The sequence below is a fragment of the Lissotriton vulgaris genome, unplaced genomic scaffold (genome assembly GCF_964263255.1).
Source record: "Lissotriton vulgaris unplaced genomic scaffold, aLisVul1.2 SCAFFOLD_5212, whole genome shotgun sequence".
In the NCBI taxonomy this organism is placed as follows: Eukaryota; Metazoa; Chordata; class Amphibia; order Caudata; family Salamandridae; genus Lissotriton; species Lissotriton vulgaris.
The window spans coordinates 6,708-78,796 of NW_028254640.1; the positions used below are offsets into that span (position 1 = coordinate 6,708).

Sequence of the window (72,089 nt, forward strand, 5' to 3'; positions counted from 1 at the left end):
TTGTGAACTGCGGCTGTGCTACCTCACTCCTCAAACTAAAATCTTCAGAGACAAATGGAATTAATTAAGGATAACCTTGGCTCTATTTTGGTAGGTCGACCCGACCATGTGAGACAGTCCTCAGGAACAAATAACCCAAGCAACAATACTGATAAATATATTTACAAATTACATTGCCACGCCAAGTTTAAGTAATACAAACAACCTTGTACTGTCTATTAAAATGAAAACACCACTCTCTGTCTACACAGGAACCTCTTTAGTGCAAAATGCATGACTTCCTACAAGGAGTGTAATTAACTGGCCTGGGATGGTCTCAGGCTAGAAGAGGTAATAGGAAAAATGTTACTTACCAATAGGTATAGTTCTCCAGCACTGGCATGGTTCAATGTTTCACATACTTGGCTTGTAGCCTGACTTTGGATCATAAAATCGAGTGGATAGGCTACTAGTGGTTCAGTGCTTTTTAGGTTTCGACCTGGCGAGGGCACGCCCAGATCGAAAACTTTTGTTTACACTATGGGGGACTTGAACACTCCCCTTCTTCCATTGGCTAGCTCCATAAATGGAGGCTAGCCATTGGAAGAGATTGGCCGTCAATCACGCTTTCCAGAGAAAACGCGATTCGGGGGCGTGTCTGGGTCTTTTTTCAAGCCCTGCCCCTTGTTGCCGTGTGTCCCGGGCCGCGCTGTGATTGGCTGCCGGCCCGGGACACCCCAGTGAGGTCATTTCCCGGGCCGCGCTGTGATTGGCTGCCGGCCCGGGACACCCCCGTGACGTCAGCCAATCACAGCACGGCCCGGGACCGGACTTGTTTTTTGCTGCTGGCGCCATTGAGTTGCGTCATCCCCACATCACTTCTGTGGGACACGAGTATTCAAAAGGATCTCACCAAACTGAATGCAGGTTAGATGTTAAGTTCGTTGTTCTAGAGGTTTTTTTATTTTATACAAATATATTTTTAAGATGGTTATAAGTGTGTCGAGGGTGACTTGGGTTGAATGGTCTAATTTTTCTGTTGCTTGGTTCGTAGAAACTGTTTGTGTGTTATAATTTTAGAACTTGCCTTTTTTCGCCCTTGAACTGTGCCATTTTTATACTTTCATCAGTGGACCCCTGAGTATATGCACTACGACGGTCGGTAGCCATTTTTTAGGCTGCCTTTCTTTTTAAAGTCCGCTCTATGTTTTCGATTTTAATGTGATGCGTTTTTCAGTATTTACCTGTATTTTGGTTTACGTTACGTTCTGTGGCATTACTAGAACGGTGATGAGCCTTTAAATTGTAACCTTTTCTTATGTGAGGGGTTAAGAGTGTGTAGTGTGTTTTTTATACCCCCCCCCCCCACTACAGACACGCACCCACCCACCCCATAGAGGGTTAGCGATCCAAGAAATAAACGGGGGTTGGGGGGAGCGAGGCTGTGCACGAGCCGAGTCCCGAAAATCTTTAGCAAGTAACTCGTGCAACAAACATCCTGTAACAAACCTGCCAGGCTCTCAGATTGCGTATATGACCTTTCCAGTGTTCTTGAATGCTTGAGCATGATGCTTAAATGTTTTTAGTGTGAAAGTTAGAATGACGCTTTCCCATAAACTTAATAAATTATCCCTTTTAGTGTAAATGTATTTTGAATTTGAACACTGGAGGCAGCTCTGCAAGGTTCCGAACCCAAGTATGCCACCATGTGTAAAAAGCTAAGAGGGAGATTAAAAAAGTCGGTTTAATTAATTTTCTATTTGCATGGAAGCGGTGAGTTTTGAGTTGAGAACCTACAATGAACATTTTTTTGTGCAAAATTACAAAATCTCTTCGGAATACATTGGGAATGTATGCTACCTTTCTTCCTTTTGTCACCAGCAGGTTGTATTATGGGACTTGTAGTTTCTCTTTTTGACTCTTCGGGAAATGGTCATTGGCTACTAGAATAAATAGATGAAAGAGAAACGGGACACTTACCTGGCTTAGTTTTTCCTTAACTTTGGTGCTAAGCATAAGTGAGTAGGAAGGACTATCACTGTCAAATGGTTGCTGCTGCAAGATGTTCAATTGCTGCGAAATTGTGACGGCTCGCAGATATCTTTCTTGCCTTTGCTGCTGAAGCACTCGCTCACCTGCCTCTTCTCTTGCTCTGCTGATCATCTGCTCCTAATCCCTGTCTGTCTAGGCTCATACCTGTCCCCCAGATTCCCAACCCCTTAGAGGCCTTTCATTTGGCCTTCCTGCTACCTGTATGGCCATCTATCCCTGTGGTTCCCTGAAGGCCTCTTGCCTACCCCTCTGGTCTCTGGCCTCTCTCCTGTCTCTTTGGATCACTTTGTGACTTATCACCGGCTCTCCCAACTCTCTGCCTGTCCTCTCATGTCACCTTCCCACAGTTTTGTGTGCAGTGGCAGCCGCTGCAATTTGAAAGTGGTAGGGTGAAAGACTTTGGCCTGCGAGCGAACGTAGGAAGCGAGCCAAAAATGTCTCCGGGCTATACTGTGTAGTTCTCCCTCGAGAAAACAATCTGGTGTTAAAATGGTGCATTTTCTAGGGCACTGCTTCTCTCAGTATATTCTGCTGTTTGGTGTCTTGGAGAGCATGAAGCAGTCTGGACACCTTGCTGGCTCGGCCCCCACTGTGTAAAAAGATGTAGCGTTTAAGATAGAACAAGTGCTTTCAAAAATACATTTTTGGTAAAATTCAATCAGATTGTCTCTAGTGCGCACATTTTTTCAAAGTTTGCTTTATTAGGACACATTTCAAAACTCAGCTGGTAGCATCCTTGCATTATCTCTACATCTTTGGCTCCTTGAAGCTTCAAATGAATAAATCAATTCAGCCATACATATTGGTTTCCAAGCAGGATTTACTTTTGCTAACTGGCCAACTGCACATATGGCTTGTTTTTTTCTTTCACTGTTTGCCGCTCCTATGACTTGATGGCACAGAAGGCCCCTGGTCCCTTTCTTTCACTTAGAGGCCACCCAAGGTCATCATTCAATTATACTTTTGATAATACAATTTTAAAATAATGACTTGCACATTCGCTTCACTTTTTTTTAACGGACTGGGACTTAATAGCACCATATATATGCATGTCACTATGTATTCCCCACACTAGGCAAAACCGGATTTAATTCTTAGATTGGCTGATTATACAGTCATATGAACTGTTCACATTAACTGACTGAGTTACCATGACGTAATACTGCAATTCCCAATGTTTTTGTTTAGTTGCATGTATTTTTCATTGTAGGTCTTGTTTTTACCTAAAAGTGAAAGGCTAACAAAACCGCTGCAGAAAATGGTGGCCTTTTCTTCACGTCACAGACCACATCCCCATTATCAAGCAATGCCTGCACTAAAGTCCTTCGCCATTTGCACCCTGGATAACAGTTCCCATACTTTATTTGAATGTACCTCAATGTGAGCCACTGGCAGAGCTTGTAGCTCCGTGCTTACCGGAGAAGAGAGTTAAGCAGACACCAGGTAATGGCAGTCTTCTGCTCCAAGTCCTGTTATCTTTCCCGTGGTGAGAGGTTGATGACTGTCAACACACTGGACCCTCTATAAACTATTTGCAGTCCAATTTGAAACTCACAGCTGCTCAAAACCAATTTCTCTAAACAGATACATACTTTTGCTCACAGAAGTATGCAGTGTATCTGAGTACAAAGTGCTGTCATATGTAAAAACAAGCATTTACAATGCTACGGTTTCGCCTTTGGAAAAGTTTGAGCTATTGGCATTGTAAATGACAACATTTGTATTTATGTGTTGGTTTTGAAAACGGATAAATAAATGGCATTGTCATTTACATTGCCAATAGCTCTAACTTTTCCAAAGGCGAAACCGTTGCATTGTAAATGCTTGTTTACTTCTGATGTTGTAGAAATTTTATACTGTTTGTTCTTTTATGGTCCAAGGAGATTGTGCTGAATAAAGTTTTGACTCAAATCGCCTGGAAGAGATTGCCCTATCTCATTAATTTATCTGTCTGCCAAGCCCCTGTTTCATTATGACTCTGCTCTACTTGTGTCCTCTATATGCTCTCTTCCTCTCAGCCGTACCCACTCTTCTCTGCTACTGACCATCTCCTTTCCCCTATCCTTATCATTCCTCAATTTACTCCTGCACATTTTTTTCCTGAAGTTGGGGTTTGTGTGAAAAGTCTTTCGCAAGGATACAAAGCTCCACTCCTTCTCTTCCCCTTCATCGTCTGCCACTTACAGTTCACGCCTTCATTCCATTGACAATTCTGTTTTGGGTACAATCTCCCGAATGCGGCCAAATTCAGGATTTCAACCTGGGAGAAGATTGTGCACTCCAGGGTTTTAGTACAAGCTGTGGAAATCACTTGTGCTCTTTGGTGACCTCAGTATGGTAAATACCTTCCCCTATTAGTACATCATCCTCAATTCCAATACGCTTCAATCAAAATGGGCCCCCAACTGTACATCAGGTAAATTCCACCCTATTTGCAGTCTGGGTGTTTATAGGGTACAGTCTGAATATGGAAACAAGCCCAAATTGCGGCCCAATGGTATGTGATCCTTGGACTTTCTTTCTATTTCTCTTCTTCCACCTGTGAAATTACATCTCTGATCTCGTTTTTGTTCAGCCATCTCCTATTTGGATGCAAATTGTTTAATACTAGCAATTCAAGATTCTGAGTTTCACACATTTATTTAATCTGATGTATTCCTTGGTTCCTTTCATACAACCTTTCTTGACAACATCAATTTTGACAAATGTAATGATACAGTAATGAGCCATGTGATAGCTGATTGGATGTTTGAGTTCAAGGACAAACGACTGAGCAGGTAACATGAGCTATAGCTTGCACAAACTCACCAAGGACTGAAGATGCCCTTTTACAAATAAGCTAAACCTACTGGCCTTGCCTATGCTTATTACCATTAGTTAACATGCTGCTGTTCTAGATTCAGTGGTTTGGTAAATAAAATAAGGTAAAACAGAAAACTATAATATACAGAAATATAAATTATGTACGTTTTGCTTGGAAGGCGACTTACGCTTCTGATTGCAAACTGCGACCATTCACCCACTTCCAGACACCTTCTTCATCCCTGTCCGTCAGGCCAATCCAGTGGAAAACCGTCTTAGTCTTGTTTGAGATGAAGAGCTGTAGGAGAGCAAAGGGAACAGGTTCTGTGAAAGATCACAAATCTCAGAGTTCTTGGGGTATTTGTGACCTGTCACTGGGTGCCACTTTTGATGCTAGACAACTCATAGATTCAATGGAGCTGGGCGCACGCAAGGATTCTGAAAATTTACTGACCAAAACCCTTTGGATGGAAAAATGCCTGCTGGGAGGAACAGGTCTTTTGACTTGTGGTGCAGCAACCACTCTCACTAAAATGTGCCTTCAAAAATTTAATTTAATTTAAATGAAATTGATTTATGATTTGAGATCTATCAAAACACTGTTGCACTCCTGCAGGCCTGCAACCACCGCCAGCTTTATTAGAATGTGCCACAGTGTCAAAGCAGAGTAGTGTGTGCTGCTTGTTTCAGTGCAAGCATATTTTGTGCTTCCTGTTTTCTTGTCTTTAATCCTGGATTTGCTAACATCGTCCCCTCTCTCCCTACACAATCTCCATATATTGCCATTCATGTTTGTATGGGAAGAGGTTTGCACAGCTGTCAGCTGTTATGTGCCTGTGTACTGGGTGAGGGTTGCCTGGACCTTTACAACTTGTGCTGTAGAAATGTTGTTGTGGTAAATGTTTGCAACTCCTTGTGCTACATCTGCTGTGTTTGTGAGTGGCTTGCACTTATGCTGCCTTTGATGTACTTTTCCTGTGTGTAAGAGAAATGTACATTGCTCCTTCCTGTGCTGTACATGTTTGGAACATGAGTGTACGTATACTGCTGCCGTCTGTGTGGGACCAGTTCAGTGTGTGTATCAGAAGCTTGCACAGTTGCAGCATCCGGTGCTGGGCCTATGAGCGGCTGAAGCCTGCACTGTTACTACTGCTGCAGTGTTAGCTCTCAGTGGGAGGGGATCTTTCACTGATGCTTCATGTACAGTGCATATCTCTGTACAGGGATGAGACATTTCTTCTGCAGTCTATGGAAGCCCCTCCTACTGCTGCATGAGCTGCACCTGCTCTGTTTGTGCGAGGGAGCTTGTTGAGGCTGTAAACTTGCATGGCTGCTGCCTGCTTCCAACGTACCTGTTGTGTGTGCTTCTGTGCATGTGCGTGTGTGTATGTGTGTGTGTGGGTGTGTGTGCTTGTGTGTGTGTGAAAGAGAAAGACAGCACTTCCAGCAACTTATTTTACTGTACATATTGTGCTGAGCAATGCATGTGTGAGTTTTATGCTCCTTTGCTCTGCCAATCCTGTCCCTGTTCTGTGTGGGAGGAGGTTGTCCTCTCTCTGTTGTTGGTTGTGTATGTGAAGTACATATACATGGAAGGCTGGGTGCTGCTTCTCTACCTTTTGTGTATGACCCGGGCTTTTGTAGCTGACACCTGTAAGGGACTATTCTGTTACTTTGAGAAAAGCTTCTTCTACAGCCGCTTGCACTGAAACTATTCTGTGTGCAAGAAGCAGTAACAGCTGCAGTGTGTGTCGGTGGCGGCTGCCATAAAATAAAAGTGGGGGCAGGGGATGGACAGGCGGGGGTGAGGGACGGGGAAGAGATGGGGAAGGGACGGGGAAAATAATAATTCAAACATTTTTTACCTTTCCTTTTGCTGCCGCTGCCTCTGACGCCCGCCTAAGTGCTCTCCCAGCAGTCTTTGGAAAAGCAGGCTCCCTGCCCAATCCAGATTCTGCTTTCACTATGAGAGCAGCAACAGGATTGGTCTGAGCGCTCAGACAGTGCCTGGGAGCCTGCGGCTTTTCTCCAACCTGGCAGTGAGCACACTTGGGTTGGAGAAATAGGAATGCACCTGTCTGTTTGGCAGGCCTAAGACGGACGGCCAAACTTACATGCGCACTTCTAAGTGCCCACCCCGCCCTACAGGCGTGTCTAAACCAGTCACAAAAAAATAAAGTGATGTTTACTCATCATTTTATTTTGTCTGACGAAATGGGGCGACGCTTCTCCACCAATATGGAGGAGCCGCCCCTGGTGTATGTGTGTGTGGGTGACTGTGGGTCAACATTACAATCCCGCTTTCATGTGTGTTGTTTGAGTGAAACATGCCCTGCAGCCATCTCTGATGCACCTGTACTGTGCGATGGAAGCTTGCACTGCAGTTACAGCTGGGATCTACTCTGCGTTTCTGTGAGAGCAGCTCCCACTGCTGCTGTTTTTTATGTGAGAGAAGACTGAGCTGTTGATGGGGTGCAGTACTTGATCTTTGTGTGGGAGGAAAGCTTTCACTGTGACTGTTCTGTGCTTTCATGTATTTGTGTCTCTTTAAAGAATCTTTCACTGCTACTGAAAAACATTTATACTGCGGTTTCCCTGATGGAGCTTGAAACACTGTTCATATTATGAGTTTGTTAGTGGAGATCCTGTCGTCACTATACAGCGTCAAAACACTTGGCGCGGGTTATGGTTCTTTTGCATATTTTCTCTCCCACAACCTTGCCTCAGCCAACTCTAACCCCTAACAGACTCAAGCAAGGCCTTCTATTTGCATGTATGTACCTACATAGAGAGACACACAGGCTGGTGGAGAAACAGATAGATTGACAATTGATATATAGATTGAAATTCAAAAAGAATCATTTTGAAATACAATTAAGGTTGGAGTGGTGCAGACTATAACACTTTGCAAGCAGAAATATATCACGGAAGATGCTTTTGAGTCATCACACCAAAGCATTACACGAATCTTAACTCACCTGCTCCATCCGGTCATTGATGATAACCAGGTCTGCCTGACTTGTCAGACAGTTTAACCTGCTTTTGTCCCATGAGAGTCTGATTTGAGAAAAGAAATAGCATTTTCCATTGTACGGCAGCCAATCTGTGGGGCAGGCCCAGTAGAAGAACTCTGAAATATAAAGGTACAGTGAGAACCACCAACAACAATACCTCTGTTGTGTCAGAAGTGAAGCCCCAGGGTGCTCTAATTGGGAACTCAAGCCACATTCTGTTATTGATGGGGGTATATCTAGGGCCCTGAGCCTCAGCATAGGAGATTCTAACTTCACCACCCACTGGCCTGAATGTATATTTGTGAAGTAACTCTTTACAGTGGCCCCACATGTTCAGCGGCCTGTCCCGGCTCAACGACATGAGCTTGGACTTATTCATACAGCAAGTGTCACTCAATGCCAAGCCACTCAGAGATACCCAGCACCTCACCCACAAGGAAGTCAAAGCTCCAGGAATCACAAAGTGTCTAGTATCATCTTTTTCTTCTAATCTAAACAAAGAGAAATGTTTCCTCCCAGAAGGTGACTTCAGAACTACTGGTCAAGCCCTCGCCCTCTGGTGTCTGGATGGTGGCAACAATCCGCTCCACAGACTCCCACGTTGCCACCAAGGGCCTTTTCCACAACAAAACACTCCTTATCAAGAGACTTAAGAAATAAGAGCATATCATCCCACCCTCATGAACAATCTTTCTGAGAAGTTCACCGTACCCAGTGCATCTCAGCACGCCCTACCCAGAACACCACCAGACTGGAGTCTAAAGTACAAAACTGAAAATCAGAGCAAGGGCCAATTTCATCCGGGGACAGAGGATCTGTAATGATCCCAGCATCCACCAGGACTATCGAAAGGAGTTCCTTGGTAGGTACACAGTTATCTGGCGGATGTATGCTTTGCTCCAAATACTTGTGTCGGGCTTCTGTTTCTTGTCTCAATCCGTGAGCCTTCCCCACTCCTTCTCAGACTATTTAGCCTCAATTGCAGTTCTGTAGAATGGGGCACAATTTTCTTGTAGACAATTACGTAATTTGCCATGCGGCAAAAAATGCACTTGGTTAGTGTGCTGTGTATTGAAGCCTTTTTTGGTATTTTTATTTGTAAAGGGATTTTCAGAGCACCACATTCACTTAAAGGTGTCTTGGATCTATTGGATGCAGAACACTCAGACTAGCACTGTTACTCCTGACGAATATTAATCTGGAGACATTATACAAGCTTTTCTGAAAAAGCATTGGGTATTTCATTAATTCCTTTTCAGACCTACCTAAAAAACTGTGTATTGTTGTTCAATATTTATGGAATATGAGCTATAAAAATAACAATTGGCCCATTTTATAAAGAAAGCTCTTTATTGGAGAGTCCCTATGATGCTCTCCGGCTCATTCAATATGGATCTGGCATTAGAAATGTCCAGGCCTGCTTGTGCCTCTCGTCTGCATGTAGCTCAGTACAAACACCGGCCCATGCTAAAGTACTTACGCCCACAATCGGTACCAGAAGTTCTCTCTTTGCACCCGATGTACTTCATTGCCAGGCTGAGATTGCTCTCCAGTTGTGCCAACTTTTCCTGGGTAAGCTGGGCTCTGGCAGTAACTGTTGAATCTAAGAAGATTGGACAAAGGAGTATGAGTGACTTGAACTACATTGTATTTAAAGGGATATTCCTTCATGTCAAATAATCTCTGGTACTTAAAAAGGAAGTACAGGCACACACTGTCATTTATTGAATTAGGAAAGGGGTGAAAATAGTACTATTCACTTAAAGTTTCGCATTGTTCTCTTACATATGGAATGGTATTGAAAACAGTCCAGTGAGTGCAGTGACAAAATGGGCAGAAAATGCCATTCGATGACGCTAATTTGATCACATTTGTCGAATAGTAGAATCAGAGGAGACTTTGGGAAAGTCTAATTTCCTAATAACTCATCACATCTCTTTGAAAGAGTTCAAAGATAGCAAATCTTACTTACAGAGTATTACGCGAGCAATCAATGTAGCGAGCAGCAGAAGGCTGATCACCAGTCCTACGTCTACCAGCTTCTTTGTTGACAGCATCTTCTCGTCCTCTGCTTGTGAGGTCTTTCTCATGGCTAGAAAACAAAACAGATTGTCTATTAGTTGGTTACTACAGGCCAAATTCCCCAAAAGGGATGCTTTGCATTTGTTTTCTTGCATCCATTTCAGAACCGTTCCTTACACATACATCGGGTGCCCTTTCACTGTTTGCCTGCTAAGGTTTTTTTGTAGAGTCTAATGTGATGTGAATGGCCATTGTTGGGGGTGGAGGAGGGGCCTTGACTCATGTAAAATAAATCCTTGATTGGATACAGGATCCCCTCTGTTTCGCCAGCAATGGCGATCAATAGCATATTACCCGCAGTGGATCTGCATGTAACGTTTTGACCACATTATTTATCACATGTATCAGTTATAAATACACGTATTTAATCAGAAGCAGAATTCACGGGTTTAAAAATAGAAACTGTAGTAAAATAAAAAAAAAAGACTTTGGGGCAGATGTACGACCATTGGATTTAGTGCCTCGCAATTTGCGACAAATTGCGAGTCGCAAATTGTGAGGCGCTAAATCCAATGTACAACAGTGTCAGAGACACTGTTAGCGATTCCCAATGGGGTCGCAAAATGCGAGGCTCATCAATATTCATGAGCCAGTTGCAATTTGCGACCCCATTGGGAAAGGCCAGCCTCATAGGGATGGTGGCCTGCTGGGGTCTGCAGACCACCATGTCTGAGACTGCTTTTCAATAAAGCAGTTTTTGTTTTTTAAATGCAGACCATTTTCCTTAAAGGAAAACAGGATGCATTCAAAAAAGAAAAATGTAAGGTTTTCGTTTCATTGTTTAAGGGGTGGTAGTGGTCCTTGGGGCCACTGCCTGCCCTTAATAAATATTTTCCCGTGCATTCACAAAGCGGAAGGGGTCCCAATGGTACCCCTTACCGGTTGCAAGTGCTTTACCACCCTTCCAAGAAGGGTGGTAAACTCCGACTGTTTTTCGACCGCAATTGCGGTTGCAAAAGAGTCATACGTGTCTGGAGGACTCGCTATTAGTAAGGGACGCCCTCGGTAGTTTTCTCTGTAAAGTCATTCCTTCATGCAATCTGTAGTTCAGTAAGCATGTTTTCTCACATTATTTGCACTGTACCATGGTCTGATATCTTCACTGCAGTGATAAATGTGTGAACATACATTTATTAGTACACTGGCTGCAAAATGTCATTTTCAGATCACATTTATTTTCACTAGCAAAGCATACTTGTGAATAGATATGAGTTACGAACATGAGTTCTTTACCAACCATTAGGATTTCCATTGTTTTGTAAAATGCTGTTTTAAGTGGTCCAATTTATCAGGCTGCTGCTATTATTTTTAACTAGTGAAAAAATGCCTTTTTTATCTTAACTAAATAATGTCAAACCAATATTCTTTTAATTGACTTTAAATGATAATGACAGATGTATAAAAGAAGACTGTGCTGGCTGATAAGAAGAACTCCATGTGTTCCAGCATATGCCTTGTTCATATGTGAAGTGAACAGTCACGAAAGGCCATATCCATCATCACATTAAACATAGAAGAAATATCTTAATCAGTTAGTCATTCTGTAAGAAGGAACAGTTCCCATTTGGTCACTGTACCCAGAGTGTTACAAAAATGTCTCTAGTTTGAAAAGGCATGCACCCTGCCCAAGTAGGGAGCAGCACTCTAGTCAGGGTAAGGTACATATACACTAAACGTTTACCTTTGTTCGCACGCTGCTAGCTTGGCACAATTCGGGCTAAACTAAAGACTCTCCTTCATAGTGAAGTTGCACCGGACTGCTGCCTCCACGGAAGCCCTCCTGCCTCAGGGACTGAAACTTTTACCTCGCCGGACCCGCTACGCGGGTCCCGCAGCGCGGTTCTGCCAAGGGGGCTGCAGACTCTGGGCACCACCACCGGACCGGCAGGGCTGCGAGCGCGAAGCGCGGACTCCGTGGACCAGGAGCCCCTGCGTACCCCATTGACAACAGCTGGGCTGCTCTCCCTGCCGGCCACGCCCCCCGCCCACGGAGCTTAACAGGCGGGATCTCCCGCGTTCAAACGGGACTCTCCTTCATAGTGAAGTTGCACCGGACTGCTGATAGCTACCTCCACGGACGCCCTCCTGCCTCAGGGACTGAAACTCTTACCTCGCCGGACCCGTTACACGGGTCCCGCAGCGCGGTTCTGCCAAGGGGGCTGCAGACTCTAGGCACCACCACCGGACCGGCAGGGCTGCGAGCGCGAAGCGGGGACTCCGTGGACCAGGAGCCCCTGCGTGCCCCATTGACAACAGCTGGGCTGCTCTCCCTGCCGGCCACGCCCCCCGCCCACGGAGCTTAACAGGCGGGATCTCCCGCGTTCAAACGGGACTCTCCTTCATAGTGAAGTTGCACCGGACTGCTGATAGCTACCTCCACGGAAGCCCTCCTGCCTCAGGGACTGAAACTCTTACCTCGCCGGACCCGCTACGCGGGTCCCGCAGCGCGGTTCTGCCAAGGGGGCTGCAGACTCTGGGCACCACCACCGGACCGGCAGGGCTGCGAGCGCGAAGCGGGGACTCCGTGGACCAGGAGCCCCTGCGTGCCCCATTGACAACAGCTGGGCTGCTCTCCCTGCCGGCCACGCCCCCCGCCCACGGAGCTTAACAGGCGGGATCTCCCGCGTTCAAACGGGACTCTCCTTCATAGTGAAATTGCACCGGACTGCTGATAGCTACCTCCACGGAAGCCCTCCTGCCTCAGTGACTGAAACTCTTACCTCGCCGGACCCGCTACGTGGGTCCCGCAGCGCGGTTCTGCCAAGGGGGCTGCAGACTCTGGGCACCACCACCGGACCGGCAGGGCTGCGAGCGCGAAGCGGGGACTCCGTGGACCAGGAGCCCCTGTGTGCCCCATTGACAACAGCTGGGCTGCTCTCCCTGCCGGCCACGCCCCCCGCCCACGGAGCTTAACAGGCGGGATCTCCCGCGTTCAAACGGGACTCTCCTTCATAGTGAAGTTGCACCGGACTGCTGATAGCTACCTCCACGGAAGCCCTCCTGCCTCAGGGACTGAAACTCTTACCTCGCCGGACCCGCTACGCGGGTCCCGCAGCGCGGTTCTGCCAAGGGGGCTGCAGACTCTGGGCACCACCACCGGACCGGCAGGGCTGCGAGCGCGAAGCGGGGACTCCGTGGACCAGGAGCCCCTGCGTGCCCCATTGACAACAGCTGGGCTGCTCTCCCTGCCGGCCACGCCCCCCGCCCACGGAGCTTAACAGGCGGGATCTCCCGCGTTCAAACGGGACTCTCCTTCATAGTGAAGTTGCACCGGACTGCTGATAGCTACCTCCACGGAAGCCCTCCTGCCTCAGGGACTGAAACTCTTACCTCGCCGGACCCGCTACGCGGGTCCCGCAGCGTGGTTCTGCCAAGGGGGCTGCAGACTCTGGGCACCACCACCGGACCGGCAGGGCTGCGAGCGCGAAGCGGGGACTCCGTGGACCAGGAGCCCCTGCGTGCCCCATTGACAACAGCTGGGCTGCTCTCCCTGCCGGCCACGCCCCCCGCCCATAACGCTAATAGGTATTTAAAGGACTCATTATAACCGCTGCGCGGGAGCGTCCCGGGAGAAGCCCGGGACAAGGGCGGGACCGTCTGTGGCCGTCAGGGGCCGAAAGAGGCTGGGCTGGGCCCACTCTCTTTCATTTGATTCTTCTTAACTCCAGTTGAACCGAGGAACTGAATACGGACATGCCTTCACCGGCTCCTTGTGAAACCCCATCAAGGGCGGGGGGAAGCAATACAGGGACTCTGGACAACTATTTTAAATCCGCCAAAGGTGATGGGGGTAAAGAAAGCTCCTTGGAGAGGCGCAGGGCAGAGCGCCGTCGTTCAATCGAAACTATGAAAGGGAGACCCCTTACTGAGATAATTCCGTATCCCCTTTCCCAAGAGGAAGGTACCTCCATTGATAGCCAAAATCTGCCAACCCAAGAAGACTTCCCCCTACTATTACGGGAAACCCTAATTACCCCTGGCATACTACCCGAAAACAACATAGAGACCACTCCATCCTTAATATCCAATATGGCAGTTGACTTGGTAACCCAAACCCCCCCGCTGAATAAAAGTAAGAAAAGTAAGCCAAAGCAAAGTGTCGTAGTGGACCTGCATGGGCCTCCACCCAGCAAACGCAGAAGGAAGACAAGGGGTGGGCAGGGGAAAACTAAACTATCCCACTTAGATTTTGGAAAAAAACCTAAAACCGCACCCCCCCCCTGTCAGGGATAGAGATATTGTGCATATTGCTACCTCCCCTAAGGATTCAAGTGCTATTACTGCTGCTACCAATAGTGACCCAGTGGCTAATATGTCTAATATAGCACCCTCTCTTACATCTTCAGGGAGTATAGAATTCTTACTTCGTTCACTCTTGCAGCCTATTAGTGAAAGCTTGAAAAAAGTTGAGATCAGGCTTACCATTTTAGAGGCAACTCTTACTACCTTGAAAACCCTAGTTAGTAAGCAATCTAAACATGTGGGGCCCAATTCTACTACAGGTACCTTATCCAACATAGGAGTCTCACAGGGCGCCACCAAAGGACCCCCCCCCAGGGCGCTCTCAGTGCCCCCCCTTTGCAGCCACTTATGGCTATTTCAGTTCCGGCCCCACGAAACACCCTAACCAATATGCCTCCACTGCTAACAGACCCTGCCTCCCATAGTCTACAGTCAGGGACTAACTCTGGGCTCCCCCAAACTGTCAGCACTTCCTCTCCCTCCCCGTCCCGGCCCGCCCAAAGACCACGGAGGCCAGATCTGCCCCCAGAAGCCAACAGGTTAACGGTGGTTTTAGCAGGTGCTCCCCAACTACAAAGAGGAGAAAACAAAGATTTCCAATCCCTGAAGAAAAAAGTCATTAAATGGCTGAATTGGAATCGACCCCTACCACCTCAATTTAATAACGAGATCATTATGGTCAGAAGGGTACCTTGGCTAGGGAAGATGAGAAAAACAATAATAGGGGATTGTATTTTGGTAACCTTCAAAGACCCAGGTACTGTTATACATATTTGTGAAGGGGTGAACCGTTCGTTGGATCCTACTATACAGACCCTGCCAGTCTCCTTTTTCTTTCCTCCTACTCGCATGCATCACGACCTGCCGCATGGAGATTGGACAAGGGTGGTACGTAGACACAGACACAAAGATTATGTCCAACGCCCAAATTTTCAGGTACCTGACACACCCTATTTCCATTTTAACCGCTTTAACTCCCTGAACGGTCTGGACGGGGTTGACTGACTGTCTACTAACAACCCTGTGACTTTGAACAATGGTTTTTGCAGCTCCCCTGAGCCATCTGGCCATATTGTTGGCACCGTTCCTGATGCACCGACTGATCCTACATCTGAACCCGTCTCCGCCCACTCTTCTGGCACGGCAATTGACACCCCTGAACATTTGAGATTAATCTGGTGGAATGTTGCCGGATTAGCTAACAAACTGGCCGATCAAGACTGGGCAAATTACATAGAGACTGGAGACGTTTGTATGTTTCAGGAAACCTGGGCAAGAGAAGACTACGGGCACCAAGGCTACCAGTCATTTTTCATCCCAGCTAGGTGGGAGGGAAAAGGTCGCCCGTCAGGCGGGCTTACAACCTGGGTTGCATCTCACCTAGGCTGTGAGGCAATACGGTTACCGGCCACCTCTGATGATATTCTTGTGGTTTTACTATCCTGGCCAAACCAAGCTAAACTTGTCTTAATTAACATCTATTCCAGGCCAGTTGGAATTGCCAAGGAATCATCTACCATAGACGAACTCACGAACTATCTATCCGAGTTATCAAGTGACTTATCCTATGTGGTGGGTGGGGATTTTAATTCTCACTTTGAGCCATTGCCAGGTCTTTTGGAGGGGTTCCCAATGGAAGAGGAGGCTAGATGGTCAGTGCCCCCTGTAGAAGCTCCCCCCCTGAAGGCATGGACTCCCCTTGCATTACAAATCACAGCCCTCACCTTAAAGTTTGGAATTAGAGCCTGTAACGGGCGAATGAGATCTGACATACCCAGCAGAACCACCTATAATAGAGTGGGAAGAGAGTCTCGCTTGGATTATGTCTTGGTCCAAATAGTAAAGTGGCCAACCATCCGGGACTTTAGGGTAACGGAAAGGTTAGATAGTGACCATAATGCACTTGACCTTGATCTTATCCACCCTGGACTCCAGACTCCCACGATGTCTTTGGAGGGGAGCAAACCTGAACTTCTCCTGGAAAACAACAGGAGAAGAATCAGGTGGGAGCATCTGGTCGCAAGCAATGAGAAACTCCCTAGGCTCTATGATGGGATAATTCCCATCTTGGAAACTGTGGGGGACCTGGATACCGGGGTGAGTAACAAAGACTCCCAGGCTAAATTATATAAGGCTCATGAGGACCTCATAAAAGCTGTCGCCCCTAACCTCTTTAGTAACGCACGGACTTCAAGTAGGGGGGGGGGATGCAAATCCTCATGGTACAACACAGCCTGCAGAAGGGCAAAGAGGGAACTCCTTAGATCTATCAAGGAGGGTATAGGGGGGGATAAGATAAGAGAAAGTAGACAGGCCTATAAGAAACTCGTTGCCCACGCTAAAGCTGAATGGGAGGAAAATCAATGGGAAGAACTTACTAAGGCCCTAGCGATCAAAGACCATCGACAGTTCTGGAGGATAGTGAGTGGGGGGTCGGAAAATCTCCAGTCGGCAATTGAGCCAAACACCGCTCCAGGGGTGTGGCAGGCACATTTTCAGTCCCTCTACACATCTGAGCCGGGAGAATCTATCACTGAGATTGGGGTTGGTTGGCCAGATTATGAGGGGGATCCAATAACTCTGGGCGAGGTCACTGCAGCTATAGCAGGACTCTCCTCGGGAAAGGCGCCAGGATTGGATGGCCTACCCGGGGACCTGTTTAAACAGGAGCCCATTGTTTGGGCCCCCTACCTTGCCGCTCTGTTTAACGGAGTTCTTAGCGGCATGGAAATCCCTAGTACTTGGCTGGGGGCAGAGGTGGTCCCTATATTTAAAAAGGGCTCGCCCCTCCTCCCAGCCAACTACATACCCATCAGTTTAATTGATGTAGCACAGAAACTGTTTGGCAGGGTATTGCTGAATCGGCTCCAGGACTGGGCGGAAGAGGTGGGTGTCCTCAGCCCCTACCAGGCGCGATTTAGGAAGGGAGTTTCTACAGTGGACCAGGTTTTTAGATTGAACATCATCTATTGGAGGGCAGCAATATTCGAAGGCGGCAGTCTCTACACAATTTTTGTACAGCACAGCCTGCAGAAGGGCAAAGAGGGAACTCCTTAGATCTATCAAGGAGGGTCTACGGGGGGATAAGATAAGAGAAAGTAGACGGGCCTATAAGAAACTCGTTGCCCACGCTAAAGCTAAATGGGAGTAAAATCACTGGGAAGAACTTACTAAGGCCCTAGCGATCAAAGACCATCGACAGTTCTGGAGGATAGTGAGTGGGGGGTCGGAAAATCTCCAGTCGGCAATTGAGCCAAACACCGCTCCAGGCGTGTGGCAGGCACATTTTCAGTCCCTCTACACATCTGAGCCGGGAGAATCTATCACTGAGATTGGGGTTGGTTGGCCAGATTATGAGGGGGATCCAATAACTCTGGGCGAGGTCACTGCAGCTATAGCAGGACTCTCCTCGGGAAAGGCGCCAGGATTGCATGGCCTACCCGGGGACCTGTTTAAACAGGAGCCCATTGTTTGGGCCCCCTACCTTGCCGCTCTGTTTAACGGAGTTCTTAGCGGCATGGAAATCCCTAGTACTTGGCTGGGGGCAGAGGTGGTCCCTATATTTAAAAAGGGCTCGCCCCTCCTCCCAGCCAACTACAGACCCATCAGTTTAATTGATGTAGCACAGAAACTGTTTGGCAGGGTATTGCTGAAACGGCTCCAGGACTGGGCGGAAGAGGTGGGTGTCCTCAGCCCCTACCAGGCGCGATTTAGGAAGGGAGTTTCTACAGTGGACCAGGTTTTTAGATTGAACATCATCTATTGGAGGGCAGCAATATTCGAAGGCGGCAGTCTCTACACAATTTTTGTGGATTTACGGGCCGCCTTCGACCTGGTGCCCAGAGGGAAACTCTGGAGCGTCCTGGCAGAGATGTGAGGTAATATGAATTTTTATGGTCAATTGTGTCCCCTAACGTGAACCCCACCGTCTCCATGTGCGTGCTTCAAGTACATGTAATTTCCCTCCATGACCAGCTATGAAGACGCAAATACATTTGCGTCCAACGTTAACATGTCCTCTTTCAGATCCACCATGAATGGGTCGAATATTCCGTTCCTAAGTATGCCTTGCCACCGTCTTTACATGGGGCACTTTTCACGTTTTCCTGGCTCTATTGAGTTAGGCCCGGATTCATGCCATCGAGCCCTTTCTGTCTTCCTACTTTCTGCCTCTGGAAGCTGCAGCCTGGATTCTGTATCCATGACCTCTGCCTTACTCCCTGCGCGGCAAGCGGTGCCCGGCTCGGCCTGCTTGCCTGCCAAAACTGTATTTAGCCTTCAAGTTATCTGCTCCGCTCCTCGAAAATACATTCCTGTCTAGTAGTTCAGGTAAACATCCTCCCAGCTGCAGAGCAAAGGGCCCGGCCTCACTGTTTCCATGCAAGTAATTCACTGCTCCTGTTAATATGGTAGGCCCATGGCCCCCGCACTACATGCAGACACATAGACGCTTATACACGCATTAGCAGTCAGTATAGAATAGCCTCTGCTCGAGAGACCTTTCCTTCTAGATAATACAGTTCCTCAAACACAAGATAGTAGATATGATTTGGGATTAGGTTGTTCTGACACGCCAGACTTCTGTCTCCTCATGTAAGGCTAAATGTCAAGTCCCCTTCACCCTCCGGTTCCACGTCAATCACACGTCATGCTGCTGCGCGCGCATCTCTTCCATATATTTCTGCTGACACTGCAGGATTCTCCTATGGATCCACCCACTCATGACACTTTCATATGACGTTTCTAGTACACACCTCCGTGTACGCCCTTGTGCACGCCTTCTGTTACGCCTTTTTATTACGTACATGTGTTCTTATCTCTCTTTTCTCAGCTGTTACGCCTTTTTGTATCCATCACCATTATATGCATTTTCTATATAAATTGTATTCTGTCAATAAAGCATTGTCTATCCCTTCCTGAACCTTCGTGGTGACGGAACATGATACCTGGTTCGAACCAATTCCTTTTTAAGGAATAAAACCCTTATATAAACTCAGATGCCACGGACTTTGCCTCTTAATTTTTTGACTGAGTTATTCTTATTGAACTTTACCGCATAAATTAAATCTAGGTAATTTTATTTACCACATAATTGGCGCCCGAACAGGGACCCCTCCCCCACCTTACGCGCCGGCGGTGCGTTGCAGGCCTGGTCCCCTGCCACAGCCGTGACGGACAAAAACGCGTACCCGCAGGATTTCCTGTATCTCCCTCAGGCCAACGAAGGTGACTGAGGCTGCGATCGACACCCAGACGAGGCGGTGAGGAGTGCGGAGGATCCCGACCAGAGCCCAGCTGAGAGAGCAAGGTCCGAGGTATTCAGAGGCCCACCAGTTCCGAAGTTCCGAAGTATCTGCGTCACGAGTCGAGTCGAGTCCAGTCCAGTGTCGAGTTTCCGAGGCCTTCCGTTCCGTGCTTCCCGGTGAGTACCGTTGCTGGGGACGCATCTAGACGAGCGCATTAATATTGTGCCCGGTCAAGACGGGTTTGGGTACACAGACCCGGTCTGCACTGTTTAGCGGTGTATCTGTACTGTTTAGCAGTATATCCAGTATGCAGTTAGCTAGTTTTATTCTAGTTATTGTTGCTCGTTTTTAAAATGTTTAAGTGTGTTTTAATGTCGTGGTATGAGTGATTGTTCGATCTTCATTACTGTGTTTCTTGTAAATTACTGTGTTCAAGCCCGAGTAAGTATCAAGCAGCAAGGTTCAAGATGCCCTTATTCTCCAAACTAAGACAGATAGGAACTAGAAAAGGGATACTCGAGGAAGCTGTTCCCATCCCACCCAGGGACACTCCCGGATATTTTATGTACCATAAGCACGGCCTAGATGCCGTATTATTCCTTGACTTGTGGGTGGATTACACCAAAGATTTAGCAGAGAATCAGAGATGGCCCGTTACGGGGACATGGGATGCCGAGTGCATCATGAGAGTAGAAGAAGCGTTATGGAAAAAGAAAGCCAGGCAGTCACAGAAAGATGCCATTGACTTATGGCGTAAAGAATCACATAGACGAACAGAGAAAGCGCTCAGAAAAGCAGAGAAAAGTAAAGAGGATTCCGGAAAAGCCAAAGAAAAAGAACTACTAGAAGAAGGAGAACGAGTTAGAATAGAACAACACGAGAGAAAGAGTAATGCCATTATGACAGGACTATATCCGGTCCTGGCCGAGGGCCTGCCCAAGGCGACCCCGGAAATACCGAAAGATCTGCCACCTCCATTGCTCCCGACTAAATTACGTCACAAGACCGCAGAAGACATTTTCCTTTCTTCCTATTTAGACGATGTAGCTCCTGAATATATCAATGTTCCACCTGCACGTATACCACCCGCTGACCGTCATCCCCAACGGCAGAGTCCTCCACCACTTCCTACACTCCCTACTAATCTGCTTAACCCTTTCGGGCCTGACACGGCCCTACCGACAGATCCTGCTCAAGCCTCCGCTTCAGGAGGCGCGTCAGGAGGTTTCCAGACCCCGCCACCAACACTTCGATTAAACTTAAGAGACCTAGCAATGCAACATACTCCGAGACCGATTACAAGTGAAAAGGCGAGAGAACTTATCACAGACTGTAGATATGACCCCATACCAGGCAGAGATGGTTATATGTTATTAGCGTCAATACGCATAAGACGTGCTGCAGATTTTTTAGTTCTGCTTCCAGGAATGACAGATAATCTAGACAGGATATATCATTTTGTTCAGATGGGGCAGGGTCAGGAATGTGTTCAGGAGGCCATGGCACATCAGAAAGTAGACATTCAAGGTTTAATATTAAGATTCCTCATAAACTGTTTCATAAGAGAACGAGACCGGCCTGGTGTAAATAAAGAAGAGATGAAGGTACTAACTACATGGAGTCAGAATATTTCAGACGGAAAACATGATAAACAAAATTGTATAGAGAGCATGTACAGAAAGATACGTAAAGAAATAGTAGCATTCCATGCGAAAGAGAAAGCTGAAAGGGAAGCAGAATCAGATGCAAATAAATCCTCAGAGGAGGAGGAGCCCGAAGATAAAGGAACGATAGCATACGTAGGACAGGGTAGATCCCTTAACAGCACAATATGCCCAGAAAGCAAGAGACTTTTTCACACTGCCATGTCAAACCCGAAGACCCCTGAACATTTGTTTCAGGCTACCGATAAAATACTTCAAGAACGAATGGGGTACCATGTACTCGATTCCATGGATGAACAAGAATTAGCCAGGTCAGCAGTACAATGGGCTGACAATTCTGACAAATATAATGATGACGCAATAGCGCAAACCTTTTTGAGCCTTTCCCCAGACGAACAACGACTAGCTGGTATGTACATGATACAGCACCTCCTTATATTGTATAAAAGCCAACACTCTGATCCAGGCCCCTTACCTGATATACTAATAGAACTACTCATGAATAAATGGAGAGGCCTAGGTACCGACTTAATTAAAGTAATTTTAGAACATCGGCATAGATATAGTGCCTTCCTGTGTCCGCAGTTTGTTCCAGCTCCACCCATAGAAAGAAAAACGTGTTACATAGACAGACAGAATCCGTTGCGGGAAGTGCACCCAGTCAGGAATGATGATAATACTTTCAGACGTGTGTTTGTGTACACGCCCATAACTAAAATGGAATTATTGGAAATGAAGAAATTAGTGCCCAGCCATGACAAAGACCCAGCAGGTTTCCACCGTGAAATTAAAGACATGTTACTCATGGGAGATTACACCTATCCTGACATTATGAAAATATTAAAAGTATTACTGCCTGCCGGTATTTACGAGAAACTGAAAGAAAAAGAATGGGAAGTGGGAGAACACAAGATTGATTGGGCTGCATTAGAAAACGAAGAAAATACTCGAACCCCAGGCCTAGGGCTTGGGGACAAAACTAAAGCATTACCAGGATTGTTAGTACAGGTATTGCCACGTTTGTTAGCAACGAAAAAGGAGGACTGGGGTGCCATCTCAGCCTGTAAACAGAAACCCGATGAAGACACTAGTGATTTTTATTCCCGATTTGAGAAATGTTTTATTATTAATAGTGGCCTGAAAGCAAGTAGCGAGTCATATCCACACCTTTTTGTTACCAAGTTAGTCGAAAATTCTCTGCCCCAAGTTAAGAATCGGGTACTAAAAGTCGAGAGCACCTGGCAAGCAAATACGCCTTCACAAATGTTACAAATGTTACAGTACCACCAGAATAGAATTAGAGAAGAACAAGATCACGAACAAAGACGTATGAAAGACACGAAAATGAAAATGCTAGTTGCTCAGTCAGTCCCATCTGGTGGTAATAAAAATGGTACAACACAATCTAGTAATTCAGCAGCTCCTGTTAAAGGGACATGCAACTATTGTAAACAGCCAGGTCATTATATAAACGATTGTGCAGTTTTGAAACACAATATCGCTACAGGTAAAACTAAAGAGAGACCCCGTCCACCTAGACAAGATCAGGCCCAACAACAGGTACCCCAGAATGTACAGCCTATGCATGCTTCACAACAGACAGTACAGACCGTAGCAGTACCACAGCCACAGCCCATTGCCGCAACACAACATACGTCACAGCAGATGTACCAGTATGCACAAACTGATTATCCCGATTATCAACGATACACATGAAACAGCCTAGAGAGGGAGGTTGGCTTGCCTCTTATTGAGGTTCCTGTAGATCAAGAGGGTCCTTATGTACATAGTCAAGTATTAGGGAAAGACAGAAAGTTTTTAATTGATACAGGGGCAAGCAGGACAACTATCAGTCACGACGAGGTTCCAGGGGCACCCCTCTCAGGCTCACAGAATGTTTCCCTTGGATTTTCAGGAAAGCCTATTGTTAATGAAGTATCGCAACCACTTCCCCTTGCAGTTGGTCCATTGACACGTACTACGGATTTATTACTCACAAAATCATGTCCAGAAAACTTGTTAGGTATCAAGACTCTGAAAGCTCTAGGAGCTGTTATTTGCTGTTCTCCGGAAGGAGTAAGACTGTTTTTACGTGACTTTAAGGGTCACTATGTATTGAGAGATATGAACCCCAGGTTACAGAATGTCCCTGCACATTTATGGGCCCAAGGCCCCACTGATGTAGGTTGTATGCACATTACTCCATATCGAGTCACACTCAAGCCAGGAGTGGTATTACCACGAATGCGACAATACAAGTTACCCCCAGATGCTGTCGTGGCTTTACTGAAAATAATTGACGAGCTCATTGCACAAGGAGTGGTTGTGGAAACCGACTCAAATCTCTGTAATTCCCCCATCATACCAATTCTTAAACGTACTGACCCAAATTCACCCCCAGTTTATCGATTAGTTATCGATTTACGAGAACTGAATAAATGCATTGTACCACAATATCCTGTGGTCCCAGACATTTTGTCTCTATTGACTGCTATTGATTCCGAAGCAACGTTCTTTACTGTAATTGATCTCAAGAACGCCTTCTTTAGTGTCCCAATCGATCCGGAAAGCCAATATCTTTTCGGATTCTGTTTAAATGGTCGAAGCTTCAAATTTGCACGCGCAACTCAAGGATTCACAGAAAGCCCCAGCATCTATAGCCAAGCACTGAAAAGACAACTTGACAGTATTCACATGCCTGACGACACTGCTCTGCTTCAGTATGTCGATGATCTACTGATCACCGCCCGTAGCGAACCTGAATGTGAACGAGCATCACTGACGGTTTTGCATTTCCTGGCTGACAAGGGACACAAGGTGTCTCCTTCGAAGCTGCAATTCTGTGTTCAGCAAGTGGTGTACCTTGGGCACTTGCTGTCCAAAGGGGGGAGACAGCTCACACCTGACCGTATCCAGTTAATCGTAAACATGTCACAACCCAAGACACAAAAGGAGGTACGGGCCTTTATAGGCCTCACTTCGTACTGCAGACAATGGATTCCCCAGTATGCATTTCTAGCGAAACCACTCATACAGTTGACAACACAGGAGGCAGCGACATCGACTGCCCTCCCTTGGACTCAGGAACATACACTAGCTTTTGGAGACTTAAAGAAAGCCTTATGCCAAGCACCTGTTTTAGCGACGCCATGTTACAGTAAGCCTTTTACACTTTTTGTTACAGAACGTGAAGGTACTGCATTGTCAGTACTCACTCAGGATCAAGCAGGTTCACACAAACCGTGTGCTTATTTTTCTAGTACACTAGATTCAGTAGCCCAGGCTCTGCCTGCGTGCTTGAAATCTGTAGCAGCAACAGCTCTAGCAATTAGACAAAGTGATTCTATAGTGTTAGGACACCAACTGTCAGTACAAGTTCCCCATGCAGTGGAAGTCCTTTTGAACCGAACACAGACCCAGCACTTGACTATAGCACGATTGACAGGTTATGAATTGACATTGTTTCAGCCACACATAGAAATTAGACGCTGTAATACACTGAATCCTGCTACACTTTTGCCATTAAGTGAGACGGACCCTTTGGCACATGATTGTATTGAAGTCATTACCATTACGACAAAACCCAGACAAGACTTGACAGACACTGCATTACCAGATCCAGACCTGACACTTTATGTGGATGGTTCATGTATGAGAACAAGTACAGGAGAATTAGTAGCCGCCTACGCAGTCATGACCGAAACTGAAGTTATAGAAACGAATGGTATTGATACACTGTCTGCCCAGGCAGCAGAGCTTATTGCTCTGACCCAAGCCTGTATTCGAGCGAAGAACAAGAGAGTTAACATTTACACAGATTCACGTTATGCTTTCGGAGTCGTACACGACTTCGGTGTACTCTGGCGAGAGAGGGGTTTCTTGACCTCTCACGGGGCCAAAACCCAGCACGGTCCCCTCATTCAAACTCTGTTAGATGCAATTCATTTGCCTACAGCGATATCCATCATGAAGTGCAGGGCACATACGAAAGTCACAGATACCATTTCCCAGGGTAACGACCTGGCAGATCGAACAGCCAAGCATACAGCTCAGACTCAGACTCACGCAACTGACCTGACAAAGACAATAGTCCCGACACCGACACACTGCATGACAGTTAGGGATCCCGCCCTAGATGTAATTGACATACAGACACATGCTACACCAGACAAAATAAAGAAATGGACTGAACTAGGAGGGATCCAGACAGAACAGGGATGGATGACGAAGGGAAAAGCAACATGGTTTCTCCCCGACTCTATGGTTCAAGTTATCATTAATACAGCACATAGTCCTGCACATTTAGGAGAAAAAGCCATGTTAGACAGTATTCAAAACCTTTGGTTTAACAAGCATTTACGAGCAGCAGCCAAACAGAAAGTGTGTACTTGCATGATTTGTTGTCAGTTCAACCCCGGTAAAAGCATTCCCGTAGAACAAGGTGGATTTCATCCTCCCGATCACCCTTTTGAAGTCCTCCAGATGGATTATATCCAGATGGAACGCTGTCGAGGATTCAAATATGTCCTCGTAGTTGTATGTGCACTCTCCCGTTGGACAGAAGCATATCCAGTCCCAGATTACACTGCTCCGACCACTGCCAAGCAGCTGGTACGTGAATTCTTCCCCAGGTATGGTTTGCCCCGTATCGTGTACTCAGATAACGGTCAGCCATTCTCGTCCGAGCTTATGAAGCAGGTATCACTCCTGCTAGGCTATCAGTGGAAGTTTCACTGTGTCCGACATCCCGAGGCAGCAGGTCTCGTGGAACGTCATAATCAGACCCTGAAAATACGTTTTGCCAAAATCTGCAGAGAGAAGGGAGTTGACTGGATAGTAGCTTTACCAGTAGCACTCTTTTATATAAGAATGGTAGCGCACTCAAGAACAGGGCTATCCCCGTACGAGGTGGTCTTTGGTAGGCCACCGAATATGTGGGGGACGCCTCTGCCGAGAAAAATTACCGATGTTGATTGTAATATGCTGACCGATTACCTTGCTTCCTTGATGTCTGCACTACAATCATGTCGTTCACAGGTTGCTGCAGCCTTTCCCGACAACACCGAGGTGAAGCCACATGAGGTTGTTCCGGGGGATCTAGTCTTCGTGAGGAACTTCGACAGGAGGAGTCCGCTGGAGCCCCGTTGGCAGGCGCCGAAGCTAATACTATTGACTACAAGGACTGCAATCAAAGTGGAGGGCCGCAAGGGCTGGCTTCACTCGAGTCATGTTAAGAAATACCATGGACTGCCGCCAGATTTAGACTCCCAGCCCTGCCCTCCTCCACAGACTGACTCAAAACTCCCCCTGGTCGAGAACACTTCTTCTCAGGAGTATAAATCCAAATTGAGGTCTAGCAAGTCAGACAGTTTAATTGTTTAAGTCCTCCCCTAGGTGAATCGGTTAGACAAGTTTCTGACATGTATCCCCTAGACCCCAATAGAGAGAGAGATAGACAGAAGCAGCTCAAGAAACGTGAATATTGTAAATCACTTCGTAGTCACTGTATTGTGACACTATTGATTATGTTTTTTCTGAGTCTTTTGATTATTGCTGCAAGTATACTGTTACATATATATTATCCTATTTTCAAACGTGCACATTCTTCCTCAAATAACACTGTCGAGCATACTTTCAGTGAACTGCCCCCTCATGAGTTATCTTATCGACTTGCGCTGCGCAACAATACCTTCATCAGCATGTTACATCATTCCCATCAGACCAGCAACACTACAAATTGTTGGATATGTGGCCGACTCCCTCCCTATCAGAAATACAAGGGAGTTCTGCCCCTCTTCCCGTACCCGTTCTCACACAATGGTACCTGTGGTGCATGGTTTAGGTTGATAAATTCTTTAGATTCCAATTCCGTAGTTTACCAGGGCAACTGGGTATGGGGAAACCTGAACACAGTTCTGCATAAAGTATGTTTTCCTGACAAGGAGGGTCTTCCAAAAAGGACAGGGACTGATCTAGAAAACAAAGTATATGGATTAGGTAACTTTACACTTAACCTCATGATACTGAATGTTGAATCCGAAACCGAACCAGTTTTACCCGCTATGTCCGTATTACCAGTCAAAGGTGAATTATGTGTCAGAAAGAATGGTTCAGTACACCTAGGTCATAGTAGATGTACCACTGTGATCGAATTCAGTGACAAAGGCAAGTCTACATTTAAGGCTTCCAGTCATTCCTATTTCATTTGTGGTCATACAGCATATATACGCTTACCTCTAGATTGGGATGGTACCTGTTACATTGCATTCCTTCTGCCACCTGTTTTTCTAGCCCCTCCTGATTATCATAGGAACTCCCATCTAGTACACAATAGACCCCAGAGAGATCTCCCGATTGTCGACTATACTGAAACAGCATGGGAGCAGTATACAGACCTCAATAAAGGTTTTTTCCCCTATTTAGGTACTGTCTTTAATAGTAAACTGATACGTAAATTAACAAGAACCCTCGAAGCAGTAGTGAATGAAACTACTTCCGCCCTAGGCAACTTAACATAGGAGCAGTCTGCTATGCGGATTGTTGTTCTTCAAAATCGTCTTGTCCTTGACGTCATCCTGGCCGATAGGGGCGGAGCCTGTAGAGTCATCGGATCGAGTTGCTGTGTTTTCATTCCAGAAAACGCACCGTCAGTATATAGAGCCATAACCCGTCTTCACAAGATTGCAAGTCAGATACACCAGAATCCAGGCACCTGGACTTGGTCCGGTTGGTTCTGGAGTGTGTTGTCAGCCTGGGGATGGAAGGTCCTATCCTTCCTCGGTATTGCCCTTCTCATAGTATTCAGTTGTTGCCTATGTTTACAGTGTGGGCCAGCGATTTGCGGCTTGTGCGCCACATCCTGTATTCCTCATTCAAGCCCACGTTCAAAATCCCCTCTGAAAAAGGAAGAGCAACTGGTGTTGCGTGAACAAATAAATAGACTAATGCAGATTAATATATCATGAAGGGTCCGTAGGGGACAAGGAGGGAATGAGGTAATATGAATTTTTATGGTCAATTGTGTCCCCTAACGTGAACCCCACCGTCTCCATGTGCGTGCTTCAAGTACATGTAATTTCCCTCCATGACCAGCTATGAAGACGCAAATACATTTGCGTCCAACGTTAACATGTCCTCTTTCAGATCCACCATGAATGGGTCGAATATTCCGTTCCTAAGTATGCCTTGCCACCGTCTTTACATGGGGCACTTTTCACGTTTTCCTGGCTCTATTGAGTTAGGCCCGGATTCATGCCATCGAGCCCTTTCTGTCTTCCTGCTTTCTGCCTCTGGAAGCTGCAGCCTGGATTCTGTATCCATGACCTCTGCCTTACTCCCTGCGCGGCAAGCGGTGCCCGGCTCGGCCTGCTTGCCTGCCAAAACTGTATTCAGCCTTCAAGTTATCCGCTCCGCTCCTCGAAAATACATTCCTGTCTAGTAGTTCAGGTAAACATCCTCCCAGCTGCAGAGCAAAGGGCCCGGCCTCACTGTTTCCATGCAAGTAATTCACTGCTCCTGTTAATATGGTAGGCCCATGGCCCCCGCACTACATGCAGACACATAGACGCTTATACACGCATTAGCAGTCAGTATAGAATAGCCTCTGCTCGAGAGACCTTTCCTTCTAGATAATACAGTTCCTCAAACACAAGATAGTAGATATGATTTGGGATTAGGTTGTTCTGACACGCCAGACTTCTGTCTCCTCATGTAAGGCTAAATGTCAAGTCCCCTTCACCCTCCGGTTCCACGTCAATCACACGTCATGCTGCTGCGCGCACATCTCTTCCATATATTTCTGCTGACACTGCAGGATTCTCCTATGGATCCACCCACTCATGACACTTTCATATGACATTTCTAGTACACACCTCCGTGTACGCCCTTGTGCACGCCTTCTGTTACGCCTTTTTATTACGTACATGTGTTCTTATCTCTCTTTTCTCAGCTGTTACGCCTTTTTGTATCCATCACCATTATATGCATTTTCTATATAAATTGTATTCTGTCAATAAAGCATTGTCTATCCCTTCCTGAACCTTCGTGGTGACGGAACATGATACCTGGTTCGAACCAATTCCTTTTTAAGGAATAAAACCCTTATATAAACTCAGATGCCACGGACTTTGCCTCTTAATTTTTTGACTGAGTTATTCTTATTGAACTTTACCGCATAAATTAAGTCTAGGTAATTTTATTTACCACAGATGGGCGTTCCCACGGACATCCTTTTAATCTTACAGAGACTGCACCACAACAACTATGCTCGAGTGAGGTGTGGGAGGTCCGGGGCACTTACGGATAGATTCCCCGTTGACCGAGGGGTAAGACAGGGTTGTGTGCTGGCACCGACCCTGTTTTGCCTCTTCGTCAACGGGGTAATCGCCCACCTGAATGCTATCGACTACACTGACGCCCCCAAACTGAATGGCAGCAGGGTGCCTGCAATTATGTTTGCAGATGACACCCTGCTGCTGTCTAAAACCCCTATGGGGATACAGAGGATCCTCGACTCATTTGTGGCCTTCTGCACTGACAGGGGGTTAGAAATTAACGCGGCTAAAACGAAGTTTATGGTTTTGAACCCAAGCCAAAAACTGCGGCCGAACCCGTTGTTGGGAGCCGTACGGCTCAAGAGAGTTTCCACCTTCGAATATCTCGGAGTGACTCTCAACGAAACCATGTCTTGGGGATCCCACCAGAGCAGGGCAAACCTTAAATTGGTACAAACAACAGGGGGCATAGCCCGGATGATGAATGGCTCCTCATACCGTCCGCTGGGGTCGCTTATCCAGATCTACAAGGTGCAGGCCAGGGGCGCAACTATGTATGGGTCGGAACTGTGGGGACACACATCCTGTCGTAGTCTGTCCTTAACGGAGAATAATTTCATCAGACAGACTGTCGCACTTCTGCCCAGCACCCCGCTCCTCCCCTTGAGGTTGGATCTGGGGCTACGACCAATAGCCGATGAAATAGGTTTGAGACCCATAGCCTTCTGGCGCAGGCTGTGGAGTAGCAACGATCTTGCAACCTATAGGGCGGAATTGATGAAACTATTGACCCACCCGAGAGCGCTTCGGATCCCCTGGATTAAATACATCCAAAATACTTGTATGGAAATGGGGTTCTCAGACCTATGGACTGATCCTGCCAATGCCGCACTAAACATTTCTAAGAGATCCCTGGCCAATGCATATCACAAACAAAAATTAGCTAGGGCTCTAGGCAGCCAGGGTGAAGGGTCACTATCCTCTGTATTTGTACAAAGTAAGGTCTTATATAGGTATGAGGGGGCTTTAGATGCCATTTCCCCTGTGTTGGCCAGGAAGCTGTTTCTCCAATGGAGATATGGCACATTGCCTCTTCGATCTTTCACCAGCTCCTGGTCATCACCTTCCACTACTAAGCAGTGTCCGGCCTGTGATGCCAAGGAGGAAACCGATCTACACGTGGTCCTATTTTGCCCAGCTTATAGGGTTGCGAGGAAATACTGGCTCCTTCCACTGATTAGAAACATGGGTTGTAGGGAGTATGCCCCAATGTATAGGATTTTAAAATCTGATGTTACAGGCCCAACTGTGTTCGCATTGTCAAAATTTCTCATTAATGTCTGGTACACCCGCAACCGTATTTTAAAGACGCAAGCTCCCTCTTAATTCTAAGATTCATAGTTTTAAGGCATTTTTAGCACATGTAATTCCAAGGTTTTTATTGTTTAAGTGCGTATTGATGGATTATACATGTTGATTTACTGTGATTGTATATGTTTTACTGTTTATCTTTTATGACCAAATGGCCGAAATAAAGATTGATAATAAAAAAAAAATAAAGAGGCAATGTGTAAAATATTTATAACACAACACATAGTAACACAATGAAAACACCACAAAAAGACTCCAAACAGGGTTAGAAAAATAGACAATCATTTTATAAATGAATCAAGGCAAATGAGAAAAATCCAATAAGTAGAGTCGAGATGTGAATTTTCAAAGAATAAAAGTGTATTTAGCCCTTGGTAGCAATAAGCCCCAATGGACGTAATCTGGTCGAACTGGATCATGGCAAAGTCAAAAGTTCAGCCACACACAATGGAGCGCAGGCCATCTATAGGACTTACACAGGTCCAGTGAACAAAGTACTTTGATCCTGGTCGCAACAGTGAGATGCAGGGTGCAGACGAGCGATGCGTTGATGTCAAGGTGATAGGGCAATTTCCTTCACACAGTGGTGGTGATGCGTCAGTTCCGAAGGCAAGGCGCCAAAGCCGAGATGCATTGGTTCCAAGTGAGATGTGCTGATTTTCACCACGCAGTCGAGGGATGCGTCGATCTCTGTAGACTGCTGTGGTGGCAATGCACAGTTTTGTGCGTCAATTTCTGTAGGAGCTGCACTGGTTCTGATGCATTGCGCCCGGTTATGCTCCTTCCACAGGCATTATGTGTTGAACTCTGCTCACACAATCAGTGGATGCGTAGGTACCTCTGAAGCAAGTAGTTGGGTCCCCTTTGCAGTGAACCAGGCACAAGAGCAGGGACAGAGACTTTGATTTTTCTGAGTTTCAACAATAGGAGGCAAGCCATCAAGTGGTGAATACTTGGGGTGAAAGGCAGAGTTCAGCTCTCCTTCAGCAGGGTCAGTGAGAAGCAGGTCAGCACAGCAGAAAGCAATACTTCCAGGTCAGCAGTCCAGCAGAGTGTCAAAGCAATTCTTCTGACCAAGCCCAGTTGCAGATCCATAAGTGTCTGAATTGGGGAGATCAGCGAACCAGTATTTATTGCCAATTCTGCCTTTGAAGTAGGGAAGACTTCAAAGAAGGGCCTTTGAAGTGCACAGAAGTCCTTTCTTCCCAGCCCTGGGTCCAGACTGTAAGGGGTAATCAGCCCTTTGCGTGGGGACAGGACACTGCCTATACAGGAGTAAGTGGAGCCTTCTCGATCTTATCCTGCCCAGGATGAGCCATCAGAATGTAGAGGAGTGCTCAGACACTCCTAACAATCCTGTGTTTTGGCTGTCTAGAGGGAATGTACCAAGTGTAGCTGTCACCCACCCCAGATGTGTATTGGAGACAGGCTGCAGGCATTCAGATCTGTAAGAGGAGAAAAATGTTATCTTTCTAAAAGTGGCCTTTCTAAAAATAGTAAAGCTAAATCCAACTTTAACTGTAAATAGGATTTATCATTACCATTCAAAAGATAGAAAACATGACACAGCTACTCTTTTCTAATCAGAAATTACAATGTAAAAGTGTAATAATTCCAAATGCTAACCTATGGGAAGAGTAGGCCTCCCAGTAGTGAAAAAACACATTTAGCTATGTGTCACTACCTGGACAAGCAAAACTTAAAAGTACTTGCACTACCTTTTACTTACACAGCACCCTGCTCGAGCTACCCAGGGCCTACCCAAGGGGTGGCTTATGTGTAATGAAAAGGGAGTTTAAGGCTTGGCAAAGGGTTTTAAATGCATACTCTTCAGTGGCAGGCCTTGGACAGGTTTGAAATGCTACTTGTGTGAGAGGCACAACCAGTGCTGCAGGCCTACTTGTAGCATTTAATTTACAGGCCCGGGTATATGGTATACCACCGTGCAATGGACTAACAATTAAATAAAATATGCCAATTGTGTAGGAAGCAATGTTACCAAGTTAAGGGTAGAAGCACATTTACCTTAGAACTGGTTAGCAGTGGTAAAGTGCTCAGAGTCCTAAGGCCAACAAAAAGATCCAACAACAAGATTAGATAAGCAGAGAAAACATTTGGGGAAAGACCACCCTAAGGTTGAAAGGTCTAACGTAGAGGAGTAAAAGTCACAAATCATGTGAATTGTACATCAATATTCTTTTGCTGCTCCAGGAATTCATAATAAAATCACTCTAAATCATGGGTACTCACAAACTTTCTCTAAGGGGCCAAATTTACAATGTAGTTTGTGGCCGAGGGCCGCACCGGTGGGGGCGTGGTCAGTGAGAGAGGGGGCGGGGCTAGAGACAAAAAAACCTGTGACCATGAGGTTGAACACAGGCCCTGGCAGCGGATGTCTTTGTCCACTGAGCCACCAGACCGAGCATACACACATATCTCTCTCTCTCTGTCTCCCTCCCTCTCTCTATTTCTCTACCTCCCTCTCTCTCTCCGTCCCTCACTCTCTCTGTCTCCCTCACTCTCTCTGTCTCCCTCACTCACTCTCTCTGTCTCCCTCACTCACTCTCTCTGTCTCCCTCCCTCCCTGTCTCCCTCCCTCTTTGTCTCCCTCCCTCCCTCTGTCTCCCTCCCTCTCTCTATTTCTCTACCTCCCTCTCTCTCTCTCTCTCTCCGTCCCTCACTCTCTCTGTCTCCCTCACTCTCTCTGTCTCCCTCACTCACTCTCTGTCTCCCTCCCTCCCTCTCTGTCTCCCTCCCTCCTTCTCTCTGTCTCCCTCCTTCTCTCTGTCTCCTTCCCTCTCTCTGTCTTCCTCCCTCTCTCTGTCTCCCTCCCTCCCTGTCTCCCTCCCTCCCTATCTCTGTCTCCCTCCCTCCCTCTCTCTGTCTTCCTCCCTCTCTCTTTCTCTACCTCCCCTCTCTGTCTCCATCCCTCTCTTTTTCTCCCTCCCTCTCTTTTTCTCTCCCTCTCTCTCTGTCTCCCTCACTACCTCCCACTTCCTCCCTCCCTCCCTCCCTCTATCTCCCTCCCTCCCTCTCTCTGTATCCCTCCCTCTCTCTGTATCCCTCCCTCTCTTGGTCTCCCTCCCTTTCTTTGTCTCCCTCCCTCTCTCCGTCTCCCTTTCTCTCCCTTTCTCTAACTGTCTCCCTCCCTTTCTCTAACTGTCTCCCTCCCTCTCTCTCCCTGTCTTCCTCTCTCTCTCCCTCTCACTCTCTTTCTCCCTCCCTTTCTCTCCCTCCCTCCTTATGCCTCTGCCTCCCTCCCCTCCCCTGACTCTCCCTCTCTCTCCCTCCCCGACTCTCTTTCCCTCCCTCGCCTTCCCCTGACTCACCCTCTCTCCCTCTCTCTCTCCCTCGCCCTCACCTGACTCTCTCTCTCTCCCTCCCTCTCCCTCCCCTGACTCTCTTCCTCCCTCCCCTCACACTCCCTCCCTCTGTTTCTCCCTCCCTTGCCCTCCCCTCACACTCCCTCCCTCTGTCTCTCCCTCCCTCGCCCTCCCCTCACTCTCCCTCCCTCTGTCTCTCCCTCCCTCGCCCTCCCCTGACTCTCACTCTCACTCTCCCTCACCCTGCCCTGGCTCTCCCTCCCTCCCTCCCTCTCCCCTGACTCTCCCTCTCTCTCGCTCCCCTGACTCTCCCTCTCTCTACCTCCCTCCCCTCCCTCCCCTCACACTCCCTCCCTCTGTCTCTCCCTCCCTCGCCCTCCCCTCACTCTCCCTCCCCCTGTCTCTCCCTCCCTCGCCCTCCCCTGACTCTCACTCTCCCTCTCCCTCTCCCTCTCCCTCACCCTGCCCTGGCTCTCCCTCCCTCCCTCTCCCCTGACTCTCCCTCTCTCGCTCCCCTGACTCTCCCTCTCTCTACCTCCCTCCCCTCACTCTCCCTCCCTCCCCTCACACTCCCTCCCTCCCCTCACACTCCCTCCCTGTCTCCCTCCCTCGCCCTCCCCTCACTCTCCCTCCCCTCACTCTCCCTCCCTCTGTCTCTCCCTCCCTCGCCCTCCCCTCACTCTCCCTCCCTTTGTCTCTCCCTCCCTCGCCCTCCCCTGACTCTCACTCTCTCTCTCCCTCACCCTGCCCTGGCTCTCCCTCCCTCCCTCTCCCCTGACTCTCCCTCTCTCTCCCTCCCCTGACTCTCCCTCTCCCTCCCTCCCTCCCCTCACTCTCCCTCCCTCCCTCCCCTCATACTCCCTCCCTCTGTCTCTCCCTCCCTCGCCCTCCCCTGACTCTCACTCTCCCTCTCCCTCACCCTGCCCTGGCTCTCCCTCCCTCCCTCCCTCTCCCCTGACTCTCCCTCTCTCTCCCTCCCTCACCCCCCCTGGCTCTCCCTCTGTCTCCCTTCCCTGACTCTCCCTCTCTCGCCCTCACTCTCCCTTCCTCAACCTCCCCTGTCTCTCCCTCCCTCTGTCTCTCCCTCCCTCTGTCTCTCCCTCCCTTGACTCTCCCTCTCTCTACCTCCCTCACCCCCCCTGGCTCTCCCTCTGTCTCCCTTCCCTGACTCTCCCTCTCTCGCCCTCACTCTCCCTTCCTCAACCTCCCCTGTCTCTCCCTCCCTCTGTCTCTCCCTCCCTCTGTCTCACCCTCCCCTGACTCTCCCCCTCCCTCTCTCACTCCCTCCCTCGCCCTTCCCTGACTCTCTCACTCCCTCAACCTCCCCTGACTCTCCCTCCCTCTGTCTCTCCCTCCCTCGCCCTCTCTCTCCATCTCTGTCTCCCTATCACTGTCTAGGCAAGGTGTATTAATTCTATTATAAATATCACGAAAAGCAAGAGCTATTTGCTGCACACATCGAACCACCTTCCCCAGCCTTCCCAAAATCCGCAGCACATTATTAGTGACTCCCTAATGTAGAGGGTGCACAAGAGCTGGCTGGACCACTGCAGCAGAGATCAGGTGTAATCCGGAGGGCAGAGATTCCAAATAAGGCTGGGCTGATTCAGACTTTCATCCCTTCAGTGTCGATAAAACAAATGCTACTCGAGGCTGCGCAGAGGGATCTCCAAGTGCATGCTCGGCTCGGTTCAATCAGTCACGGGGTTTGTCCTGATCACTGTAATTGTCCAACAATCCCCCAACCCCCCCCCCCTCCTCTGTGGCAGCCCGGGATGAGTCAGCTTGCCTGGCGCGCACACAGCCGGAGTTCTTCACAGGTCTTTAAAAGACCATTAAATCGTTAATGAGGCTTTGTTCTGTTTCACCTCTTCTGAGGCCCCTGCAGCTCCACTCTATGGCTGGAATTTCCCGGCCCCCCTAGAGCAGAGCCTCTCCGAGTCAGGCTGCATCAACCGGCGGTGTTTACTAAAACTCTTGAATTTGTTTTTTTTTAAACTGGTACATGTCTGCAAGGTCCGGCGGGCCGCCAAGGAAGGCTTGCCGGGCCGCCACCGGCCCGCGGGCCGTACTATGAGTACCCCTGCTCTAAATGTTTTTCAAATCCAAATTTAAATTGGGTTCTTCAGTGGGGTGCAGATCGGTTCAAGTCAGGTAGTGAGCACAGGACACATGTCTGGACATACCTAATTTGGCATCTTCAGTGGAATGCAGCTTGGTCCCAGTGGGATAGTGAGCCCAGGACTCACATCTGGGCAGACTCATCCCACTTGAGTGGTCACAAGGAAAATACAAAACAGTGATGAATGGAATGCTTGAATTCATCTCATCCATTGGATATTACTCCGGGTCCCATTGCGGTCCATCATTTTTTTGCTCAACATGCCACATCAGATTAGACCCAGCCATATTCATATCAGCCTTGATCCTGCTCCAATAGGAACAGCCCAGCCCGAACGACAACGGCATGTCCATTCCGACCAGAACACGATCAGCCAAAGACCCAAAACCCAGGGTGAAACTGACCTTAGGTTGCTTGTATTCCGGTTCAGAAAGGACCTGGCTCACTCTATTTTTATGCAAACGCAAGGAGATGATGGACCAAGTGCTGAAGCTTTACCGACACTTACCCCCAGTCACAGTTGACTCCTTTGCCACCTAAGTTCAGACCAAGCTATATGCAATTCATTCTTGAGCCTTTTTCACTCTTTTTTATGTATTTTGGTTTACAATGGGAGCAAAGTTTAAAACGTACTAGCATTTTGTAGTTGTACATTTTGTATTTTACAGATTTAATGTCTTCTGAGTCAGCCAACACCCTATTTCTCAACTTCCCCATGACAACTACCTCTAAAATCTTTCACCATCTACTTCTCAAGTCTCACCTATGGAGAATGGAGACCCATACATTGAAGTTGCTAGGATGTAAAAAGAACAATTGATGGACTAAATGCTGAGCAATGCAAACATTCACCCCCAGTCACAAAGATATGGGTTTAATCCATTGTTCTTTTGCTCACCAGGCCACCCCAGTTTGGTCCCAGCCATATGCAAATCGGTCTTCTTGACCCTGTTCCTCATGAGAACAGACCAGCCTGAACTGCAAAGCCAGGTCCTCCCTTGACCAGAAACAAGCATCCTGGGACCGGTTTTAGGGCATCACTCATCATCAGGATGGAGACAGGTCTATCTTTAGAAATTCCATGAAAATATTGTTAACTACAGGCTGCTTATTAGCCAATTCTGAGCAACGCTATTTGGTGGACTGCAGGGATACCAATGTGACTGCAGTTTCATTAGTTCAAGGTGAGGAAGTGTCTGGGCCAGGCCTGCTCTTTCAAGATTTACAAATAGTGCATTTGTCCCATCACTGTAGCAAAAATCCTCTTACAATGCCACATGGGGCTGAAAGAAGCAGTTGGGTGCTTCTGCTACTCAGCATCAGTACCATATTGAAGATCCCATTACCAGCACTTCCACTTCCCACGTCAGTGCCCCACTCCCTCCATCCTGAGACCACACCCCAAACTCCAGTACACCTCCTTTCTCCTGAGTCCTTGCTCCTTCTTCAGAGCTCAATCAACTGCTCCTGTCCCTAGTTCCTTGTAATATCCACATTCCATGGTATACTTTGCATGATGTTTAAGTGGAAGACAGAATAACTTAGAAGTCCATACCAATCATTTGCAAACTGATATTGCAGTCTTCTGCAGACACATAAAACACCCTGCAAATGTACATGTTTAGAAAACTTTTCCTGCAAAAATAAATGGGAGCATTTCATCAAAAATGTAGTCAATATACTTTTAATACTGTACAGTTTATGAAGTTGCAAAATAATTGAATTTGCGAATTATAATTTTGCACACCTCCAGTTGTCTCCTCATTCATTTAATCATTGAAAGGCTTCTAGAAACAAATGTTTGATCAGTCAGTCAGTCAGATATCTTTATTCGGCTATATTGAAAGCCATAAAAGAATACTTCATAAAAAGACATTTCTGATTAAAAAACACAATACAATTAAGAAAAATGAAGTACGGATTTCAAAAAGAAGTTTCCAAAATAAGAAACAAGATAGCAGATGTCCAAAAAAAACAAATTCTTCAGATGAATATGAATATCACAAATCTGGGCACAACAATATTTGTGTTGAAAGTAGTGTGGAGACTAGGAGAGGATCTACATACATGATACTTATAAGCGACAAGTTCAGACATCATCATTTATAAATGCTTAAGTCATGAGAACCAATTAATTGTAAAACATAGAAAATCATTTCCCAACTATATTCGGGAGACGAACTGCAGAGGAAATATATTTGTAAACCATTAAACAAATAAATTCATCCTTTAAAAGCTGGAGATAGTGCAAGGCAGCCTGACATTTTCTAATATTTAGGAATTTTAAAAGAGGTATTAAGAAGAGACGCTGTGGGTTTGTATAAAGTTTGCAAAAAAACTTAAAGTGCAACGTGCTCTGTATGGATATTGAATCACATGAGCATGCATCCAAGCTAGCCTCGGAAAATGCATTCCGCGAGTATGCGACTAGTAAATGAGAGGTTCCAAACCTAAACCTTATAAGATAATACAATATAGCATGGCTAAAGTAAAAGGAAAGATTGAGCTCAATGCCTGTCGAATAAACTAGTAGGGAATGCTCAATAACCCTTTTTTCCGCCCTCTCCTGGATGTCTCTTTCCATATAGGAGTACGCCAAAAAATCTCTTTTCAACTTTGCCCTTGATGTTTTAACGATATTCTCAGGATTGTCGAAGCTATCCGACAAGCCCAAGTTCTTTAACTGGGTTTTGACATAAGAGATCCAAGAGATTTTGTTCACCCGGTCTAGTTTTAAGCAATCTGTGATAATGGCACGATTCAAGACTGTTTCTTCCTTGGCCCAAATATTATACCACAGTAATAAGGGTGCTAAGTATATACGGAAGGACAAGGGGGTCAGGACAAGTTCACTATGACATAATGTAGCAGGGATGCTTGTAGGCACAGTCAGCAAACTTTTCAAGAACAAATTCTCAGCTCTCTGTATGGCTAGGGTATTACAAACACCCCAGACTCCAGCCCCATACAGTCCAGCAGCACACGTGCGTGCCTTATAAATTTCAATGATTACTTTTAGTGGATGTGAGCCTAGTTTTTTAGCAAATCTAAAATAGCCTCCAGACTTAGATTAAAACCCTTAGTCTGGGCCTCCAGTAAATGAAGCCAAGTACTTTTTGAATTACAAAATAATTCCTAAATAGGAAATGGTAGGCACATGAAGCAATTTCTTACTGCCTATAAAACATGTCTTTACACTTGTAGGTTGCTTACCCACCACCATGTCATGGGATTTAGCTACATTTGTCTTAAGGCCAAGGTCATTCATAAAATTATTAAAACTAATTAAAAGCCGTTGCAGTCCCACCCCAGTTCTGGACATTAAAGCACAATCTTCAGCATATAATAAGGCTGGTAACAACCTTCTGCCTATCTAGGGGGCATCCACATACCCATTAGCAATAAAAGTTTCTAAATCATTTATATGCAGACAAAATAAAAATGGGGCAAGCACACAGCCCTGGCGAACTCCGCGATTCATTTTAATGGGGGCAGTGAGTGCCCCACCTGTTCCTTAGCAAACTCTCCCGGTGACATCCATGTACATAGCTGCTAAAAAAAGGCACCACTGCTGGTTCGATGCCCATTAGCAGCATCTTCTCCCAGAGCTTTCCTCTCTGCACCCAGTCAAAGGCAGACGTCAGATCCATAAACCCTAAATAAAGGGATCCCGCCTTAGCTAAAGCATATTTACAGATGACCAGGTGCAGAATGAGGCGCTGTTCTACTGTGCCCAGACCTCTCCAGAAGCCATATTGGATATCAGAAAATTTGCCGTTCTCTGTTACCAGGCCTCCAATCTTTCTAGGATTACTCTGCCCATGATCTTACAGGTGTAGTCAATTAAAGATATTGGCCGATAACATTTGGGATCCGCCCTATCACCTTTTGTAAAGATGGGGACTATTGTCATGGATCTCCAAGAAGTAGGCGGTCCTTGAGCTACATAGCAATTTAAAATATTTGTTAGGAGCGGGAGGCACAGGGGTGTGTTTACTAAGAACAGATCCACCGGTATTCCGTCAGGGCCAGAGGCCTTATTCCTCACTGTCTGGGTTAAAGCCCTATCTACTTCATTTATTGTCAGGGTTGCCCCAAATGTTTGATCATGGGACAGGCCATCTTAGACCCAAAACCCTAAGGCCTTTCCCAATAACAATAACATTGCCCTTTTTACTAAGCCCTTCTCCTTCCAAGCTTCATCTCTTCTGCATTTCCTCTCAAGCCCTCTCAAATGATCTTTTCTCTGCATGCCAAAGGTTCCATCAGCTGCTTTTTAAGCTATAGGACCACTGTACACTAAATCTGTTAATGAATGCCACCAACACTGTATGTGGTGTAAGGCAAGACTAGTGGGCTACACAGCAAATAAGATTAACCACTACCAGAACCACAGCAAGCGTAACATTACATGTGTTTGCAGAGTGCATGTTCCCCCCTGGGCCTCTTGTTGCTTTAATAACAAAAGTTTTTGTTACCTAATTCTACGGTACTCATATTATCGACCTCAAATAGATGAAAGGCTGAGTGAGCCTACCAGTTTCAAACTTGTGAGCAAGTGATCAAATACAGATCCCTAAAGTGGATCTATTAGTCCACATAACCATAGACTGCTTTCGTGCTTCCCGCCAGTCAGCCAGCCTCTGGTAGCAGAGTGAAGGGAGGACACCGCACCGATACTGCAGCATCGACGCCTGCCTGTCAATACTGTCCCGACGGTGAGCTGCGGCCCCCGGGCTCCATCCACGACACCCGCAGCATTCCGACCCCGGCCCTGACAGATTTGCCAGATGGTGCGTTTCACCCTGATGGCCACAGCGCGGAACACGGAGCCCACAACATGGGAGCAAGCAGGCTGTGATGGCTGTGTGGAGCTGCAGGACCAACGAGCGAGCGGAGGAGGAGCAGGGCGGAACGGAACAGAATGATATGGAACAGAACAGTGAGAGGTGAGAGCGGAGAGTGGCAGAGAGGTGGTGAGAGGCTGAAGTTTCCGGGTGAGCAGGCGCAAGTGAAGAAACCCCTTCCCCCAGCTCTTCACGGCTCAGCATGCTCCCTGCTTCCTTCCCCCTCCACGCAGCCTAGTTCTCACCAAACCACAAACCGCAAACTTCCCCTCCTGCCCTGCTTGGAGAGTCTTAGCTTGGAGAGTATAAAGACCCTGCTAGAAGCTGCTCGCAACAGAGGGCATAGTGTTCATTGAAGATAAGCGCGGCTGCCCTTTACAGGGCGGCCGGGGCGAGTGGGTGCCCTTGGTGTCTTGCGGAGGCAGCCCGATCAGCTCAGGTGCAGCCTACAAGACAGCACTGTGCCCCGCTTGTCCAAGTCCTCGGCCTTGGCCTTGCCCCAGCCTTTCATCGTCTCCCTCTCCACTACTCTCCACCACTACCCCAGCTGCGCAGCCCGAGCCTGTGAAGCTGCATGTTTGAGCACCGGAACGTGGGGGCCGCAGGGACTGCGGATCAACCAGTAAACTATCCTATCATCATTAAGAACTGTTAAGAACTGTTAATCAAAGTTAATCAAAAGTTAATCAGACAAAAACAACATCAAATAACCAACAACATCAAAACAACAAATATTAACAACTATAAAACAATAAAAACAATAAATAGCAACAACAACAGCAGTAACAACAACAATATCGACAAAAACAAACCGTCTCCAACACCAACACCGACAGCATATAGGTGACCATGAGGTCTGGGAAGGAGAGGCTGTCTGTAACAAATGTTATCAACAACAGGAAAAAGAAAAACAAGATCCAAAGAGAAAACCGATTCAACCGAAAGTCGCCTTTCCACACTAATAACGAAAGCGGCAATTGCAGATGCAACTGCCTACAAGGGCTCCGGAATCCTAGTGAATAGGCTGGCAGATATAGATGGAGGAGGGGCAGTAGACCGACCAGCGCACCTACCAGCAATCTTGGGAAAAAAAGCATTTTCAACCTAAAATATACTCTAAATTCTCATTTGTGAAAGACGCTGGTGCAGTGTTAAATCTTAGTATTAATAAACAACTGGACCTCCTTCCCCACTACACCAGAAGACGTAACAGGCAAAAGCCCATCGGCCAAATTGGTCAAACCAGGAGGATGTAGCATGGCTCAACCCAGTTGGACAATTGAAGGGCCAGCAAAAGAGGCAGAAGATCCACCGGTAGTATATGTAGCTCAGCAAAATGTAAAATACACCGATACAAACACCGAGGAGGAGAATGAATAAAGCATGCAAAGCACAGGAAATCTGCCATTCCTCATATTTTGGAGGTTTCAAGATCACCATTAAGAATACCATTGGAGCCAAATATTAAAATATGAACGTGCCGCAATGCAATGACCCACGGAGCTGCAGTACCTTCAGCACTCTTAGTACCAGAAGCTTCTACAATCGTGGGCACTCTGGCCACCCCTACTCTAGATGAAGTTTTAATTAAAGCACGGGTGACAGTCTCCCACAACTGTATCTGGATGTCACAGACCCTGACTTTGAAGATCCTGAAGATATGAACAACACTAACCGGAACACCACAGCGAAGACCACAGCGATGACAGCAAAGACTCGGTTCAGTGAGATCCTTGGAAGGACAGTAAATAACACCAATATTGGCATTAAAGCAAAAGCCAAGTCACCAAACCCGTCTCTCCTTGGACCGCAGTTAGATCTCGCCCGCTTACATCAGGGGGAAGAGGAGCAAAGACAGGGAGCAAACAAGAAGATCCCCGGAACTACGTGGCCAGCAACACGTCTTTCCTCACGACTGAAGAATGGGAAAATTTGGTCACTACATATTCTACCGAGAACAAACGAGAAACAGCTCCTCAAGGCACAGGAATGGCAACAAAGGGGACTCAGGAGGAAACAATCATAGGAGAAAATAAAATATGGCCCTCCCTCCTAAACACCATGCAGCTTTCAACAAAGGCTCTGGAATATCACTCGGATAAGATGGACATTCAACTTACTCCCCTTAACTGCCTAGCCCTGCATGTCACAAGCATTGACAGCAAGTTGTCGGAAATGAACAACTTTATAGAAAAGAGTCCAATCTGAAACTGCAATAATCCCTCCAAGCTGCACCTGCCATTTAATTGCCGAAAAACTGGCAACACTGCCCACAATGATGGGTGATCTTCTCACGGATCTATAAAGTACATACCCAAACATTGGCAAGCACAAAACTAGCAAGATTAAACTAGAACAAGATCGCTACAATGAAACGTCATCGCCCGATCAGGAGCTAAAAGAGCGATCTGAGCCTCAAAAGTACGGAAATACTCTGGTCACCGTTCCCATGGTGGCTGGGAAAGACACAGGGCCAGTAGGAGGTGTGATCTCAGAGTCAAAACAACACAAGGCGCTGGGAACCCATGGATCAGCCAAAGTAAACAAGATTTTGAGCACCGACTCCTCAGGGCCTTTATTTGCCCCTGAAAGCCAATTGCTGGAATAGCTGGAACAGACCACCAGCAATGGCAAAAAGCAGATAGGTCAATCAGACGAGGGGGATGCCCAGCCGAACAAATGGCAAACCTCCAAACAGCATCGGAAACAGAGGCGAAAAGGAAGGAACAAGACTCCATCAATAAAATACTTCTTTCAAGTTGCATCAAAATCCCCAAGTGATCAGAAGCAAGTACGAAGTGCAAGCGGTGGACCAACTAACTCACATTTTGAGCAAAATGCCATTGATGCCCCCTGTCTATCAGGGACGGAACAAGCAGGAGAGGTGAATATAAGCGAGCATAATTAACCTGGACTCACCAACTTTAATGAGCAGGTAGAAAATCGATTGGAAACCATAGCAGCAAGTGGAGCTGCCGTTGTGGTAACAGCAGTTGCAATGGCACATACAGATCTACTAAAAACAAGGAACGCCAAATTGAAAGGGGAAACAGCAAATAGAACAAGGACAGCGGAACAGCAAAGTGTTAGTGGACGGTGCTCGGAAAAAGAGCAAAACCCATGCCCCGCAGGAAGGGCAGAAAAACAAAACACAACATCCTTAATAGTTCATACCAAACAATTAAATCCAAGGGATGGCAAATCAGAACCGGAAAGAGCAAATAGAAGGAGGCCAGTGAATTAGCAAGGCATCAGTGAGTGGTGCACAGAAAAAGAGCAAAGTCCGGACACCGCAGAAAGGGTAGAACAACAGAACGTGACACCCTTAAGCGCAGGTAGAAGTGTCAAATTCGTATGCAGTGGACCACCCCTGAACGATCCTCGAAGAGACACCCCCAAGGTAATTCTGTTCATTCTGGAATACAATTCCAAAGGTCGAGGAGATACCCTAAACAGAGGTGATATTCTCCGAATACTAACTGCTATTAGCAGTCTGGCAGAAATCGGCTCATAAGATCTGGAATCAGTAGAATTTGAAACACCTCTCGGAACAAGAAGCAACCTAGACAGTCTGGCCAACTGGAGAAATAGTCGAGAAAATCCTCAAGGAAAAGCATCAACTAGAAACTTGGGGGATCTGACTGGATCTCCATCAAGCAGTCGTGCATCCAGACCCACTACTCCACCAACATCAAGAACCCAAGACCGATATACTACAGGATTGGTCTTGGATAGCAAAAACTATAAACATAAAAAGGAAGTTCCCTTGACAGAGATCAGAACAGGAAGCAAACATTTCAAATCTAAAATTCTGCTCCTGTAATATAAATGGCCTTGAAACTAAAACAATGGACAGTGCTCTGCTGACGTATTTTCAACAATTTGACCTAATTCTCCTTCAAGAAAAGAGGCTGGTGGATCCTTTCCACCTACTAGGTTTCAAATCATATCACCTCCCAGGAACCAGAAACTCAAACTTTGCCCATTTTAAAGGAGGCCTCATGACTTATGCCTCAATCAAATCCATCACGACTGTCAAGGAACTAACAAGCAAAAGTACTCCAACAAACAAGATAAAAACTATTCAGCTGGACATAGCTGGTCCTAAAGATAAACAGCAGCTAATACTTGTTAACACCTACTTACACCCCCAGAATAAAAGAAATGGGGCAAAAGAACTGGTAACATAACTAATGAAAATAATTACTGAGAAGTCAACCTTAAACTATATTGTCTCAAGTGACTTTAATATGTTCCTTATAGGGAGTGGAGATTTAGACAGGCCGGCAGAAGTCCAACAAACAGCATGGGGGATTCCACTTCAGGGTAAGTGTAACTGGGACACGCCAACTTAAATCTCCAAAGTACTGCTGAAGGATCTAGAAAGCTTATCCTTGGTAGCATTAAATGGTCGATTGACTGGGGATCGCCCCCAAGCTGCAACTTTCCATAATGCGTCTGCCGACACCGCAATAGATTATACTTTTTTATCCCTACAGCTTTACTTCTTGATAAACGATTTCTGGATCGGCATGCTAGATTACAGTGACCATGAACCACAAGAGTTTATACTTGCTATGCAAGGAAATGCGCTCAATTACTCAACTGCTGAGTCATGCTCCAACGTCACATTTAACCACAGGAGAATAAAATGTAATACACGCGACCCAGGAAAACTCTTGGCTGTATCAAAAAAACGGTGGGAGGATAACAAACTACTGTATGACATCATCTTAACAGCCTGGGAAAGCTTTACTGAAAGCTTTGGCCCACCCAGCCCTAAAGCAAACTTAAACGAAAGCTGAGCAAAATATCCAACAGGAACCATTTAGTAGGCCAGCAAAGAATCAAAAATCCATCTATCGGCAATCCATCAAATAAGGGGCGAAATAAACAGAGCAATGCGTAGCCTTCGTCAGAATTGCACCATTGACAACACACAGCTGGAACTAAGGAAGCTCAGGGCCCAGAAAAATAAAATCATTTGGCTAACAAAAAAGGAAGCCGCTGAAACACAATGGGCAAAATTGTTATGCGACGCAAAATCAAATAACAGCACCAGGTTTTGGCAAACAGTCAAGAGTATAGAGCACCCAACGGAACCAGGAATTAATTCACACATAACAGAGGGTGTCTTGGTAAAATATTCACAAAGCCATTTCAACCTGGAAGCTGGTGAAAACACACAAGACGTAGAAGTATGCCAGAGTGAATGGCAGTCCTTAAAACATCAAGGTCCAGAGCCCACATCCTTCTTCTCAATTAAAATGATTGAGAATAGAATTTCAAAAGGCCAAAATGAAGGCGCACCAGGGCCAAACGTCCTTCCCCCAATTATATACAAGCAAGACCCAGCCTCCCGGCAGGAGCATTACTACCACTTTTTAACAACATTTTGGAGGCCTGAAGAATCCCAGATTCTTGGAATGGATCATCTATCCATAAGAAAGGCAGCAAGAACGAGCCAAAGAACTATAGGCTCATAGCACTCATTAACATTGAGGCCAAATATTACGCCGGCCTACTACTGGCTGAACTGACCGAGTGGGCAGAGAAAAACAAACTAATCCCAATCAATCAAACAGATTTTCAAAAAAACCTGGGAAGAACCACAAACATTCTCACTCCTTCACTTTTAATAGATGCCACAAAAGCAATAAACAAACCACTATTTGTCTGTTTTATAGACTGTAAAGCTGCTTTTGATAGCGTTAATAGAGGGAAACTGTGGGATAAGGTAGCTGGGTGGAAAATATCCCCAACCCGTCTGAACCAGCTAATATTACTGCACTCTAAGACATGGGCCCATATCAAGCTGGTGAGCGGCGAAAGCCTGTCAAGAAGGATTCCAACCACTAAGGGGCTAAAACAGGGCTGTGGTCTTACCCCAACCTTATTTAACCTTTTTGTGTCATACCTCTCAACAGAGCTGGATAATTGTAATCACCACGCCCGAACTTGGGTGGTCTGATACTTTCAAACTTACTATATGCCAACGACCTGATACTGATCAGCCGAACCCCAGTCGGCCTACAACATCTTATAAACTACACAAGCAATTTCACCAAAAAGAACGCATTAAGCATAAACCATGAGAAGTCTAAAATTATGGTATTCAATCAGTGAAGCATCAAGATTCAATTCAAATGGCTGCTGGGCGGTAGGCAGCTGGAGACAGTTAAAAGTTACAAATACCTGGGAATCATTTTTGACAGTATGGGTACATATCACAAACAACAAGCACTGGCGTTGCCAATAGGTCTTGCAGTAGGAAAGTTGGAGCTATTGGTTTTGTAAATGACAAAGCCCTTTCTGTTTTTAAAATGAAAACAAAAATAAAAGGCATTGTTATTTGCAATTGTAATAGCTCCAACTTTCCTACTGCCAGACCTATTGGCAACGCCAGTGCTTCTTTCCTTTTGAGAGTAGACATGCATTCCAGCATCATGAAAAAGCATCTCTGAAGGTGCCCACACCTTGTGATTACTCTTGAGGGTTAAGAGCTGCATCTGTTCACAACTTTAAGATAACCAATTGGGTACAAATGTTTGGATGCTGTCAGGACGAGAGAAAGAATGGAGTAGACTCCAGCTACCCTTCCTAAGTCTAGTGTTCGTTTGTAAAAAGGAAAACAATTGCTCTGAATACAAAATCCCGCCACCCCATTCCACAAAGCAATTCGATGACAAACACATATTTCACGTTGGAGACGATAGGAAGGAATTTGTAAAATGTTTGAGATCAAAAGGAACCCAAAGGCTTCTTTCATACTAAAGATGCTTAGAAGTAATGCTTCCCAAACTTCAGACAATGTTTTACCATCTGTGTCGCAACACACGAATCTCCAGGTGCACGGTGCAAGCACTACGCAGTCAGAGATAAATAATAATAATAATAAGACATTTATTGAGCGCCTGGTTACACAAAACTGTGTGTCCCCGCGCTTACTGCAATACAAACTCATCCGGGGGATGATGCGGAAGGTAACAAAGTTAGTGTTTAGGGAATAGGTGGGTTTTCAATTTTGCTCTGAATCTCGTTTCGGAGGGCTCCATCCGTAGATGGGTTGGTAGAGCGTTCCAAGATTTAGTTAGGGTTCCACATTTACATGTCCACACTGCACCGTGCCATTATACAGCACTTGTAAATTGGAATTACTCCGTTCTATATATTTCAACAAATGTGCAATAAAAAAAAGATGTTCAAGTGAATACATTTGGCTGACATGGAATACATATGTTTATGATGATCTTTTTGCATCTTATATTGGAGAGAGCATCTTGGGATTGATATACGTATATTATCAACTTGTGTGATTATTTGCTAGCGCTTGTGAAGGATGAAGAGCGAACCAGGGTAGCCCACCGTAAAATAATAATTTGGACGAATTGAATAAAAGAGCGTGCGGTACATTAATACACAACTATTTTTTATCTAGAGATGGTTAAAACAAACGACACATTTGGTTTGCAAACTAAGGGACGGGCGGGGTATTTTATATTGTCACCAAGGAAGCTTTTTTTACAGCTAGCATACGAGTGGTAAAGTATTGGAACGGGAGGGCCTAATCGACAAACAAGGAGACTTATGAGAGTTGTATTGTTTAGCAGAAGCTCAGAGTAGGCGGGTTGGAACATCAGGTGAGAGTAATTGACGATGTTTAAAACACGTTGAATAACACACTGCAGCGTTCGTCTGTTTACTGCTGACTAAGGCTGCTGGAGAGGGTCTCTGTGTGATGAAAGTCCAGGTCAAATGTAAAAAAAAAAAGGAAAGACGAGTCGGACAGTAAATGTGTTGCGTATTCAATTCGGGCAAAGACAACCTACATGAAAATGCAGAGCGGGAAACTGAAAGTACGGCCGGCCTGCGGCCGGCCATGATTCAATTAGGGGGAGGAGAAGCCGGATGGGGGCGGGAGAGCCTGGAGCGGGATTCCGAGTGAGGGAGAGCCTGCAGAGGGTGCAGAGGCTGTCTTGGGAGAAGTGTGGGAGGGAAGCCAGATGGGGGCGGGAGAGCCTGGGAATGCGAGCGAGGGGAGGAGTGCAGAGGGTGCAGAGGCTGGGCTTGCATGCGACACATCGGGCCGAGTGGCGATGAGGGTGTGAAGCAGCAGGGGCCTGGGGGAAGCTGGCTGGGGAGGGGAGGAGAAATGAACAGATGTCCGTGAGGTGTGGGAGGAGTAGCCTGGGAATGCGAGCGAGGGGAGGAGTGCAGAGGGTGCAGAGGCTGGGCTTGCATGCGATGCGCGTGCTTGTTTGTTCACGTGATTCACGTGAACTTCAAGAAAACCGCAGGGCTGAAAGCCCTTGGTTTGAAGAGGATTTTGCCGACATGAATTCTCGCTCCGCTCAATGCGCTTGCGTGCATTGATAGGTCGCGAGACCTAAAAAGTGGCCATCCAAGGAAGAGGAACCCTACTGGCTGTTACGCTAAAAAACATCACACACCAAATAACTGGTCCTAATCTTATCCCTCTATTGTAAGTACTTAGAGCAAAGCTTCTACCAACAATTACGTATGGTAGCGAATCAATGAGAGGGAAAGATTAAATAATTATGGATAAGTTGGTTGCCAAAGCTGCTCGAATAATATTTAATCTTCCACAATACACCTCTCCAGCACAAATAAGGCTGGAGCTAGGCCTACAAAAGCAGCAAGTAGCATGGAAGGGCGTTTACGCCAAATGTTGGTATAAAATAAAGAGTGCTAAGTCTGATTCATTAAACTCATACTTGTGGAAAGAGATGACAAGGAAAAAGGATTGCCCCGCTATGGTTTATCTTCAGTCAGTTATAAGGTTGCTTACCTTATAGTACTTGTGGAAATCCGGCCTTCCTCACAACAGTTTTAAGTCCTTGGTAAACAAATCGGTAAAGATCGTTTCCTTAGAAGAAAATGAAAGAGATTTAAACAAGAGGGCTCACAGTTGGTTTGTGATTCAGAGCTATTCTAAATGCACAGCACAGTCATATTTAGGTACAAGCTTCCCGGGAAAGATGAAGGAAAGCCTTTTGGTGATGAGGCTGGGAATTTTACCGGCAAAACCGCACTTACTGCCGTGGAAACGCACGCACCCAACTACCCACTGCAGATTATGCGGCAACCCCAAAGAGGACGTTTTACATCTACTTTGCCTTTGTAAAAGTTTAGATCTAGAACAAAGACAGCTTCTAAAGCCGCGTCTGAATGAAAATCAGATAGGAACATGCAGACAGGAGGTAAAGGACTGCTTTGAGGGGAGCGACGTCTGGTTAGCCAACAGCTTTGTTCGATTCATGAACGTAGAAAAAGCAAAATTAATTTTAGCAACCTCCCAACAAACTGACTAGTAATCTAGACTGCTGGTAATTTACTGTCATTTACTCACTGGGAATTACCAATTTTAGACTCACCACTAAACTGGTATAGATTTTACATCTAATTTCATAGACATCTGATTTGTGGCGAACTTAAAGGAAGACGGTCTCCCAGCAGACATTGAGCGCCTAACATAAAACACATAATCATATTTTTACCTTTTGTATTATATGTAAGTTTCTATCCTTCTGTATTTTATAGAATTACTGTAACTTTTATCGGAACAAGTGCTGTTTTAGTAATATAAGTGTTTTTCATTATGCAGCTGTTTGCTAAGATTTTTATTAATCAAGCAATAAAGAATGACTTACATAAACATAGACGGGCTTCTGTGTAGTGTCAAATATTTTTTTTCTTTTTGGGAGTTTGATATAGTGCAAACTTGGCCCAAGGTCATTAGCGGGTTTAACATGAAAACAAGATTACATTACACGTGTTTTTGTAAGAAATGCAGAGATTAAGTAATTCGCCCAGAATCACAAGATCATTTGAACCTGTTCCAGCAGGTCTGGATGCAAAACTTGAAAAATAAAACGATTTTAAAACAGTATTATTTTTTTATTTTTCTTCTAAGGGCTGAGTCTTGGGGGCAGGGCCATCGCGATGACAGTGACGGAGGGGGAGTGGTAGGCATTGCTGTCAGTTCACACGTCAGTTTAGCTGGCCCTTTTAGGATGGCCAAACAGACATGTGCACTGAGATGTATCCAACCTGAGCTGCTTTGCTGGGTAGGAGATAGTATCCTAGCGTCATTCATTTAAAGAAGGGCGATACCATAAAAAACGTAGAAAAGCAGTAACATTGCCATATTTTGTTCTCATCTGCAGATACTAGCATGACCATTCTCAATGACTAGTAATAAGATTGGGAACATTTGCATTAATATTGCATATCTAAATGGGGTGGTGTGTGTGTGTGTGTGTGTGTGTGTGCGTGGGTGTGTGTGTGTGTGTGTGTGTGTGTGATGAGTCACAGTCTAAAAACACTGATTTTTCCAAAACAGAAATGATCCATTTTGATAGTTTCCCATTAAATATCTGTTAAACATGGCCCTATCATAAACCTTAGTGACTCCTAATATATTTATTCTAGCAGACCTGCCAATTTCATCTGAGTATTCATGCCCATTTATTAACAACAATATCATTCCGTTAGCAATTAGACAATGGAACACTCCACAATTGTAAGTATTAATCACAGGGTTCTACTAAATTACCACAGGAAGAGAGAGACCCTGGACACATCACAACTATCCCTAAAACCACTGGTAATATGGTGATACACGAGTTCATAATGCAGCTATGGCTAAGATTCTTCAACACAACAGGTGGCTAAAGTAATTCACCACTGGTGTCTTGGGGTCTGTTCTACTATGGCTGTGCACACCGGGCCAAGTATAACCCTTTTTGCACTTGACACACAGGGTGGGGGTGGGGGATGAGCAGTTACAGACTTCTCAGGCCTGTACAATGGGGGACAAGAGCTCAGAACTCCAAACCAACCAAACTATTATTTACTTATTTATTTTAGATTTGTAATGCGCGTAGCTGCCTCAGCGACAAGGCATCCCAGCGCAACCAGAAACCCCAAGGACCCAGGACCGACAGAGGATCAGCAAACAATTAGACTGCTTGCAGAGGAAAAAGCCAGGTCTTTAAGACTTTTCGAAAAGCCAGGTGATTCGGCATAGCTCTCATGGAGAGAGGAAGCGCATTCCAGAGTTTCGCTGCCAGGTAACCGAAGGAACGACCTCCGGCCCTCGCTCTCCAGACACGTGGGACACGAACCAGCGCAAGGCCAGCAGATCGAAGCAGGCACCCCGGCACATAGTACTCCAGCAAGTGGAGTAGCCCAGGTGGGGCCTGAAGTGTCAAGATCTTATGCGAGTAACAAAGTGCCTTAAACTGAATGCGCCGGTCAACTGGCAGCCAATGGAGCTTTGGGAGCACATGTGCTACTGAGTGAGATCTGGGCAGTGCAACCAAAAGCCGAGCCGCTGCACTCTGGACCCTCTGAAGGCGCTTAATGCTCGCCGTATTTCAGCCCAAATAAAGAGAGTTGGTGTAGTCCAATTTGGACAAGATGGACGCCTGGATAATAGTCTGGCGCACTCCAGGGGGAAAGAAACCGAGCAGTGGTCTGAGGCCACACAATAACCCAAAGCAAGTCCCAGCGACGACTTTCGTTTGTTTATCAAAAGTCAAGTCGCTGTCGAACCACACTGCCAGATTTTTCACAGCCTCTTTAGGGCGGGCTTGGGGCAATCGGCCAGCACTGTTCAGACCATAACTCCCGGTCCTTGCCAAACAAGAGAATCTCCAACTTACTGGTGTTCAACTGTAAACAGTTAGCCGCCATCCAGTCAGAGATAGCCAAGAGGTCGTCCTTGTACTTACCCACATTGGTATTGCATTTCTTCGAGAACGCAATTACCAATTGGGTATCCTCGGCATAAGACACCAGGGACAACCCCCTACTCTTGGCCATCTCTGCCAAGGGTCCTACATACAGGTTGAACAAGAGAGGGCTCAAAACAAAGCCCTGTGGGACCCCCGATGCAGAGCGAACTCCCGAGAGGGGCATGGAGGAACAGAGACCTGAAAGGACCTGTCCTCAAGAAAGGACCGAAACCAGGCCAATGCCACATCTCTCACGCCCACTTCCTTAAGGCGTTTCAGAAGTAATTCATGGGAAACATTATCGAAAGCCCAGAGCTCATCTTTTATGTTAAAAAAATACTTAAAATTACACAGCATTATGAAATATTACATATTTCAAAAGGGGGCTCAGTTACAGAGTAGTATATCCCAAACAATATCGAATGAAATGCGGTATACGAGCTCCAACATTTAATTGTATCAGATGCGGGCTTTTGAGCAGAGATTTGTGTACTGACACTCATTATTTTATACATTAAGCAATGGGGACAGCCCTTCTATATGTTCGACACTGGAAGTTGTGGTCCTGGAGGCTGATGTAGGTAGGTCCACTTCTTTGCAGTTGAGGCCCTTTAGGCCGATGCAGGTGAATGGCCGGTTTCAGCTGGTGTGGCCCGGGAGTATGTGAGTGGGGCACTGGAGTATTTGAGTGTGGCCTGGAGGCCACAGCAGGCAGATGCAAACCTCTGGTTGTTGATGTCCAAGAGGCCAATGGAGGCGGAGGTGGGTGAACTGCAGGTGCCAGGGATGCCAATGCAGTCGGTGCATATCTATGGTGACACAGTGGTGAATATTTCTCTGTGCAGCGCACGTCGTGAGCTACTACTGGAGACTTGAGGATCACACAGTCATTGGGTCAGGACCAGCTAAACGTCCTTCAGTAGCCTTCTGGTCACCCCATGCCCTGGACCCACACTGAGCTTCTCCTAATGGGCTGTGTCTCCTCCTAGGTAGGTTTGTAGGTTCAGGAAGAACTAATCATCAATTCCAGAATTTCCAAAGGTAGCCCTGCTGCCATCCTACTCACTCCAGTGACTGGATTTCCAACCCCCCCCCCAACCACTGGAATGGAGGCAAAACACTCCCACTCGCTGGATATACTATCCTCACCATCCATCTTTCACCATGATAAACCAAGGACAGCCAAAATGGATTTCCTGGCCAGTGATGTCAATGTTTTTTCTACTTTCAGCCAATCCAAATTTGTATTTTATTTTTAAACCGTTTTCACCTAAAGTGTAAATACATTAAAGCTCTATAGACTGACACTTCATTAAAAAAGAATTGCTTTATTTCATTTTTGAATTCCCAATTATTTCATAAGACCTATGCAGGTCATGACCGATTTACGTAGGGTCCCACGCATATAGAGAGATGATAGCAGTTTTCGTCACTCTGCCTCGCACTTTGCCATATGTGTTAAATGATAATTCTGCTCTCTTAGGACCTTAAAAGGCATTTTCTCCTTCATGGCCCTCCTCTCCAAGCTAATGGTTTCCTTGCCCTCTTCTTCCTCAGGTAGACCGAGCCATTGGTATCTATTTAGGTAATCCGGAATCTGATCTCAAACAAATGGAATGGATACAGAACACGGCAGCAAAACAACTCATCTTCGATTGAGATTAGGACTATATCTCCTCCTTCCACACATGAAGCTAAATCCCAGTGGCCAGGCAGATCTTGTTTATGACACTCAGCATTACACAAAGGACATTCAATGGTGAAGACCTCCTCGCCCTGTAAAAAGCTCTCTCTCTACTAACTAAAGATTCTCTCTATGGGTATGTAGCGCGCTTTATAAGTGTCAATGATTGATTGATTGATTGAGATCTAAAGAAGCCCGAATATTTGTTGTTAAAGTTTCAGGAAATGCCGTGACTCTGGCTGTTTCTAGGGGTTCAGACCGCTAGACATTGCAACAGCCGACTGAAGAGGAAACACACTAACTTAAATGTATTCAAGAAAGCAATACAAACGGGGTGTCCTTGACGTTGGTTTTAACCCCCCGTAATCACTATACTGCAATTGATATTGAATTATGATTTGCTGCACAATTTAATTAAACTTCTACATTATGATAGGGTATGTGGCTTGTGCATCGATGCCATACCATTGTGGGCAAGACAACGCAATCTGTTTGAACTATGTCCGTGCACGTGTGCGGGATTAGTTATATCATATCCAAAGGAAAATCCAAATTCTAGAGCCCAACTGCCACTAAATGAGTGGAGGAAACTATGCACAGTAGCTCAATTCTTCACATATTCCAACAAGGCAACCAAGCACCCAGGCTCTGTCTTGCAGAGAGTCAGACAAAACAACCATGTTTGCACCAGTGTGGAACAAGTGAAAAGAAACAGTGATAGTATGAATCAGAACAATACTAAGCCATCCTTAGCTATTCTTCATGGCACAATTGTGTATACATGCAATCTCAATGAAGAATTGGGAGCACCTCTAGGGACCTTACACCCAACAACAATACTTCCTTCGTATGCCTTAAACATCCTTGCACTCTACCGTCTTCTCATGCAAGATCTGACTTGAATCGAATCAGTCAAGGTGATCCTGGAAGTAAAGCCCTGACTTGCAGCAAATCAGACAAAGACTCTACAATACTAAAGCCACACCAGTGACAACAAACCTGTTTCCAAAGACCAGTATTAACCAACAGGTCTACCAATCACCTTTAATTACTACTGGCATTCATGTTGACTTTTTAAGTTGCATTTTCTGCATCAACATGTTTTCTTTTACTTGAAACTAGCTAATCTGCTTGGGCAAAACGACACACTCAGGGCCCTCTGAACATCACACATGCAACACCAAGTGTTCCTATTTAGACAACACTAGTTCTAAGTACATATGTAGATATGCGTGCACTTCCAGCTTACACTGAAAAGGTCTATGCAACCCTAGCTTGCTCCAAATCAAACACTTCATTCGGCGAACGAATAAAGGAGGTACATTAGTGCCAGGAACTAATACACAGATAACAATACAATTCAATACACAGTCTAACAAATTCCTAGTAGGGCACTTACTTTTAATGCTTTATTTTCTGCCGTTATTTCTTTTGTTCCTGTGCGCCACACAAAATCTGCTCTTCTGTTGGAGTCTTTTCTACAATGTGTATTTGTGCATTTTGTACAACTAGTCTTGTGAAATGACAGCTCCTTTATTCAATGATGCAATTTCCGTTCTCTTTTTTTTTTTCACTGGATAAAAATAGGCTTGTTCGAGGAACTACTTCTAATTTTAGTGATGGTTTGCTTCCCTTCCATTCAGTGGTTGTTCTAAAAATCTGGCATAGCTCGGCGATGTGGCGAGTGCAAGGTAAGTGGTTTTCTTTCTTTTTTTTAACTTTCCCTATCCCGTGATCTGTCCACTTCCACCCCTCCCGCCAGCAGTGCTGGCAGCGCTTGTCTTACATACAATAGAAAAGAACCTATAGCAGGATTTAGAGGACAAGATTTAGAAGAGACACAACAATCAGAAGTTTAAAGTCAAGGCCAATTTTTAATTGCAGAGTTTTAGGACTATAAAACGGACGAGGGCGTCCGCAGTATTAAAAGAAATTCAAGATGGCGCTGCCGGTATTACACCGACGCGGTACAAAAGGGTGTGGTGATGGACGGAGCATCTGAACCAATCAAACACTCACACCTAGTCAACAGATCTGGGTTTAATCCATCACCGTTCTTTAGCCCACTCTGCCACCCCAGTTCAGACATAGCCATATGCAAATCAGTCCGAACCTGTGCCTCATGGGAACAGTCCAGCCCGAAATGCCAAGCCATGCCTTCCCTATACCGGATTCAAGCTTCCTAGGACCGGTTTCTGGCATTACAGCCGTCTTTAGCCAGGCTTGCTTGAATCCAGTGGCAAAGTGAGCAAGGGACTCACGTCTGAGCATACCCTGCCAACTTATGGCGAACAAAGCGGTACAAAAGGGGGTGGTGATGGACAGAGCATCTGAACCAATCAAACACTCACACCCAGTCAACAGATCTGGGTTTAATCCATCACTGTTCTTTAGCCCACTCTGCTACCCCAGTTCAACCATGGCCATGGGTATTATACCGACAGCGCAATCTTGAATTTTTTTTAAAGGACACGTGAAATCTCCAGGATTTGGGGAGGATGACAAGCGCTCCCCCTTTTCGAAATTACATGCAATCTGATGATGCAATCAAGGAGAAAGACACAACATTATTTGAATCAAGTCCAGCCACTGCTAAATTACTGCTAGACCAGAGTTTCAGCAAGGACAGCTGATTAACTCAGTGGCTGGGAACATAAAGTAAAGGCTGGACTCATAAATAGGAAAAAAGGTCAGATTGAAGGCTCCAATGGAAGCTAAGCGGCCCATTAGGATGGTGGGAGGTCTTCCGTCCGCCCGCCACCCTAGTGGTGCTGGGACCAGCCGCCAATGGTCTGACAGTCCCGCACCGGCGATTAGGATGCCACCGTGGAGGTGGCACCCTCCATTCTGAGGTTCCGTGAATTCTGAACCCGTTTTATAAATGTCATGGTTTCGTTACGAATTTGATAGTAGCGAACCGTAACTAGTGAGTTCGGCAAGTACGACTGATTTCGTCATGTTAGACCGACGGATTCACTATGTATTTGGAGACTTCGTTCTGAACCATGGGTTCCATTTTTGTGCATGGCAGCCATTTTGTGGTTGCCCTCACATAGGCCGATGACCGCGGCCGAAAGAGTCCTTAGTACACGTACACGTTAGCTCGAGTTTGTGTTGACTTTTGGATGAACCGAGCGAACTGACCTCGTTGCCTGAAGCTGACCTTGCTAAGCCAGTTCCTTACTCGATAACTGATCAAGATTGAGGATAAGAGCACAGGACATTGTAAAAGTTTAGTATACACACACACACCCCTTATCCTGCTCCTTATCTGTTTTTGTTTCTTCCTTTATGGCCTCTTTATGACATGGGTTGTGGTCCTTTTATTATGGGTTTGTCCGGCTTGTGTAAGAAGGAATGTTGGGCTTTCTTGTATAATTAATGGTGGGTCGGACAACTGAAAAGTGGGTTTGTCGTTATGCGATACCTTTTGCAATAATACCTATGATTGGACAAATTGTAAATAGTGGGTGTTTGTCCGGAATATGATTTTTGGCATAAAAGAGGATGACTCGCCTTACAAATTTGAGCAGTCTCCTACGAATATACGCTGTGTTGTACTTCGTGGACTTCTGTTTCTGGTTGCAGCCAATAAACTCAATCTTTGACGCCACCGAGAAGTATCCCGTGTCTCTGTATTCTAAGACAGGTGAACCCGAAGACTTTGGGCGTGCCCCTGGCGCCGCTGGGTTCTAAAACCCGGTTCTTCAATTCCCAGCATTGTGGTGGGCGGTGCTCTCAGCACTGCCCGCCACAATGCTGGGAATGCTCTGCGTGCATTGTCATGCACAAGGCGACAGGCACCACAAGGTGCCTGCATCCATGTCCATGACAATGTGCACCCCTAATCCCCAATACCCTGGGGGCCCGCAACGGGCCCCCATAAGAGAATTCCGCATGCCTTTCCATGGCAGAAACGCCACCACGGGAAGGCATGTTTCCACCCCATACTAATATGGATGGCGGTGTCTAGCAGACACCGCCACCATATTAAACCCTTTTCCGCACAGTCGACTTATCGACCGAGCGGAAAGGCGGCGGACGGTCATCCCGTCCGCCGCGGTACCCCAGCCACACTAATATGGCGGGGGTAAATGGGTGGCGGGCGGGGAAGGATGCAGGGTGGATCGCCACCGCCATGTGGGCGGTGGCGATCCGCCCTATATCCTAATGGGCCCCTAAGTGTCCTGACCACATTCCGTAACTTACCGCATGAAGACTAATAATTGCCATATAGTGTGCTTCTCTTATTTCCCAGGTCCACAAGCTCCTCTCTATAGAAAGGAGAGGTTTAGGGAGATGAAGGCATGGTATGCACAGCGCAGCTGCTGCCTGTCAACACTGCTTCCATGTGCGACACACAAGCAAACTTCTAGTGCTGCTGTCACTTTTCCAGGGTCCTCGAGGTTTATTGCATCTGGCATGGGGAAGCTTCAAGAGAAAGAGAGGGAGGTGGGGGGCGGTAGAGAGAACGCAATCAGAGAAAGAGCAGAGGAAGAGAGAGAGACTGGAAAGATGAAAACAGAGATTGCACAAGGAGATAAATGGAGTGGCTTTTGGTTCCTCAGGTCGGCCTTGGCAGAGCCTCCTCGCATTGTGTTGCTTGGCGCTGCTTTATATTTGTAGTGGGTGCACTTCACTTTTAGGTCTGGACTTTTTAAATGCCAGATTGGTCTTTTCCTCCAAAAATCACACATAAAAAATACGCATAGGCATACATAGAGTGGCCTTTGGTCTTCATCCAATCCCCTATTAATCGGTCCTTCAGATTTTACTTCTGCCTACTACAGCACACTGCATGGGCCAGTGGGTCAGCTCAATTGAGTCACTCACTCTCTTTACTTTGTTTGACAGCTTTTTGCTTGTTCACATCCACCTAACAATGGATCCGCTTCCCCATTTTCTCTCTAGACAGATCCACTTTACTTTTTTCTTGGTTTTTAAAATTGTTTTATCTCGTTATTTTCACCTCTCACTTCTCTGCCCTGTCATCCCTCTCTGTTTCTCCAGCAGTCCCGGCTGCCTCTTCACTCTGCTCTAGTCCTCGCCCTTTTTGTGATGCTCGGAAAACAGCAAACAAAGCACCTGCATGCTATGTTAAGAACAGAAAATGTTTCTATTCTGGTACTCAAACATGGAGCCTATGGTTTTGGAATGCGCATAACTTCACCATTAGGCCACAAAAGCTGCAGCAGGTGCACCATTCTGTGGTCAATAACTTTCTCAAATATTTGTTTATTACAATTTATTGTTTTATATTTTTGGACTTTTCATAAGTGCAGATGTTTTGGTGGGAGTGAGTCTTTGACCAAACCATTTGTTTCAATATAAATGATATATAAAGCTATTGCTTCAGTGTGTTTTGTGAACCTAATCGAAAGCAAGCAGTATTTTTCCTCAAAGGTTGTATTGAAGAACCTTATAAATACAGGTTATTCTATGAAATGTCATATTCTAGCCTGCACAGGTTCCACAAGCTGCCTTATTACCTGAAAAATCCTGGTGTTGTCTTTTCCCCTTTCTCTCATTCTTCTCATTGGTTGAATTGGATGAACCTGGAACATCCTGAAGCTATTTGTGCTTCCCGGAGAGGCCTTGTCCTCCTGGACCCTTCTCTCCATCTGCTCCGACTGATATCCACTATCAGCAGCTGTTCCCTGTGGGGCTAATAACATCTTACATCCCAGACATACTCAAAAAGCAAAGTATAGACCTTTGAAAACTGGCAACTACAGATCTAAAGAAAAAGGATGATGAAAAAGAAACCTATCTCCTGCTATTAGAGTGATTTGCAGGAAATTATCTCTTTCAGATGCCAAAGTTGGTTTCCGACCCCTGTGTGAAGCTGGGTCCGCATTAGTACTCATTTGGGATGACCTTAAAAATGCTGGTGAAAATTGGGTGACTTATTTCTGTAATAATGGTTGTTTATTATTTGTTCATTTTTATTATCACCTTTACTTACCTCCTCTGGTTGATTGGTGCATCCCATACCCCCTGTTGCCACTTTCATTATTCCCAGATGATGTCATCAACAGCTGGCAGTTGGAATGCTGCTGAGAGAAGTCCAAGGAAACCTGCTGAGAGAAGATCTTAGAGGGTGGCTTTTGAAGTCTTAATAAATCCCCCTTTCTCTACCCACTGGAGTTGTTTCGACTGGTGAAGAGGATCAAGTTGTCTATGCGGGAGACAGCTGTTCCGCCTTTTCTCCTGGGCCCTCATCTCTTCCTCAACTGACCAGTTATTTCCTATTAAGTTAGTATATTCACACTGCTGGTATGTACTCAACTATCACTTGATTATTCTGCATAACCTTCTGTCCGCTATTTACTTATTACGATTGGAACTGGATTCCCACAAGATTTTTATGGCTTGTTGTGTCCACTGTTTAGATCCTGCCTGAATGATACTTCTTCTTCACTCTTCAAAACATTAGTTCCCTTTTCAGCATAAATTAAAGCGTTACACTCAGTCCTTTACTTTTTTGGATAAGGCCTGTTGAACACTCATGTGAAACTTCCGTTATCGACATGGTGCAGAAAGGATTAATTAAACTTGTTTGCTATATGCCTCTGCATTTAAAAGTTTATAATACCTCATATCTTGATCGACTCCATGGAGACCTTTGCCCTCAATCACTGTGCTCCAATATGGCATAATTTAGTTTCCCATGCCAGAACTATGAGTAGGCTTGGTAGATGGAAACTACTACTCCCAACTTGCCAACAGGTAAATCTCATGTTCTTTCATTGGATGGTAGACATACAGGTACCAATCGCACTCTCAATCGGCCCAATGGGAGTGATTCTGTGTGGGTTCACAGAAAAACCATAAAGGTAGGCATCAAAGTAAAGACAAAGAAAGTCATAACTCTAAACAAGTACTTAAGGACCACTTTGGATTGTAGATGAATTGGTGATTCTTAAAATTCCAATCCAACACAATGATCAATCAGCTCATCTCATCACATCTCATCCCATCTCATCGCATTTTGTCTTGCTTCATCTTGTCTCATCTCAACCTATGAAAATGTCAAAGAAAAAACATAATGTAGTTGTGATGGACAAGTCTACACCTGGAGTTTGTTTAGATCAGCACATTGTCCTGTCATTTATGAGGACAGACATTCCAACTTATCAAGAGAAAATGCTGAATCTCTAACCTTTCCTTCAAAAGTTTCTAGGCAAGGACAAACATTTGTTTGGTACAAGGACTCTGTGATGAGTTAAGATGTAGTTCCTGTCAGAATCCACCGACTATCGCGCCTGCCACGCTGGAAACTACATGTCCCATGAGCCTTGAGCTCCATTCAGGAAGTACATCTAGGGGAAAGGACGCGCTTCCGGTTGCGCGTTATTCAGTTTCCTGTTCGTCTTCAGCGTGAGAGCGGTTGCTCTGCACGCTAGTCCTTTGTTCTTGAAGCCGCCTGTTTCCCGTGTTGAAGCGGGACCTCCGGTGTTCTGCTGTGCGGAACGCCCTCCGTGCGGACTCAGACTTCTTCGCCTAGCTCTTGATCTTGGTCTGGGCAGAGCCGCAGGTATTGTTGAACCTAATCTTCCGCCGCCAGTAGCGGCCAGCATTCTGCCTACGCTTATCATTGCGAGCAAATGTAATATGTAAGCGTGGGTCTAACTTTCAAGAGGTATCTTGGTTTTGGGTGTTGCGGAACACGGTGGCGGTCGAAACCACGTGTTACCGTACACCCTTGTACTTTACTGTTTGTATTAATAGCGGGGCACTGTAGTGTGGAGAACTACGTGTCACCGTTACGCTTCTGGCAATTGAGGGGAAGTATTACAGAGCGGGGGCGTGGTAGTGAAGCTAACTACACGTTCCGAGGACCTTTGTTCTTTTTATTGTTTGGAGCACCTTAACAGAATTCAGCGGTGGTCGCAACTACGTTTGTCTGTTATAAGCCTTATACACTTTTGGGTCATTATTGTGGTTCCTCTGAAGAGAAGGGAGCGGAGTGTTGTAGTTCTTGCTTCCTACACACTGCCGTTTTCCTCGTACATTGTCTGGATCAAATATACATTATTTCTGGAATTCTTGGACCCCCATTTATACATTGAGTCCTTCTAACAGTCTGTGGTATGTGGGATATGAATGGTTACGAGTTCCCAGTAGAGTGTGCATGCGTCTGTTTGGTGAGGTTCTTCATTCACCCTCTGTTTCTATGTTCATAGGATATGCTTACAGGCTGTGACTGAAGGGCTGTGTTGGTTTACTATCAAAGGATTGGTTTTTCTTATCATTCAGGTATAAATACTTATGTATAATTAGCGAGAATTCATGAGAGTAGAACTGTGTGGCATTAAGCACTTATTTGATACATGCCTTGTTTTCTGTTACAGGCATCCCTTCCCTGCTGACCCTAGCCTTTTCCCTTCCCTTGTTTTTTATTTTAGTTTGTTATTTTTCTCCCTCGCCTAATGGCTCGAACACCCTGTGTATATACATTCAGGGTGTTGGTGACATTTGGAGGTGGAACCATTGTTGCAGCGACTGGATCCCGTGGAATCGACCTGACAGTTCCAGCAGACATGTTTATTCACCGTTTGTTAAACATTCTGCACAATATGAATGTCACTAGCCATGATGTATTGTATTGTACATAAGAAATAATTATCTTTTTATTACCTCAATTCATTGTTAAGTATTTTTTTCTCTTGTCAATTTTCCTTACTTCATTTGTGTCACTTTGAAATATTGCACTCTGTATTAATGGTTTCACACTCCATGAAGGGGAAGTTAAGTTATATTAGTTATTAATTATTAGATAATTTTTATTATTATCTCTACTTACCTCTTGGTACACTCACTTACACCCTATGGTGCCACATTTCCTTAATTCCTGATGTCATTGGCTATAGGTAGTTGGAAACCAAATGAGAGAACTTTGAGGAGACCTACCTGAGAAAACAGCATAGGAGGTGGCTTTTAAAGTATTAATAAATAGATCTACTCTACCCTTTGGAGTAGATTCTTCGCTATCCCACACCCATAATAGGAATGAATCTCTTTCGCTTTTTATTTCGGGGTGAATTTACATGCTCTCCCTCCTACATTTCCATTCCAATTGATGCTTATTCATTTAAGTGTACAATAGGATACATGGTAAGACCTGTTCTGATTACTACTTATTGACAATAGTGCAATTTTGAGGATGCAGCCTCAAGTTTGATTAACAAGTCATTGTAAAATGAGGTAAAACATCATGAAACAAGCATTCCCTGCTGTGTCACTGCTTCTTGACAGTATAAAAGTGATTGTGCTGGATCCATCCCAAAGTCAATGCTTCAAAAAAACTGAAATTCTCACCTGAAGGGACTCGACAATTCAGTCTGAGCCTACTCAGTTCAGCACCTTTACATGTCAGTGGAGTGGTCTGATGCCAGGGATATCATTTCAAAAAAAGCACTCTTCCCCAACAACATTCATAATTGGGATTTACCTTCAGTAGGAGGCCTGCACCGGAGAGTATGGGCTTGCGTTTTCAACAGTGTTGTTAAAGTTGTGTGTCTACTGCATTATTATGCAGAGGGACCCTGTGCCTGTTCAATCCTCCCCTAGTGGAGATGCAGTGGAACCAGGTGTGAAGAACCGGGCTTTTAGAACCCAACGGCGCCAGGGGCACGCCCAAAGTCTTCGGATTCACCTGTCTTGGTTACAGAGACAGGGAATACTTCTGGGTGGCGTCAGAGACCAAGTTTATTAGCTGCGGCCAGTAACAGCGATCCTAAAAATACAGCATGGGGTATTTCAGGAGACTGCTAAAATTTGGAGAGCAAGACATCTCCTTTTATACACAATATTCACATTTACAAACATACACTCCCACTGCGCAAAAATGTAACCAATGGAGTACATTCTCAAACAAAGTATCACATGACGAAAAGTTCAGATTGCAATGTCCCAACCCAAAGTTAATCATTGGGAATGTCCCAAATCCAATTTCCACAAGCCGGACAAACCCATAATTGAAAGGCACAATGCATGTAATAAAGAACATAGAAAAGGAAACAATGTCTGGTATCGAGCAAGATAAGGCATGTGTAAGGAGACTAAAGTTAACGATGTCCTGAACAGTGTTTGGCAATCTCAGACAACGATCAAACCAGGGAAATTGACTCGGCAGGGTCAGCTTCAGGTGAAGGAATCAGATCCTTGAAATTCACCTCGGAGTCAAGACCCTGTTAATGTATACCAATACATGAAGGCCAGGCCGCTTCGTTCGTTCGACCACATTCGTTGGCCTACGTGATGGCAAGACAAAATGGAGACTCAAACAAAATGGAACCCATGTTCGAAACGAAATCTCCAAATACATAATATACTCGCTAGCTAACATGACGAATTCACTCCATATTAGCCGCACTCACTAAATACGGTTCGACATCACCAAAATCATGACGGAACCATATCCTTACGTGACAAGGTCCGTTTTCACAGAACCACAGGTGGAAACTTTAGCCCTTCCTTCCAGGAACGAGGAGCGAGCTGAGTTCTATCTCTTCACTCCCTCAACACTTGCACAGTCACACATTATGCACCAAAGGCAGATGCTTGACAAAGAGAACAGTGTCAACAAACAAGTGCAAATACTTCTGCAGATTAGCACTTGAGCAATATGTATGTTTTCCTCATAGCCAAATCTGGAAAAAGCTTTTGGGAATCATGACCACAGAGAGTATAGAACTCATTACAATACGCTATCCTCCGATTACCTCTAATACACCTGACATGCCCTCTTCACCACAACACATACGTCGTAGGAACAAGCGTCATGATGGTGGAATCATGGAACAATTAAGCACAATCATCCCCCGACTTTCTAAGCGGCACAAGTGCTAAAAGGAGCAAAACATTATTTGTGCCTATTTTAATTCTAGTTTGCTAATCACAGGTTGGTTAAAAAGAAGAGTTGTGAGCTCAGTGTTGCGTGCTCCAGGTTAAGAAAGGTTGCCCCACATTCAATAAATGTCCAGGTCAGAGTTTACCTTCAAGACAAATCAGGTAATTTTCTCGAGTCACAGGCTTCAAGTGGACCCCATTGGAAACACAGAGGCCTCTTACCCCATAGTGGAGACAGATGAAAACTGGAGGTGGTATCTTTTTTCAGTCATTTATTATTTTTATTATTTTTATTACAACACTAAAACAGTGATATCCACAAGTCTGTAGGGGTTGAGAAATATTTTTAATTCTGTTACATTTGAATTGCCAAATTTCCATTTTAGTTCAGACTTGTACACAATATATAACAGAAGATGAGGATAAATTGATTTTCATTTATCATTTATGAAAGTTACATTATTGTATTTACATGAGGGGGTTACATCCCCATTATGGCTTTACCATCAAAATGAACTTTGAAATGCAAGAGGAGTTTCACATCAATGCTCTGAATGAGATCTCTTTGGTGACCAGCCAATTCCAAAATAAAATAGTTACTAATTGTTTAGAATGAAATTAATTCTTAACCTGATGACTCATGTTTAAGAGTAATTTGATGCTTTCTTAAAGTTAAAAAATAAACAGCAACAGAATTTGACCATGACATGTCACACCACAAAATGTATCAAATGGAAATACATATTTATGATTTCATCTGTAGTTTAACTCTCAATGTCTTCTTGATAATTCACAGACCCTGTCCTTTCACCATTACTGCAATAGGTGGCCTTGGTCCAACCGTCTTTACTATTCAGATAATCACAATCATGAAAGTTGATGAACTAAACCAAGCAGATTGTCTCTTTCTGTTATGTAGTGAAAGCATCTTGTGTCTTCACCCTTCATTTTGCTCCATTTTCTTATTGTTCCACCCATCTCCTGCTTTGCTTACACTGACTCCTTCCTTTCCTTCTCCTACTCTGCATATTCCCATTTCTGTCTTTCCTCCAACTCTATTTTCTCCCTCCTTTTGCTTCTTCTACTTTAATTATACAAATGGGAACTTGAATGTGTTTTTAGTACCTTCCCAATTTGTGTCTGTATATGTAGGAGTGTGTGTGCCTGAGTATGACATTGGATGTATGTTGCGAGTAATGAATGAATAAATGGGACCTGTCTTTCCTCTGTTTTTCTTCCCTGTTCTTGTAATTACGAATGTATGATATCTTAGTATGACATATTCACTTTCTACCAAATATATATAAAAAAAACAAAAAACAAAGCAATGCTTATATCAATTTTGAGACTCAAAGAGCATGATTATTCTGGCATGTATTCAGTGGGTTTAAATATTGAGTGATGTATAGCATAGTGTAATTATATGGGTAGAGGTTTCTTTCTCTGTAGTCCTTCCTTTCCTTTTCCTGTTCTGCATACTCCTCTTTCTGTCTTTCCTCCATCTCAACTTTCTCCCTCCTTTTGCTTCTTCTACTTTTCTGTCTTCTTCCCTTTATCCTTCACATTCTCCCTTCCCTCCTCCTTCAATTCTGCATCCATTTCACATCCTTTCTTCAATATTTGCCTTCCCCCACTCTTTTCTTGCTCTCTTTTTCTTAGTATTATGTACCTTCTCCTCGCTTGCCATGTCCTTCTTAATGTAGCGCTCTTTCTTTCTTCTTTCTCCCTCTCTACTTTTTGTTCCTTCTTATCCCCCCGTTGTTTTCAATTTCCTCCTTCTCCTTTGTTTCTTACCAGACTATCTTTGTCCTATAATCTTTATTCATATGTTACCCATCCTCATTCTCACATTCAGACTTCTCCTTCCGCCTCTCAATCAATTCCCCCCTGCTCTCACTCCCCATCTCCCTTTCCTCCTTCTCCAGCTTTCTTGTTTTCTTCCCCCCCTTCTCTTTCTCTCTCTATCTCTTCATCTCCTCCATTTTCTTAACCTTCGTCTCTTACTAGTGCTCATACTCCTTATTTTCATTCTTCTCCTTCTGCTTCTCACTCTCTCTTTCTACTTCACTTGATTCCTTTCTTGTGCTTCTTGTGTTTAAGTCATCAGTGCAGTAAATTGTCTTTTTGTCAAGCAGAATGATGTCCATCTCTGCCCTATTTTCCAAGATATCATGCCTCAGCACATACTACACCCCTTCCTAAATACTCTTGCTGTACATGTGCAAAGCACAATATGACACTGCATCTTCCACCTTTTCCCCCACTAGACAGAATATCGACTAAGTCCTTCATTTTTCTTCAGTCAATCTTTTAACTTAGGATGTTCTCAATTCGACAAACCCTCTACTCTGTAGCTTCCATGGACGACTGTCTTAAAAAAAGATCCCAGCTTTCCCAGCTCTACTGCACATTAGACATTTTTAATTCCAGTTCTTTGCTTACTAACTGATAGTAATCGTTCCCACATATGGGTTGGCCATGCTTCTCAAGCATCAGAGGACCATTGCTCACTCAGTATCCAAGGGCAACTGTTAGGAGTAACATCCAGGTGGAACCCATTCTTAAGAGACATGGATGCAATGTCCCTGAAGCGAAGAGACATATATTTCAGATTCTTGTATAACCAGTAGATGATTTAGTCAGGCCTGTGTTTGAAAATATTCTGGGGTGTTTCGCTGGAGGCTGTGCGTCGCACTCCAGATCACTAATGATTATATGTTCAGGAATTTTTTGAACACATCCATTCTGGGCTTGTAGTGCCTTAGGAGGCTCTGTTGTTGTTAAATCTGTCACTTCCTCCTTACTTATAGAAGCTGCTAGCCCCAGCCCGTCTGAGTTTATCGTTTCCTCCACAGTCGTAATTTGATTCCCTATTGCCCACATCGCCCCAGTAAGGTATTTCATTAACATTAAAGATGGGGCCCCTGACACCTTTTACTTTGGGGGGTTGTTAGAATTGGGGGTCTCTGGTTGGCACTGGTATGCACTTGTGACAAGCAGGGACCCCCTCCTCTAGTCAGGGCAAGGGAACTACTCCTTAAGAATAACCCCTGCTCACCCTCTAGGTTGCGTGGCACGAGCAGACAAGGCTAATCCTCAGGGCGCTAAGTCAGTTAAGCATTTATGACCACATACAGTAACCCAAATGGACACCAGGCATAATTTATGTAGAAAAATACATAGGCTTTATGTAAAAATATACTTCATATGCAGGCTTACTTACAAGTAAGCATGAGCGGATTTTGCGGATTGGCAATCCGCGAATTTTGCGGATTTGCGGATTCGCAATCCGCAAAATCCGCGAATTCCCGCGAATTTGCGGATTTTTTTTTTTTTTGTGTTCGCCCGTGTTTCTGCCAGTTCGCGAGGGTTTTTACAATTTCGCAATTTGCGAACTTACCTGTCGGGTCGCAAGTTTTGCGAACTTGTTGTTTCTACGTGTCCAGCCTGTTTGGGACACTCTTCTTCATCACTGCCACTCTCTGTCACCACTGCCACTCTCTGACTACTCATGCCACCCTCTGGCCCACCCATGCCACCCTCTGTTTCATCACCACACCCTCTGGTTGTCCAGTGTACATTATTTTCGGCAAAGCAAAGCACACCTTCCCTGCCTCAAGTGACCTGAATTAATTTGGGGCTGATTAATGTGTCACAGAATATTTTTTTAGCTGGCACCTGCTTCCTTAGTGCGCCCTGATTAGTGATCTTTTGCACTTGCTAAGTGCTTTCATTGTTGCAAAATTAGTTACAACACCTGCCCTGCCCCAACTGACAATAATGAATTAGGGGCTGATTAATGGATTTTAACTTCCAGCCTGGCTCCTGCTTGTCTCCCTTAGCTGTAATTCAGGACCTTTGTGGCATATGTGTAACTATTCTGAGGTTCAGAGCAGGGTCACATAATAGTTTCAACTGGCAACTGAACTCTGGAGGGGCCCCTCAGGAAGCACTACAGGAAATGGCTACTAATGATGTGCCTGAACTTTTGAACCTGGTAAGTAGTTACTTTCAGTTTTGCTAAGATCGTATTTCTGCAATTTTGCATTTATTCGCGGGGCGCGAACTCACGCGAACAGTGCGAGCAGCGCGAGCAAAATCCGCTGCTCGCGGATTTGCGGATTTTGCGGGAAATTCGCAAATCTCGCGGATTGCGGATTTCCCGAAAATCCGCAAAATCCGCGAGCGTAACGGATTTTCCGCCCATGCTTACTTACAAGACCATATAGCGTTGTTAAATGTGGCCACAATATCTAATAATGACAAAGTACTTCAATATTCGTCAACAAGGTGAACTGTGGGTCTCTGCGCGCTTCGCGCTGATGGGGCGACCCGTTTACAGGTGCAGGACGACAGGGAAAACAAACGTTGCGGACCCTGGATCCGATGCGAACTCGCGATCGAGTTTGTGTGTCACAGTACCTTGTTCGTAATGTCCGAGGCGTTTCAGATGCGGCCACAGGTGAGGGCCGGCCCGGGACAGGGCCGGCGGTTCTCGGCTTAGATGTCTGGCTCGAAGACCCCTCGAGGTGCGAGGCGGGTGAGCGGGACGACGGGGAGAGGTGCGGGCAGTCCGGGACGAGATGCAGCTCATGGGGCGAGGCGTCGTTCAGGCCTGCGGGGCGTACTCCTTGTGTACGCTAGGAGATTTGCGGTGTACCTTTGGGTCAACGGGGGCTGTAAAGGCAGGGCTGGCGCGGCACAGGGCTCTCAGTACGCACCGTACCGAGAGGCCTAGATCGCGTGGCCCAGCAGGTTTCAACACTGCGCAGCGGTGCGGAAGCGTATGTCTCACAGGTACGTGCCGGTCGTGGCTCGAGGCAGCACTTGGAGGGATTCCAGCGGGAGGGGTGAGGTGCGCACAGCGAGCTCCGTGGCAGGCGAGGTGACAGGGGAACGGGCAGCCCGGCACAGCGAAAAAGAGAGTGGCTTCAACTCGAGCGAGGCTCTCAGCGGGCAGGGGCAGCCAGGCTCCAGGGTGTCACGGCTCTAGGAGGGGGCGAAGGCAGCAGAGGTCACGGCTCCGGCGGGGAAGGAAAATCCATCAGCTCAGCAGCAGACGGGCGAAGGCACAATGAGCCCAATGGTCCTGGGACTCAGTTCAGGGGGCAAGCTCAGATTCAAGCCCTTGGATATTGTTTCAGGCACAAGTTCTACAAAGTCCTTTCTGGTCTTTTCCTCTCCTTCCTTCAAGGCACCAACTGCAGGCCAGTCCCCCAGGTCAGGGACAGTCTTCCTCCTTCAGCTTCTCCTGGTCCTTCTAGTCGGGCAGAGGTTCTTCGTAGTCAAAACAGGATCTAATGTTTAGGAGCAGGGCTTCTACTTTTATACACAGTTTCTTTTGTCTTTGCTGGCCAGGGGTCTGAGCCTGGTTCAACCTAGTTTTGGAGCACTTTGTTTACAGGAAGCTGCCGTCTTCTTTCAGGGTGCAGAGCCAGCATTGTGGTGGCAGAGCTCAGCCCTATTCAGAGTCAAGGGGCACTCCTCCCACCTATCCTGGGGGTAATCCCTCTATTCACCACCTCGCAGCCCAGACTGTCCCCTGGAATTCCCCAAACCTGTCACTCACAGAAACCAGACAGCAGATACTCACCCTAGCAGAGGCGGGCTGAAATGGTCAGGCAAGCAAATGCTAACTTTCTAAAAGTAGCATTTGCAAACACAGGATATTAAAATAAACTTTACAAAAATAAGTATTTTATTATTATGAGTTCAGGCGTAATAAACCTGACTTTCTACCATGTTCCCTGAGCCTGCTGGGATTATAGGGTGTAATAATTCCAGCAGCCTATTCTGGCCTATGAGAACAGGTAGCCTTACAATAGTGAAAAACGAAACTGGCTGTAATTCACTATTAGGACATGCCACACACATCAGGGCTTGTCCTACCTTATACTTACAATGTACCCTGCCCGTGGGCCTACCATAGGAGTGACTAATATGAAGTTAAGGGAAGGTTTAGGGACTGGCAAGTGGGTGCACTTGCGCAGTCAGCATGACAGTACCAGACTGCACGCAGGCTCTGCAATGGCAGACCTTAGACACATTTTAAGAGGCTGCTCTGTGGGTGGCACAACCTGAGCTGCAGGCCTACTAGCAGCATTTGTATTTACAAGCCCTGGCACTCCTGGTGCACTTTACTGGGGACTGACAGTAAATCAAATAAGCCAATCATGGAAATCAATTAGATGTACACTTTTTATAGGGAGCACTTGCACTGTGGCACTGTTTGGCAGTGACAAAGTGCCCTGAGCAGCTAACACCAGCAAAACATCTGAGGCACTTCAGCAAAAAGTGTTAGGGAGACTCACGCCAAGGTGCCAGGTCTAACGCGTGTCCCCTCCAGCTGAAATGTGGGGAGAACTACCCTACCCCAAGGAGTTCCTCATCACTAAGGCGGAAAATTCTGGACTTGGGTCAGCGGACTCGATAATTCTCGCTTCGGTGCCTACTCTAATCAGGGGTCCCACTCGGCAACTCAGGGCATTAGCTTGCCTAATCTCCACAACGGCCCCTCCAACGCCGGGGATGCCTGGCTCCACCTTGGGGACTCCCAGCAGGGACCATCACACAGGGAAAATCCAGGACGGGTTCCCCAGCGTTGCACAGCGCCAGGAAACCTCCGGGTAGCAGTGCGCTCTACAAGTGCAAACATAATAATAATAATAAGACCGTCAGCATTGGCGTGATCTGTGCCAGGGCGATGTTCTACCGTGAAGTCCATACCATGTAGGGAAATGGACCACCTCAACAGTTTTGGGTTCTCACCCCTCAT

At 45.9% G+C, this 72,089-nt stretch overlaps 1 protein-coding gene across 1 annotated transcript; it reads right to left on the bottom strand.

Moving 5' to 3' along the window:
- Positions 1-2,532: 2,532 nt before the first annotated feature.
- Positions 2,533-55,932, bottom strand: LOC147659481 (asialoglycoprotein receptor 2-like). Its single transcript, XM_086951721.1, has 7 exons — positions 55,860-55,932; positions 49,827-49,904; positions 9,820-9,939; positions 9,328-9,450; positions 7,812-7,963; positions 5,022-5,131; positions 2,533-2,620 (listed from the first exon to the last, which is right to left on the bottom strand). The coding sequence occupies exons 3-7, from the start codon at positions 9,935-9,937 to the stop codon at positions 2,533-2,535; spliced, it is 591 nt and encodes a 196-aa protein (XP_086807847.1). The 5' UTR covers positions 9,938-9,939; positions 49,827-49,904; positions 55,860-55,932.
- Positions 55,933-72,089: the final 16,157 nt, after the last annotated feature.

Coding starts and splice junctions, on each gene's coding strand:
- LOC147659481 (XM_086951721.1), bottom strand. CDS start 9,937: ATGAGAAAGACCTCACAAGCAGAGGACGAGAAGATGCTGTCAACAAAG. Junction 9,451..9,819: donor GATTGCTCGCGTAATACTCT/GTAAGTAAGATT, acceptor CAATCTTCTTAG/ATTCAACAGTTACTGCCAGA. Junction 7,964..9,327: donor TTCTGGTACCGATTGTGGGC/GTAAGTACTTTA, acceptor TTTATATTTCAG/AGTTCTTCTACTGGGCCTGC.